General features: G+C 32.2%; 4 protein-coding genes and 2 pseudogenes across 7 annotated transcripts in view; 1 reads left to right on the top strand and 5 right to left on the bottom strand.

The window, feature by feature from the left end:
• The first annotated feature begins 12,387 nt into the window (after window positions 1–12,387).
• Window positions 12,388–14,565, top strand: LOC142638651 (taxadiene 5-alpha hydroxylase). The gene is made up of 3 exons (XM_075812700.1): window positions 12,388–13,333; window positions 13,641–13,828; window positions 14,269–14,565. Exons 1-3 carry the CDS (start codon window positions 12,388–12,390, stop codon window positions 14,563–14,565), a joined length of 1,431 nt encoding a protein of 476 aa, XP_075668815.1.
• A 2,244-nt stretch (window positions 14,566–16,809) lies between these two features.
• On the bottom strand, window positions 16,810–26,146 carry LOC142640319 (uncharacterized; annotated as a pseudogene).
• A 3,939-nt stretch (window positions 26,147–30,085) lies between these two features.
• On the bottom strand, window positions 30,086–35,538 carry LOC142641608 (uncharacterized). Its single transcript, XM_075816073.1, has 2 exons — window positions 32,110–35,538; window positions 30,086–30,624 (listed from the first exon to the last, which is right to left on the bottom strand). Exons 1-2 carry the CDS (start codon window positions 35,468–35,470, stop codon window positions 30,248–30,250), a joined length of 3,738 nt encoding a protein of 1,245 aa, XP_075672188.1. The 5' UTR covers window positions 35,471–35,538; the 3' UTR covers window positions 30,086–30,247.
• A 7,300-nt stretch (window positions 35,539–42,838) lies between these two features.
• On the bottom strand, window positions 42,839–46,861 carry LOC142638443 (uncharacterized). Its single transcript, XM_075812477.1, has 2 exons — window positions 43,994–46,861; window positions 42,839–43,442 (listed from the first exon to the last, which is right to left on the bottom strand). Exons 1-2 carry the CDS (start codon window positions 46,725–46,727, stop codon window positions 43,072–43,074), a joined length of 3,105 nt encoding a protein of 1,034 aa, XP_075668592.1. The 5' UTR covers window positions 46,728–46,861; the 3' UTR covers window positions 42,839–43,071.
• A 1,207-nt stretch (window positions 46,862–48,068) lies between these two features.
• On the bottom strand, window positions 48,069–53,688 carry LOC142640318 (uncharacterized; annotated as a pseudogene).
• An 822-nt stretch (window positions 53,689–54,510) lies between these two features.
• LOC142641295 (UDP-N-acetylglucosamine diphosphorylase 1-like) overlaps window positions 54,511–55,332 on the bottom strand; it is a 2,932-nt gene continuing 2,110 nt past the window's right edge. The window contains exon 6 of one of the 4 annotated variants that reach the window (XR_012845364.1): window positions 54,511–55,023. Coding sequence is in view for 1 of the 4 variants with exons in the window: in XM_075815696.1 (XP_075671811.1) it covers window positions 55,003–55,023 (21 nt within the window). In the remaining 3 variants the exon portion in view is untranslated. The remainder of the gene's footprint in view (window positions 55,024–55,332) is intronic. The other 3 variants (XR_012845365.1, XR_012845363.1, XM_075815696.1) reach the window with 3 other exon arrangements.

Here is a 55,332-nt window from a genome sequence, read left to right as displayed (position 1 = left end):
ATACATACATACATATATATATATATGGCATGACCTAAAGACTAATTAACAGTACTAATAAAACTTTGAAGCAAATACAAGACGAGCTAAATTTATTTCTGAAGAAAAGGCTAAATTTTTAATGAAATAGCCGATATGATAGAAAAAAAAAATGGGGAATAAAAATTTTCAAACAACTAACCAAAAAAAAAATCTGTTATGTGACTTTCTTACGAGTATTGACATACGTAAGGAAGGAATATCGTTACGTTGAGTGCTGAAAGTTGGTGACGACGTTTAAATTTGTAAGGTCCACATTATATCTCACCAAAGCAGTGTTAAAGATGACAACTACAAATCTTTTATGGGTGCAATTACTTATATTATTAGAAGTACAGATGTTTTAAGAACTTATCCTTTTCCTCCCTTTAAAAAAAGAAAAAAAAAAAAAAGAAAAAGAAAAGAACTTCCCTTTCCTCTATTTATGTGACCCATTTAATTTATTGGGTCATGTTAACATTGTTAATTAATAAATCATATAAGGAAAATCAAAACATTTTTCATGAGATATATAAAAATTTGTTAACAAAATTAATTATTTTGTCATTTTTTCATAAAATGTTTCTAATTATAGATTCTAAACCAATACTCTTAAAAGAGTTTTTTTAACATTTCCCTAATTTATTAAGCTGATTATAGCACATCATAGATTGAAATAAGATGATCGGGTCCCAATTCGAACATCATAGATTCATATTTCAACAATATATAGTACTAGCTTTAACTTGGTAAAATTTAAGCTGCCTAGTGGACTCGATAAGAGGGAGCAAATTGAATTTGGTATCCACACAGCAATACTGTACATCAAATATTTATAGAAAGATCTAATCTGATCATATTGTAATACTAGTGGGATTAGGTTATTTGTCTTGCAAGTATAGACTTACAGGGACGTGGGCTTTACAACAAATTTAGGCTTTTGAACCGTAATAGATCTAACATTCCATCTCACCCTCAAGGTTCCGAATCTTTACCAAGAAATCAATGCATCGCCTAGCAAGTTGCATATCCAGTGGTTGAACAATGATTAGCAAGTCCTTTGCCTAGTCAGAATTAAACTAGGTCTGTAGTCCTAAATCAATCGTAGAATTAGAAAGGAACAAAATCCCATAAAAATGTATGCCATTGAGATAGTGCATGATGCGGAGAACAATAACAAAGTGAACAAAGCATGGAGCAGACATAAACCGGCTGATGAGGTTCATAACATGAGAAATGTCAAGATAGGTGACGGTTAAGACTTAAGAATACAAGATTGCCAATTCATTGCCTGTAGCATCATGAAAAGTCTTGCCATTCGTGATCATGACACAAAGCTTGATAGTTATGTCAGTAGGCATGTCAACAAGTTTACAATTAGCGAGTCCCACACAAGAGATGAGATCATAGGCATATTTTTCTTAAAAGTGATAGTAACTGTTATTAGAACACATGACCTCGTGACCAAAAATATAGCTAAGAGTTACCAAATCATGTCATAGCTTGAGTTATCAAATCCTTTGTTATGAGGTGATGGTTGAGTAATAGCTTGAGTTTCCTAAACCATACATGATCATTTTCGGTAATAATCATGTCATTAACATATAATACAAATAAAGTAACACCCTCATCTATGAGACGAAGATAAAGGGCAAAGTCATAAGGATTGAAAGAGAAGTCGATTTATAAAATTATAAAACTAAATTAGGAAATGTTAATGGATGCTTTAAGGACATCAGTTTAAAAACTATTTTTATAAACATTTTATGGGAAAATGATAAAATAATTAATTTTTTTGACAAATTTTTTTTATATTTTTCATGCAAGTGATGTTAAAACTTTCTAATATGGTTTACTAACAATTTTCCTAAGGGCACCTATTAACATGATCCAACTAAATTTGGCAAACCAAGCTCAAAGGGTCTGTTTTGAGTTTGAGGCTATAAAAAGTTTTGCAAAAATAGACTAACGATGAACACTTAGGGTCTGTTTAGATACTACTTATTGCTGAAAACTAAAAACATTGTAAGCTATAGCGAAATAATTTTTAAATGTGTGAATAATACCATGGGACGTAGTTTTAAAGTTAGATTTGCTGAAATTCATACTTGCGGGTTCTGTGAACAGTGCATGGAACCCACAGAAAAAGGGGAGAGAAATAATTTCAGTGCAATCCAAACTCCACCTTATAGTTAAGAGGAATTTACATGAAGACTTCTTTAGTAAGGTTGCCATTAAGGAATTCATTTTTTCGTTAAGAAGGGACCAGACTGAGGTAAGTCAAGTAATAAGAGAAAACGTCATCATATAGTATATGCAATACTCCTAGGTGAAAATTTTAGCCACAAGTCAAGCCTTGTGCATGTTCTAAGTCCCATTAAGTGATCGAGTTTTAATCTTATAAACCCATTATAGCCAACTATAAACTTTCTTAGAGGCAGCTCAATGAGATCTCAAGTTTGATTTTGAAGATGAGCATTAAATTCTTTTGCCATGACAATTTGCCATGTACAGTTGGAAGAAGCCTTGGGATATTAGTGAGGTTCATGAAGTGTAACAAGGGCACAATAGCAATGATTGTTTGTGAGATAGCAAGGAGATGCTTTTATCTGAGTAGGGTGTGATGGAACATGGGAGCTATGAGGTTCCTCATAGGACATCGATGTGTGATGGCCATCTATAGAAGATGAAAGGTCTTCAGTGAAAGAATTTCTAAAGAGAGGAGAAGGATACAAGGGATGTGGAACTTGGATAGGTTAGGAGAAAGATGTGTTTTCCCAGAAGATCACATGTAGGGAAATATGTAGGGAGTCATCATATCAAGAATTAAGGAATCTGACTCACGGAACAGATTGTAGTTATGTAAACTTCACCCATAATGATTTGAGTATAGAGTCTGAGATGATTAGGGTACGATCAAAAGTGAGTATTTGTTGATGCTTTATTTGTTTATGTTTAGATAGGAGTGGCAATTTGTGTCTGCAAGTCGGATTTGTGTCGTGTCAAGCCATAAGTACTTGGCTATATAGGTTAACTTGAACCCAACTTTGTTTAGTAGACGTTTCAAAAATTCTTAACCCTAACCTGACCAGTTTATTAAACAGGTTGACTTAACACAGTACGTTTAACATGTTTAATTAACAAATCATTTAAATGTCAATACAAATGACTCGTTTTATAACTTATTTGATTAATAGGTTATACCTAACCTTTATAGCCCATTATCAATTTTCATATATCTAAATTAAAATACAATTACAACTATAAATATAGTAATAAAAATATAATTACAACAAAAAATTAAGTAATAATAACAGTAATAATAAAAAAATTTAATACATTTATAACTTAAACAGTTTAAACGGGTCAGACGAGTTCACATGTTGAACACAAACATGATACATCCATTTATTAAACAAGCCAGCCGTATTGACTAGAATATGACTCGAATCCGTTTAGCCTTAACCTATGATTTGTTTAACCTTAACTCATGATCTGTTTATAAATGGTAAGTCGTGTCGGGTTTGTAGGTTGTGTTAGATTTTGGCACTCCTATGTTCAGCTAAACCATTTATCTTGGATGTCCCAAGACAATAACCATGAGATAGATTCCCATGAGCATTCAAGAGATTGATAAAATTAATTTGTTTGTTTTCCATGACATTATCAATAGGAACGAAGTAAGAACTTTGAGTTATGGAGGGTGACTTTACCTTTGACTCTGCTACTATTTAGTTACTTAGATATATATATATATATTTTTTTTTTTTTTTTTTTTGCGAGTAAGAAAAAAATTGTTTTTGTTTAGAATTTTTTAAAGGGCGGGACTGTTTATTTTGAATAAAACTAGTTAATTGAGCTCAATTTTTTTTTTTTTTTAGTTTTACTATTGGTAATTTTTGTTATTGAGTTTTTTTTTTTTTTTTTTTTTGGCCTTGTATGCCTTGTTTTAGATTTTAGATCTTTAAATATTTTCATGGTCACTAAAATGAGGAAAATGGTAGAACTATAAGCTTTTAATTATTATTATTATAAATTACTGATGTGATATATAGTTACTGGTAAATAAAAAAATAATATGAGTGGTGAGCCTATATGCGAATCAATAAGAATTTGCTAAAAAAAATGTTGTAAAAAAGTTTTTGAGTATGACATTACTCTTAAATGAATTGATGATATTATTTTAGGGAAGCAAAATTTAATTTTATAGAAAAAATAGCTAAATTTAGTACACAAAATAATATTTTTTAAAAAGGGTTATTGTCCCTAGTCCAATGTTGGCTCCGTCCCTAATTGTCAGAACGAAATATTTTAATTTTTTTGGAATATTGTGTAGCAATCATTTTTGTGAAATTGCAATTAATATCAAGCACTTTAAACATACATTTCATAAGATAAAACTATATATAAGGAGAATAATCATCCACAAAGATAATAAAATATTAAGAGACTTTCGTAGTAGGAATATATAGGAGAAGAGGCTCCTCCCAAAGATATTAAATAATTGAGTAAATCAAGGCTGAACACGAGACAAGGACAAGGAGGCATACATGTAAAGTTTTTGATTATCATTTATAAGGTCGATCCAGTCATGCACTCTCAACTTTGTCTAATTTAATATTTGTGGGAAGGAAAAGAAAAAAATTATCACAAACTATTACATGGCTTCTTTGTAATAATTGTTACATAGTAGACTGCAAAAGCGTGAATAGTAAATAAAAAATAGTAAATTCATGTGTAAGCAATACTTTACTAAACAAGTCTGTCACGTTAGATATGCAGTAAAAAGTTATATAATAGCTTGTGAAAATTTAATCATGATCTATAATCAATCTATATAAACAAAAAGAAGAAAAAATCTATATCACGTTGGGGTCTCTCGGATATTGGACAGTTGGCCTTGGTCCTAGCTAGACTTTTCGTCTATTTCCTCGACATTTGTCTATGAAATAAATACTCTTTTCATAATTTTTTGCCATCTTTACTTAGGAGGTACAGAGCAAAGGGTCCAAGGGACTGAAAGTATTAGTTAGTTGCTGTCTCGAAATTTAATGACATTGACAGAGAAGTAGGTGAGGTTACACAAAAATGTTGGGAGAGGAGTAAAGAAAGACAGCACATGTAGTATGTGGCCATGCAGGTTTGTGTCTTTGGGGTTTGCAAAGTTTATCAATGTCAAACCTGTGCTTGGCTGGTTCATTTTTATAGCATATGAGAGGGGAAGCTCATTTTTAATTCAAATTTATTTGCTGTGTAAAGAGACAGCTTGGGAAGTGCCACAAAATGCTTTGTGAGCTGTCTCAATTACAGCCTAAAATGAATGCCAACAGTAAATTTATTGGAAAGAAAGGTAATGTTGTCATCAAATGAGAAACCCCCTAATTAATATATATTGTTGATATCAAAAAACAATTAATATTTATATATATATATATATATATATATATATATATATATATATATATATATATATATATAGAGCTGTCTCAATTACAGCCTAAAATGAATGCCAACAGTAAATTTATTGGAAAGAGAGGTAATGTTGTCATCAAATGAGAAACCCCCTAATTAATATATATTGTTGATATCAAAAAACAATTAATATATATATATATATATATATTGTTTGATAGTTTCTACTATATTAAAAAGCTGTCAACCTTGTGAGTTGTGATCAGTTGTGACAGTGTTACTATTATAAGAAAAGAGAGAGAAGAGAAGAGAAGACATTATTGTCACGGTTTTGGAATTTTTGTTTTGGATTCAAATTTGGCTCCATTTGAAAAGATATGAGATAGTTCATCTGAAAATTGTTCGAACTAATTTTACAGAAAAGTAAGAAAAGAGATTGAATCTGTTTGAAATATTTTGGTTAATTTTCTTAGTAAAACTTTGGATTCTGCCTTCAATTGCCATGGTGTACTAAGCAACCTTGTGAACAGTTCATTTTAGACTCTACCACTGTCCAAATCTACGGGCAAGATTTCCAGTATACTGGAATTAATGTTAGATGGGATATGAGATGGACATGATTTATTTTAGATTTATTTTAGAAATGTGTCGTGTCAAGTAGTCCAGTACTCAAACGTTGACAGAAAGCAAATTGTTAGTCTTTGGATTGTTGGCAAATTCCATGACAACTTTGGATGTAGTTTTTGAATGCTGTCTTGGGTTCATATGGTTTTAAGGTAATGTTTGGATAAAAATTATTGCTTCCACGTTTTGGGAAAGACGCGTTTTAGCTTTTTTCTTTATTTTAGCACACTTTTCAGCTTAGGGGACTGAAGTTACTGTTTACATTGTGCACTTACTATTCATACATTATTCAGCCACTTTTTCATTAAAAATGAGTCCCAACTATGTACATATTTAAAAATTATTTTGTTACAATTTTTTCATCTTTCAACTATATTCAAACGAACTCTTAAGTAGAAGTTTGAAAGTGTATGCTTAGAGCATTTCTGGCAATTTTTCTAAATTTTTGTATTGTTTAGAGAGTGAACTGTGACATTTACTTTTTACTTACTTATTTTTTAAAATACACATTTCAACAAGCTCTCTATCCTTTCTCAATCTCATTTAAATATTATTTATTTATTTTTTCTTTAATCTTTTTTTAATATTTCGTTATGTATTCCCAATTATTATATTTTTCTAATTCCCAATAACTATAATTTTAAATCCCCCAATGGTAACATTTTTAAAATTTTCAACAATCATACTTTCCAATGGTTTTTTTTAATGATAATATTTTTCATGCTTGCATTATTTTTCATTTATCAAATCTATATTAGTCTTGAAATTTATCAAATCTATGTAATTTGGAATAAATTTATGCATTAAATTTATCACAACTTTTTTTTTTTTATAGATTATTATTATTATTGTTGTTATTTAATAATTAAATAACTTTTAATTAATTAATGATCTCTTTCTATTTTTTCTCAAAAAAAGAAACCTATCTAATATTAAAAACCAAGGTATTAACTCAATTTTATTTCAAGCTACTAATTTTAAAGACCACACATTTTCCACCCAATTGATTACTTAGTTTCTCAACAAAAAAAAAAAAAATTGATTACTCAATTTCAACTGTTCTTTTTATCAACAAAAAAAAAGAGAGAAGAAATTGAGACATGTTATTCTATTTACTTCACAGTTACACCTTTATCACATCAAAGAAAACATAAAAGGGAGAGAGGGAGAAAGAATGTAGCAAAGAGAGAGGGGGAGAAGGCCGGTGGAGATCAAGTGTCATTGGAAGGACAAAGCCGGCGGAGATCGGTGTTCACCAAGCAACAACGCCTAGTCCGCCTCCCCACTACCACTATTCCTCCTCCCCACCGCCAAACTGGGTCAGATTGGCTTGACTTTTTTTTTTCCCTTATTTTCTTGTTCTGATTTAACTTTGTTGTTATAATAAGAAATAGATTTTGATTTGTGTTTTGTGTTTTGTGTTTTGTGATTTGTGTTTTGATTATGTGAGACATTTGAGTCTATAAGGGAGAAAGAATTTTTTTTTATTGAGTTGTTTGATTTTTTAAAGGAGAAAAATTTATTTGGAATTGCTAGGGTGCTCTCTAAGTCAAGAGAGCTATTGTAGTAACTCCAAAAAAATTTTGGAAATTTTTTCCTTTTAGAGAGTCTATTGGAACTGTTTTTTTGTTTTTTTTGTTTTGGATTTGCTCTCCAAAAAATGGCTTTAACTAGTCTATTGGAGATGCTCTTAAAATTCTCGGTGGAGCTAGGAGAGTCAAGCAAAAGTGTTTGGCAAAATCAAATTTTGAAAAACAGTTAGATATTCACCTAATAGTTTGCAAACACTTTATCAAACAAAAATGCCGAAACCTGAGAGAAATTTGTTATGAGTTTATTTGCAATGCCTGCCCTTCGCCCATCTAATTAAGCCTCATTTCCCACGAAATTTGACACCAAAAAATTCCCAATTAAAGTGTCAGAGGACCAAGTTAAACCCTAGAACATCATTGACCTTCTCCCTCTCTACAAAGCCATGGACTATAAGAGGAGATTAAGAAGTCCTTCATTTTCTACACTACCTTATAGTTGTGTAAGTTAATTGGTGATTGGAAACCATTGGAGTAACCCATAATTAGTCATGATGGCTTGAAGTTGTAATTGGAGCCCAATTGCAGATCCAGACACTAGAGTAGATAAAGGACTTTTGGATTTAGTTGCAAGCAGGAACTTAGAAGACTCAAGTACACCTATCATCTTTAATACATTGCTTGGAATGTTTTGTGAGTAAATTGTGCTACAACTATCCATTTTAGTTGACCGTTTTTGGTAGTGATACTGCAAAGAGGTTTTACACTTGGTAAGGTTTCTGCTTCGATATATATCCATGTGTTATGGTTATGTTATGATTTTATATGGATTGTTCATTTTATATTCTTATATGATGTTTATGTTATCATTCATGCTTATATTAATTAGTTAATCACTTTAATTTGGACCTAATTGTTAGATTAGACTAAAATTGACTAAGCCGTAATTTAAAAGTTAGGGTCTAAATCATAGATTCATAATTAAGTTAAATATATTTGATTTTTCTTACAAACTCCCAAATTAACACTGTCACTAGCTAGCATGCTTAGAATTTTTTTTCCACTTTTTATTTCTTATATCTTTCGTTGTGAATGGAAGTGGAAAAGAAATTGGAATACAAAGGCTGTGGTCTAACTTTTACTCAGTTAATATCTAACAAACAATGAATTTCTTTTTCAATTATTCTACGTGCTGAAAAACACCATGCAATGCCCTTTCAAAAAACAGAGCACCTAACCTACCTGCCAAGGCATAATTAATTGAGCCATATATAATAAACATATATACGGATGTGTACAAGTGGCTAAAGAATCAATGTAAAATGTTTGCAGAAAAATCTAAACATCCTTTGGTTTATTTAATTTGAAAATGTGCCTAGCTAGCTAATTTTATGCAGATTGTAACAATCCATCACGTAATAAGTGGTATTACAGTTAAGCAAATAATATTATATGGTTTAATTAGAAGCATGGCGGTGTATATCTTAACTATAAAGTATAAACTCAAGAATTTGGACTGTGAGGACATTAATTGGGAGAGTGTATTCAAAGTCTCACATTGGATATATACCGACTAAATCAAAATTCCACCAAATAACGTGTACAATCATGGCTAATTCATTTGAAAAATTGCATACATGCATGTGATTAATCCAACCGACACATGTTATTATAATGGCTTATATAGTAACACTAGTGAGGAACTAGACCGACCAATGATTTGTTCATTCTTTGCTTCTTAATTACTATACAAAATCCGAGGTCCAGCCAGGCAGTCATGACTTGATCCTATTATGGCCGTACATCTTATATGCCCTAGTAGAAGTTGCTGTACGCTATAATTTCCAAATTTTCCTTTTTCTTAGAATCCTATATGAAGAAATGAGTTAACCAGTGGCAGCCAAGTATTTATCGATGTGATCTGTGATTAATTTTTTTAATTATATTAGTATTATCGTATAGAACAATTATAAACACAAATGAAGTATTTGATAAATCAATAGATGTATAGAAATGTGTCTATCAAAATTAATAAATATGTGATAAGATAAGAAAATATTATTAGATGCCTTTTACTTATTTTTGTTTAATTATCATGCAGATACTATGTAGTATGTAGGTATAAAAGAAAAGAAAATTTCAAAAAATAACTATCCCAATCATAAAATTGTAACTTACATCTATTTTAGAAAACTTAACTGCTTCAATTTTAACTTTTATTTTTATTTATGAGGGTGTTGCGGATGAATGTAGCCAAGAGGCTTTGACATATCCATTTCCTCCTTTTGGATTTCATGAAAAAAGCATTCCAAACATTTAACTGTTTAAGAGACTTTCATCTCCCAAAAAAAAAAAGAAAAAAAAGAAGCTGTTTAAGAGACTAGTTGAAGGTAACCGTCAAGAGAGAATTAATGAGGCTAACAGAGGTGGGACAAAAAGACTGAAATGTCTCTTCATAATCCAAACTTTTTTTTTTTTTTTTGGAGAAAAATAATCCAAACCCTGTTGTTAAAAAAAACCTTTAGCTACTAATAATCTGGTCTTAATTGCAAGTAGCGATAGAGTCATCACTATGTCATTTCAATTTTAATTTGTAGACACCGCCGTGCATCCTTAGTGTGGTGGTCACTCTACAAGTATAAATACTTGTAGAATGTGAAGGTTAAGGGCTGGCATTCAAGTCTCCAGGAGAGAGTTCCACACACATATACATTTATATTAGGTTAGAGTAGAAATTTTATCTTGTATAAAAAAAAAAATTTTAATTTGTAGACCCACTTTCAGTCCACAACATTTTTCCCAGTTGGAGTTTGATGTAAAGTCCAGGTCTGTAGATGTTACAACGCACTAAATTCTTCATAGCCATTTTCTTGCTGGAATCACCCAAATATGGGAGTTGTATAACATTATAGTCTACTGAAACTTCAAAACATTGTTTAGGTTTGAAAATACCACTCTGGGAGTGGGTTTGCATAGGATGGACATTGGTAGCAAAAGGGTTAGGAAAATTTGATGCAGTGACGGTGAGAGTAGGACAGGTGGGGGCAAGAATACTAGAGGGTTGAGAGGGCATTGAATGATGTGACAGAATATGAGGGTAATTTTTATCTTTTGTTAACTTTTGATTTTTTTTTTTTCATATGTAATTTTCATTAGGAGGTAGGATTTTATATTCTTGATTTTAGGTGTTTTTAAGGGGTTGTTAGTCAAAATAGAGTCCTATTATGGTATTGTATTAATTATAATATGTTTAGGAATATTTTTACTTAAGAAATTAATTAGTTTTTTAGAACTTTGAAATGGGCATGCAATATGCAAAACAAAAATTTAGAGTTCAGAATATCAATAATATTTTTAAAGAGGTTTTTCTCTTTTTTATAATGTATTTCAGAGTTCTATCTTGTGGCTTCAAGAAACCTCTTTATAGATTTAAGGGTTTGCGTCTTGCTAGAATTATATCTTGTCTCGTCATGCTTTCCATTATGCATTAATTAATTGGTATCAATGAACTTGCTAGCATCCTGTTACCCATCTGATCACGCTTTCCGTTATGCCTCACTAAGTACATATTCATACACCTACATGCGAATGCATGTATATACAAATTACAAAACCAGCAAACATGTAATCTTCATTGCATGCACATCCCCACTTGTATAGATACATCAAAAGTCAAAACATCTGATTGCGTAGATAATATATACCAAATATATGCAAGTATATGTGAAATCTATTTACTTGTATATACAACTACGTGTGACAGTGGAAATGAATACTACTTCCTAGCTAGTTGTTATTCATCCTCTAGCTTCATGCTGCTTGTTTGACTGAGATTGCATGATACCCATGAATCCATTAGTCATGAGACTTAGTTTTATGAGCCTTATCTTTTAGATGGCAATCCACATATATAGATCCAAAAAATCTTGCTCCTAACATGGGTGTGTGATACTTAAGGCGCCCCCATTTATTGCTTAGAGCCACCCTTCACTAGCTAGCATTTGAAAAATGATTTGTCAATTACCTACATTCTAATCAGTGACAAAACCTCAAAATTCAGGAGGTGCAGAAAATCAAAAACTGAAAAAGCATTAGTGCAGCAGAGTTCCAAGGTGGATCATCCCTGCTTATCTAAGCAATGTTGTAATCAGCAATAATGGGGTACGGTAAAAGATTCCATTTTTCTGCGTTTTGACTTCTGAATCAAGAAATAAACATTTGCAAGAATTAGACTTTACCAGATATTTAGGGATCCTTGACTTATTATATTGTCAACAACAAGGTTTCAGAAAGAGGAAGAGATTGTGCGAGAATTTTTCAGTGATTTTGCTAATGTGTGCCTTAGACACACAATAATTAATCATTTTTAAAAAAAAAATTTGAGAATTAAAGTAATATGATAAAATATTTTTAAAAATAGATGTCTTAACGTGTGTCTTATGACACACATTAATTAACCGAACCCATTTTTCAGACACATTATGATGGTGACGTGTCCTTTTCAGGGGTTATGAAGTGCACATGCGAGGTCCATTTGCACTGTTTCGATGCTCTACTGGGGATATTCTTCACTGATAGTCAACTTAACCAAAACATCACAACCGTTAATTTGTAGATTAAATTAATTTGTTGGACGGTTATGACTTCTTGATTGGTTGACTTTTATGATAATCAACTCGGTTTGACCTACAAATTTTCTTCCTATTTGCACAATTCTTCTAATTATTTATCCATGCTCACCTGAGAACATGCTGGAGCTACTATAAATGTCAAAGTTGTGTCAATGTTCCTCACACCAATAACAATGGCTGTACAACTTGGCTATGTTGTTTCTTGTATATTCTCTCTCTTAGTTGCAATAGTCTCTATCACTTTCACTTTCTTGAAACACAAAAAAAGCTATAAAAAATCCAAGAAGCTACCACCTGGGCAGATGGGACTTCCTTGGATAGGTGAAACAATGGAGTTCTACAAAGCTCAACGTAAGAACCAACTTTTCGAGGAGTTTGTTCAACCTCGGATTACAAAGTATGGGAAAATATTCAAAACAACGCTAATGGGGTCACCAACAGTAGTGGTGAATGGAGCTGATGCTAATAGATTCTTTTTGTCTAATGAGTTCAAGTTGGTGATAAGCTCGTGGCCTTCTTCGACGGTTCAGCTTATGGGCAAGGACTCTATCATGGAAAAACAAGGCGAGAGGCACCGGTGCCTTCGTGGGCTTATAGGCACAAGTCTTGGCCATGCAGGGCTTGAGGCTTTAGTTCCTAAAGTTTGCAACTCTGTTCAATTGCACCTGAAAACAAAATGGCACGGCCAAGAGAAGGTTAGCCTTTACCGTTCCACAAAGGTTTTGACATTTAGCATAGTGTTTGAGTGCTTGTTGGGGATTAAGGTAGAGCCAGGAATGCTTACAACTTTTGAGAGGGTTTTGGAAGGGGTTTTTGCTCCACCAATTAGGTTTCCCGGCTCTAAGTTTTCTAGAGCAAGAAAGGCAAGGCTAGAGATAGAAAAGATGTTGATTAGTGCAGTGAGAGAGAAGAAGAAGGAGATGGAAGGAGGAGAGGAGGATGGGTTGTTGATGTCAAGATTGGTGTCTGGGATGATTAAAGGGGAGATTAGTGAAGAAGAGGTTGTTGATAACATGGTCTTGCTAGTTTTTGCAGCTCATGACACAACTTCTTATGCCATTGCCATGACATTCAAAATGTTGGCTCAGCACCCTAACTGCTATGCCCTCCTCCTTCAAGGTACTCTTATTTTTGAAGCTTTTATACAGTTCAAAGTGATTTTTTAAAGAGTAATTATTCAGTATTTTAGAGTACAAAAAGATAATACTCTTTCATCTTACGTAATAGTAGATTTCAATATTATTCACGTAAAAAGAGGGAGTATAACATTTATTACTGTAGAGGGAGATTACTTCATAAATTTTCCTTTTCTACTTAGCTGTTATACGAGTTTCTCACCAAGATTTGACCTTTAACTAACTTATTATATTTGAAGTAACTTCTATCTGAGTTCCTAATCACATTGGTGTATCTCATTTCTTGCCAGAACATGTTGATATAATGAGCAACAAAATACCGGGTGAGAATCTAACATTGGAGGATATGAAGAAGATGAAGTATACTTGGCAAGTTGCTCGTGAAAGCATGCGGCTGTTCCCTCCTATCTTTGGTTCATTCAGGAAAGCAATTGCTGACATTGAATATGAAGGATTCACCATTCCCAAAGGATGGAAGGTGCATGCAGGATTTCTTCTTTCTTTATTACATATGATAGACCAATTGAAGTTTGATAGCAATCCAACACCATGATTTTGAAGTACTATGCACCTAGATTGATACTGACAACCATTATTACAGGGAAATGATATTTTTACATCCAATTTTAACATTAATTTTCAATATGGACATTTTTTTTTTACTTTTTAAAATGTGTACATTAGCACATCAATTGTGGATATTGTGTAAAATAGTAGATGTAATATGAGCTAAAGAGCTTTAAGGGGGAAGTGTATATATGTTGGTTCAATCTAATCTAGTCAAGTTTCAATGTGATATGGACAAACCGGTGAATCTATGAAAACTTGAGACATAATGAAAATAAGACAAAATTAATTACATAAAATTTTGAAATTCCCCCTAAATTTTTTTTGACATTTGGTTGTGGTTCTCTGCAGGTACTGTGGACAACATATGGAACTCATTATGATGAAATTTATTGTCAAGATCCACTGAGTTTCAATCCAAGTAGATTTGAGGAGCCCATACCACCATATGTATTTCTTCCCTTCGGAGGAGGCCCAAGAGTGTGTGCAGGGTACCAACTATCCAAATTGAATATCCTCATTTTTGTTCATTTTATTGTAACTCATTATGATTGGTCCTTACTATATCCAGACGAGACAATCACCATGGACCCCCTTCCATTTCCTTCGCAAGGAATGCCCATAAAGATTTCTCCTAAGTTGCTATAAAGCAACCATGGATATTGGGGATTCTTATAGTGTAATTATGCGGTTCGATTTAGCACACACCAGTAAATTACTTCAGTTTATATTAACAATCATGGTTATTGGAAGATTAAGGCTTCATAAAATTTAGGTTGGGCTACTTCTAATCAATTCATCAAGCAGTAATGCCAAGTCTATAATCTAATAAGTCCACTATTGAATTTTTCATTTTCAGTCGTCCCATCATGTGAATTAAATTAAATAGCTCTTAAGTAATAGTGAAATAAAAAAATTAAAAAAAAATTATGTAAGCACCAAGAAAAAAAATTTAGGCCAATAAGCCAAATTTACCTAGATAAAAAACATGGGACAAGATTGATCAATACCTATAATAAAATAGATGTCACAACTCTCAATTTTATACCAAAAAATTGAGTTTATAATAAATTGGAAAAATATAAGAAAGACTCTCTACAAATTAAAACAATGTCATCTCAAAAATTGAATCTTGTACGATTTTAGACCTTTTAAAATACAAACAAATTAATCTAGTTATTTAGCCAAGTAATTAATTTAGGTAAATTATGCAATTCTAGGTTAACACATATCAATCATATTATTGTAAAGTGTGCAAATAAATAATACAACAATATGATGACTCAGGAAAATCAAACTGGAAAAAAATCTGGGGAGGATTTAACCTAATTATTCTCAAGGTAAAACTGTATCTACTATGAAAGAATTGAAGTTTACACAATAGCAACTTAGACCACTAACATTCTATTACTGCCTTGAGTAGGAAACTTACTACCATGACTACGTGACAGCTCCGAGTTTACGGACTATTTCTTTCTTAAATTCCTAGCAAGCACAAGCACTCCTACTTGTATATCTTTAAACTCTTAATGCAGCAACTGAATGATCATCGAGTTCTTAACATAATCTTGATTTTTGATAAGCCTAAATATATGTGAAAGCAAACACCTCTAAATCTCATAAGAGATTCACATACATAGCATAAATAACAACAAGACTCTAGAGAGCTTTGGGTACAAAACCCTAGATACAAAAAAAGGCACAAGATGCACTTTAATCTCTCTCTTAGAAGCCTTTAAAAACGTGCTTAGAGTTTCCTTTATATAGTGGGAGAAGTAGATTTAAAACCCTAATCCTTAATGGGATTGAACTGTTGTTTGGGCTGATTTAAAATTCTGCAGAAAATTCCTGATTCACGATTCTCGATCAATCAAGTCTATTCTTCGATCGATCGAACCGTGCAGAAATAGAACAGTAATTTCTTGCAACTACTCGATTCCAAACTTACATTAAACCAAACTTTAAGCAAGTCTAAATCTAAACTAAATGTTTTGATCATGGTTTGCCAATATAATACATATTGAAGTTCTAATACATTAGTCCCTAAGGTCTTAGAACCTAACAAATTTGATGTAGTTATATTTGAGACTCTCTCTCTCTCTCTCTCTCTCTCTCTCTCTCTCTCTCTCTCTCTCTCTCTCTCTCTCTCTCTCTCTCTCTCTGTGGCAACGCTCTCTGACTTGCTGCATTGGACTCTCTTGAGGTTTTGTAGTGTTGTCACATTACACCACACACACCACGACTTTGTATAAAGAAAAAAGTTGCCACCTTACTTCCATCCTCTTTCTAATAGAATAATATGGCTTTTGGATTAGGAAAACCACAGAGACCTTGATCAAATCTTTCAAGTGACCTTGAAGTGTTGAAGAGATCACGTTGGTGATTAGTGTCTCAACTTCCGTTTTGGAAACTATGAAGAGAAACCACTATAGAGACTACGGAGGCTAGAAGGAATACTGTCTCGGGTTTTGGTATTCTAAAAATTTGCTAACTAAATATAGGTTTTATTGTCGTACTTATATTGAGTACAATCAAGAGTTGGTTGGCTACTAATATAAACTGGAAAAATTGATATGCCTAGTCATGGTAAATCTCGCTCAACCAATGTTATGGAACACTTGATAACTGAATTTCAAATCACGATAATCTCACTTGTCTTCTCACATGTTCCCTTAAAACTAGCTTGATCAAGTTCCTCAACATAGCTCTTTGAACCTCTTCTTTCAGCTCTTTAACCTCAAAGATACAAAACAATTACAACTTAAATAAAATGAATACAGGAAAATATTGCAATTAAATTAGAAACATTGACACCAAATTTTCCAATACACTATTAACCTTAATAGATTACCCAAAAAAAAAAAGGGAGAAAAGATGCACATAATTACTGCATCAAGCATTGTTCAATCTTAAACTGAAGGTAAGCATGTCGACCACCTCCAATGTAGGTGCTTTTTCAATAGAGTGCTTCTTGGAAACCTCTTGCATGGTTGGCCTATATTTTGGATTGGTTGCCAAGCATGCCAATGCAAGCTTTGCAATCAAGACCACTTTGAATGCAACTTGATTTCTAGGAGATTTGAGGCGTTGATCTAAAATGTCTTTCAATTGTATATCGTGAGTGGTTGAAGTTGTTGCTGATGATGAAGATGAAGATGATGAGAGAAATGAAATAAGGTCTCCTGGATGATTTCCCATAATCACTTCCAATGTTAACACTCCAAAACTATAAACATCACATTTCTCATTCACTTCCATTGTATATGCAAGCTCTGCAAAATATAAGAATCTCACTTATCTAACTTGGTATGATACTATATAAACCTAAAGTGTAGTTCAGTGTTCCTTCCCATGTAAACTTATTTTTTTAACTGCAGCTATCCACCCTAAATTAAAACAGTATTTATAATGTGTACCATAAAAATCATAATGTTTCAACCAACACCTTGATTCAAGAATATAATTTGTGATATTCACCAACCATCCAAATTTGTGGTGTAAACTAATGGTCTCATTGTATAGGGTGCACATTTCTAATGCAATCAAAGTTTGGTGTGGATGTTACCCAATAGAGTTTTAATGTAGACAATGTGGTGAAAAATACATTTTAATGTCGAAACAATGTTGATCGTAAAATTTTGAAATTTCGGATGCATATGTTCATATAATTTATGCGGATGCTTAAAATTTATTCGGGTTCATATAACTCACCCATTTTACTTTATTTTTATACAGAATTACTTTCAATGAAACAGTATTGATTGTAAAATTTTGAAAGTTAGGATGCATATATTCATATAATTTATGTGAATGCTTATAATTATCCCTAATTTTTATTTTTATTTTTCCTTTCGGGCTAACAAACCCTTTTTACTTATATTTATACCCAATTACTTTCAGTGCATGGGGTTAAAGCAGGGGGCTTTTCAAATTCCTCCCTTTTATCTCTTTTTTATATTTTAATAATATTATATATATATATATATATAATATCACTTATTAAGCCCTTTATCTTCTTTTTTTCTCAAATGGATAAAAATTCATTTATTATTTAATTTATCAGAAATTATTTGATTTGTACACATTTTATGTTTTCAAAAATGTTATACTCAAATATGTAAACTATAATTTATTTTAACCAAAAAGGCTTAATCTAAAATTTTTAAAGAATATATTAATTGTTATTAATGTAATTTAAGGGAAAATTACAAATAACTAATTAGAAAAAAATGTTTATCTTTAATTATATAGAAGTGAATGGATGGAATTTGTTATAATAATAATAATAATAATAATAATAATAATAATAATAATAATAATAATAATAATAATGTTAAAAACATGATTTAACTCTAAATTCTACATACATACATACATACATACATACATACATACATACATACATACATACATACATACATACATATATATATATATATATATATATATATATGCGTGTGTGTGTGTGTGTTATTTTGTAATTTTAAACATTTTTGAGATATTTAGTTCACTACCGTGAAAAATTTTGTGACTCTTCTATTGTTTCAGTGACTAATTAATTTTATAGTAAAGTTTAATTATCATAAACTAGGTTGATTTTTCATACATATTAAAGATGTTGTAAGGTATTCATAAATTGATCTTTTAGCTATTAACTAACCCATAAACTAAACATAGCCATATTTGGAGTGAACCATGATCCTCATGTTATATATATATAAAAGACCTCCTACTCTGATACCATCCTACATTGCTAATTCTCCCAAAATGTTAAGCTGTTAGTATATAAACAAAGCTCTTCAATAAAAACTCTTTTCTTTATGAAAACAAACTCTTTGTTAAAACACACTTTTAATCCCTAAAATCTAGCCTATTTTCGTCTGTAAGTGATAATTTTTAATAATTTTTAATTCTTTATAAACTTTAAAATGATCATTTTTGTCCCTAACAAACTTAATATTAGTCATTTTTAGTCTTTAAATTTAACATGATTGTTTTTAGTTTTTAATGTATAATGTTGAGATGACCTGCCATGTTTTAGTGTGGTTACGTCATCTTTTTTCTTTTCTTTCTTTTTTTTTTTCTTTTTTCTAAAAGTCACTCACATTTTGTATTTAGAGATTTAGGGATATGCATGCAAGGGTTTTTATTTATTTTTTATTTCCATTAGAAGAATTGATGCTAGGATCTTTATAAGTTTGTAACATGTTCTACGCTGTTATCAATAAACAAAAAAAAAAAAATCTCTATTTATTTAGTATTGCTATTCTTATGTATATCTTATATTACACTGAAGAAATTAAGGCAAAAAACAAGACATTCATTATTTAATTTATTAGAAATTATTTGATTTGTACACATTTTATGTTTTCAAAAATTTTATACTCAAATATGTAAATTATAATTTATTTTAACAAAAAAGGCTTAATCTAAAATTTTTAAAGAATATATTAATTGTTATTAATGTAATTTGAGGAAAAATTAAAAATAACTAATGAGAAAAAAAATGTTTATCTTTAATTATATAGAAGTGAATGGATGGAATTTGTTATAATAATAATAATAATAATAATAATAATAATAATAATAATAATAATAATAATAATAATGTTAAAAACATGATTTAACTCTAAATTCTACATACATACATACATACATAATAAAGTTTAGTGACTCTTCTATTGTTTCAGTGACTAATTAATTTTATAGTAAAGTTTAATTATCATAAACTAGGTTGATTTTTCATACATATTAAAGATGTTGTAAGGTATTCATAAATTGATCGTTTAGCTATTAACTAACCCATAAACTAAACATAGCCATATTTGGAGTGAACCATGATCCTCATGTTATATATATATAAAAGACCTCTTACTCTAATACTATCCTACATTACTAATTCTCCCAAAAGGTTAAGCTGTTAGGAGATGATGAATTTATTTATTTAATCTAACAACCACTTTGCATTCTAATGGGGGCATGATGACATGAACTAGAGGCAAATATTTCAAGAAGAATAGTGGTTGTTCCAAAAAGGTACAAATGAATTACCTGGAGTTGTGTATCCAAATGTTCTGGCAAATGAAGTCTAATTCGATGAGTCAGGATTTAAAAACTTATTCGTGCCAAAATCTGAGATGTGAGCCTCATATTCCAAATCCAACATGATGTTCTTGCTTGATATATCTCGATGAACAATGGGAGGTGAGCAATCATGATGCATGTAGGATAAAGCATCAACCATGCCTTTAACTACATTCACCCTTTTGACCCATTCAAAATTAACTGTTTATTGCTCAGTATCTCTTCCAAGCTTCCCCCTTCTAAAAAATCGTAAACTAAGAATGAGTGTCGTGGATGTGAGCAGAAGCCATAAAACTTTGCTACATTGCGATGCCTAATTTCTAGTAGAGCATGAATCTCATTTTCAAAAGCTTTTGCATTGGCAATCCTATTATCCTGTATTGAATGAAATTTTTTCATAGCAACAACTTGACCTATTTGTAGCTCCGCTTTATAAACACTTCCACACCCTCCCACTCCAACACAATAGTTGGAGTCAAATCCCTTTGTTGCTTCAATGATACTTTCATACACCATTTTCCCATCATTGCTCCAAATTGTCAACATACTACCATTTTGAGCTTCTCTTAGATTGTTTAGATTGTTCCTTGTACCTTGGCACTTGAGAACATGGTAAAGAATCCCAAACACAGTCAATGATAGAAAAATTGTGCCTAAGATAGGAACAACAGAGAAGATCACAACTTTATTTTGTCTTTTCTCACCATAATTCTTGCTCCATGTAATAAAAGAGGGGCAAGCCTTCAAACCACTATTATTTCTTGATGCTCCAAACGGAGCCTCACAAAAGGCTTTATTATTGGGAAGAGGACCCTCCAATCGATTATATGATATATCTGAAAGCTCGGATTTATGTTAAAAATACAAGAGCTGTTTAGACCCTTAAACTAAAAGATTACGGCTCGGTTGATTTTACTCTAACTTAAACTAAGTGAGGAATAGAGTAAATGTGAGCGAACAAATTATAAAACTACTCTAAGCCATATTCAACAAATCACAATAGTAAAATGTAAGCTAAAAAAGTAGAGAAGAGAGATGCAAACACAAGAAATCACGCCGATGTGTTATCGAAGAGGAAACCGAAGAACTCGGCTAAAAACCTTTCCGCCGCCCTTCAAGCGGTAAATCGATCTACTAGACAATAAGTTGGGATACACAAATAGCAAAAGACCCTTTAAGCCTAGTTTACCCAATGCACCTAAGCCCTCCAAGCTCCTACTCCAACAAGGCTTCTTGGAACCATGTCTTGTCTAGCTTTCCAGATCTCGTAATGCGCCCGATTGCATCCACCAAAGCATGGCTTCTTCCAATGCTTCCCAGCAACACCAAATACTTACTAGACACTCGGTATGGGTGTGGTAAGTGTTTAGGTTATCAATCTCTTAATGATATAGAAATGGAGAGGTAGGAATAGAGGAAAACCACAATGGATGGTATGTAGAATTGTGGGTATGACAATCTCACACTCTCAAGGGTTGAGGCTAGGGTTTTCTCTTCTGAAAATCTCTCTACTCAATATATGGGTAAATATGGTATATATAGTGTGTATGAGGATGTAGTGGAGCAGATAGGACAAAATAGTAAAACAAACTGTTTTACGGGTATCTCGTGGGAAGGCCTTATCCGCGAGATACTCGCGAAAACCAGTTGTCACCATCTGTCATGACTCTTCGCATTTCAGTTATGTGCAAGGCACATGCATCATTTCACGGGATGCTTAGTCGCAAGCTACCAGCGAGAAATCTTCTATCTTCACATGCTTGAGTCTTCACACACACACACACACACACACACACTCTCTCTCTCTCTCTCTCTCTCTCTCTATCACACAACCCTTACAACAAAATCCCACATAAAGTACAGGGTATACAAGATTGAACAAAATTACAATCAAATTTGGCACGAAATTAAAGCCAACACAAAATAGTTGTAAATCATAACTTTACAATCTCCCATTTTGGCTATTCTATGACAAAATACCCTATAACAGACTCTAGACTTAACATGAGTTTAGGAACAGTGGAAAAACTCACTCATATATAATCTAGAAGCTGTGAAGCACTTGCACAAATACACATGTATCCTGAAACACTTGCACACAAACAAAACTTTCATTAAGCTTATGACAAGTTGAATATAAGGTACGTATATGAGCAAGTATAATACGATCAAGATAAAAAACAAGATATAAGCAATGAAACATAATTTGATCATACAAGAACAGTCATTACAGAAAGACTACAATGATCAGTTAACTAGTAAATGATCATCTGGACACACAATGTAATTAAGTGCAAAGCAAGAATTAATTGCATGTCTAAAACACTCAGCCAATGCAATATACCAAAGTATTTGTATTAAGAATACACGATCCAACAAGGGCACAAGAGTGTAGTACTCAAGATTAACTATAAGTACAAAAAAATGCTACAAAGCAAAGAGATAAACACAAATATTAAACTGAATTTAAAACAAAGTACTTAAAGCTTTAAAAGAAAGCAATGTAAAATGAAAGAGTTCTAGACTATGGCATAAGCTAATAAACTACTAAACCACAAAAGAGTTAACCAAAAAGTCTAGGTCTATGAAGTGCATGTGCTACACTATGCTCTACGTATCTCCCCCTCAAAATGTGCTACTCTCCCTCAAAATTGTCTCCTATTTTTTGACTGGAATGGCCAAAAGAGCTAGAACTCATCGGATTCGGAGTCAGATCCATAAGCCGTCGACATTTCCTCGATCTGTGATGATAGGGGCAGTGATTTAACCTTGGAGGTAAGCAAATTTCTCCGTGGTATGTTGCACATGAGACTCAAGCATGCCATATATTTGATCAACCATGGCAAGAAGGTGATCAAGACGGTTGGATTCTCGTGAAGGTGCTGAAGAAGATGGTTGTGCTGAAGTCTCTGGGGCAAAAGTGAAGTGATCAATCTCATCCTTTGTGTCACCACCTTCTTCTTGAACAGCAACTCTTGGAATATGAGAAGTGCTAGTCTTTAATCCTTTGATGTGAGCCGTGCTTCGAGTCACTGTGTGACCACCAATAGGATAATCCCTCTGAACCACAGTGAGACCACTCGGAAGTTTGAGCCTTGTTTTGCAATTAGGCCCATTACGAGTGAGGGGAATGGCAAAATTGTTCTGGAGTTTTTCTTCTCAATGCTTTTCTTCAAAAGATGGAGGATGTGACCACAGATATCAATCTCTTTGTGGGTGAAGAGATCGAACAAGAAGATGGTCCTTGGCTTGGACAATGTTGTCAAGTTAGTGACCGGGCACAAGTTGCTGATCATCACATGAGTAAGGGTCCTCATCTCTGGACTGAATGGGATGGTGTTTATGGAAGTTTTCTTAGAAGTACCATCAAGTATCTTCACCATCTCCTCAGTAGAATCCAATCTCTCGTCATATTGTATTGTAATTAGTTGAGATGGAGGACGAACTTCTAAGAACTCCTGAATGCTGTCCCTAGTGATGACAAATTCTTTGTGTCGTACCCAGCAATTTATATGATCCCGTTCAACACTAGCATTGGAGAAAAACTCTCTGATAATCTCCGAGTACACTACTCCACTTGGATTCAGTAGTTTTGTCCATGTTCTTTCCTTGAACACTTCAGGAATGAAAAGTGTCTGTAAGAGTTTCTAACTGCACAACCCTTTCCATGATAATAGTTGCTCCTTTGTAGAAGTTATCGTACTTCATGTCTACCTCAATAGACTTGAAGTGTCAGAATCTGTGCGAGCATGCTTGGAGGATGGTTTCTTGGCAGTATGCTTGGTGGGAGACATCTGCACAATAAACATAAAGCACAAAAAGAAAAACAGAAATACAAAATAGACCACAAAAAACTTGATTAGATTCAAGTTAGTCCAAAATAGAAGTAAACACATCTTAAAACAGAGTATAATAAACTCAAAACATGTATAAGTATAGAAACATGTAAACATAAAAACAAAGCAAAAAAAATGACTGTGCATGTGTGTGCATGTGCTGATGCATGTGTATGCGTGTGCTGATGCATGTGTGTGCAGCAGGTGTTGCATAGTGTGTGCCTAAGTGATGTATGGCATGGAAATGTGAGGCACAAAATGGATAAAGTGTGTAAAACACACCCCCAATGATCAAAACATGTTAAGCATGTCTAATCATGGGTAAACCCAAGCATTGGAACTCATTTGAGTCCAAACCAACACAAGAATGTCATTAGGACATTTTGTCAAACACCTAACATGCAACAGAGTTCTACATTAATGAACAATGCAAGAACACAAAGAAATCTGCCTAAAGACATACTTAGAATGCCACATGGGGCCAACATAGACACAAACACAGCACATGGGACTCACCCCAAACAAAAAAATTGAAAAAATTTTGCTTAGATATCATGAACCCAACCCTTGTTTTGAAAATCCCCAAAATTTGTAACCCTAAGAAAATTTCTGCATAATCTAAGCCAAAAAAAAAAATGAAAAGAATGTTTAAAAAAACATACCTTGAAGAGATTTTGCTTGAAAAAGTTGGAGTTTATTATCACCCAGATTAAGTAGAAACAATGACGTCAACCTTCCTAATTCCTTTGGAATCTGCTCGACTATATGATTAAAGGAGAGATCAAGCAAATGTAGCTGGATGGATCCTCCAAGTTGAGGAAGAATTACACCAGGAATTCTATTATTGGAGAATTTCAAGTTTTGCAAACTTTGGCACTTCCCCCACTTTTGAGAAAGTTCTCTATAGATATTATTATATCTCAAATCAATATATATCAAATTCGGGTAAATGCCTAAATCTTCTTATATATTTCCTCCTAAATGGTTTCCGTGCAAGTCCAATCTTACTAAACTGGTGCAGTTTCTCAGACTTTTTGGAATGGAACCTATGAAATAGTTGTCATATGCTGAGAAATTTTGAAGAGATCCACCATAACAAACATTTTGAGGAAGATACCTGGACAACATGTTTTAAGAAAACGTCAAATACTTTAAATATGTTAGATTATTAAATTGGAAAGGGATGGAACCATTAAATTCATTCTTGAACAACCATAAAAGGGTAAGAAGTTTGAGCTTTCCTAATTCTGGTGGGATATAGCTAGATAATTTATTTATCTCCAAATTAAAGAGAGTGAGCTTTGTCAAGTTCCCAATGGAAGTAGGGATTGAACCAAAAAGTTTGTTTTCGCTAAGGTCTAAATTGGCTAAATTGCTCAAGTTTCCTACAGAAGAAGGGATAGATCCACAAAGAATGTTCTCCCATAGATAAAGAGTAGATAAGTTGCTCAAGTTTCCTATAGAAGCAGGTATTTGACCAAAGAGATTGTTCATGCTCAAAGAAAGCTCACTAAGAAATCCCAACTTTCCAATTTCTTCAGGTATAGGTCCAAAAAGTGTGTTATTGCTGAGGCGTAAAACACTCAGGTTGCTTAAGTTTGCTACAGAAATAGGAATGGAACCTGAGAGATTGTTTTTGTACAGATTAAGCCAAGCAAGAGATCCCAACTTCCCAATTTCTTGACAAATGGATCTAGAAAGTTTGTTTTCACTAAGAGCTAATAGGGTTAAGGAGCCCAGGTTTCCGATAGATGCAGGAATGGAACCTGTGAGGAAATTACTATGCAAAGAGAAACTCCTAAGAGATGTTAGCTTTCCGAGTTCTTGAGGAATAGACCCGGAAAGTTTGTTATCATAAAGAACCAGAGTGATTAAGTTGCTCAAGTTTCCAATTGCTACAGGGATTGAACTTGTGAAACCGTTACTAGACAAGTTTAGGTCATTGAGCAATTTTAGATTTCCAACTTGATGAGGAATGGATCCGGTGATGTAATTTTCATGAAGATATAATATACGAAGGCTTGTCAGTTGGCTTATTTCACATGGAATTCTTCCAAAGAGTTGGTTGGTAGATAAATCAAGGTATATCAGCGTAGAAAGGTTTCCCGATTGGGAAGGAATGGTACCATAGAGTCAATTGTTGCTTAGATTAAGACTTATGAGACTGTGTAAGAATGAGAAGCTGAAAGTGTGGAGTGTACCTTTTAAATCAGCACCTGGGAGGTTGACATGAGAGATGCTGCTAAAGTTGTTGCAAGAAATTCCAACCCAATGGCAAGTGATGTTTCCAACCCAAGGCTTTGTAACATCTGACTTGACTAATAATAGAAAATTAGTAAATAAAAGTGGTAGTCACCCAAAAATAAAAATAATGAAGTGGTGGACCGCTGACCTTTTTTCTTTTTCTTTTTTTTCTTATTTGTTTTATTGTTTTGGTTTTAATTTATGAGTGGTTCTACTATTATAAATTATTTTACAATTTTTTGTTACAATTTTGATCTGGTAGTTTGTGAGTGGTTGTTTATCCCATACATATGGACTAATAATTTTTTCTTCACTACTCACACACTTCTATATCATAGTTGTGGCAAAAAAAATTGTGTAATGGACTAATAATTACTTTTTCCTAATTTATTAGCTTGAGGTCTAATTTTCTCTCTGTTTGTGATTTGGGTCTGCATTGAGAACTACGACACTATTTAATATGTTGTTTAGCTTTGTGAGTTTGTGTTGATTTTTTTTATCATCCTTTTTGTTTTATTTAGCAAATATAATTAGTCTTTATTGTTAAAAATAGGATTTATAATAAGATTGTAGATGAGTTTTAGACAATTGCTTCAACATTTTGTAATGATTTTTGACATTTATAAGAATGTCGGGTTCTTTTTTAATAAATAATTATATTGCAATTTATTTAAAAATAGTTATTTTGTGTCTTTTTTGTTGTTGGCATTTTATTAGCACTAAATGAATGTTAATTTATACTGTGTAAAATGTGCTAAGAGCTTTTAGTGAGAAGTGTATATATGTTGGTTCAATCTAATCTAGTCAAGTTTCAGTGTGACATGGACAAATCGGTGAATCTATGAAAACTTAAGTCATAATGAAAATAAGTCAAAATTAACTACATAAAATTTTGAAATTCCCATTTAAAAATAATTGACATTTGGTTATGGTGCTCTGCAGGTACTGTGGACAACATATGGAACTCATTATGCTGATGATTATTGACAAGACCCACTGAGTTTCAATCCAAGTATATTTGAGGAGCCCATACCACCATATGTATTTCTTCCCTTCGGAGGAGGCCCAAGAGTGTGTGCAGGGTACCAACTAGCCCAATTGAATATCCTCATCCTTGTTCATTTTATTGTAACCCATTATGATTGGTCCTTACTATATCCAGACGAGACAATCACCATGGACCCCCTTCCATTTCCTTCGCAAGGAATGCCCATAAAGATATCTCCTAAGTTGCTATAAAGCAACCAAGGATATTGGGGATTCATATAGCGTATTTATGCAGTTCGATTTAGCGCACACCAGTAAATTACTTCAGTTTATATTAACAACATGGTTATTGGAAGATCAAGTATTCATAAAATTTAGGTTGGGCTACTTCTAATCAATTCATCAAGCAGTAATGCCAAGTCTATAATCTAATAAGTATACTATTGAATTTTTCGTTTTCAGTTGTCCCATCGCCAGTGGCGGCTTTAGAAATTTTTTTCAAGATGTTCCTCAACAAGCATAAATTAGACAATCTAATAAAAAGAAAAATTTGTAAATTGACAACAACAACAATAAAAAAAACATGCAAATACATAAAGTTTACAATTGCCTTCTACATAGTTTTCTCATCAAATATTTGTTCATAATTCTAGCAAAAGAATAAACAATAAACTATAAGTTTATTTGAAATATTAATAAAATTATTGATTATTGTTATTTAGTTGTTTCATTAATTTGTTTGTCTTTTATAAATTATAATTTGTTATAGTTGTTTCATTAATTATAAAATTATTAATTGTTGTTTAGCCTAACACAATTTAATTTATTTATCTTTTATAATGTATTGATTAATTAAATTATTATTTATTAGTTATATTAGCACACACCCATGTGTAGATAATCTTTTTTTGAGAAACAATGATGCAGATAATTATTTAATTTGACACAAGCTATATATATATATATATATATATATATATATATGGGTTGTGTTAGTGGGCACCGTAAGGTGCCCGTTAACAACATATTTTGGGTAATTTTTTGTGTAAATTTTTCAATTTTTGACATTTTTTCAGTTTTTAGCAAATTTTTTTTTTTATCTCTTTTAACAATTTTTTAATAGCTTTTTTTCCTCTTTTTAAATGAAACAGAAAAAAGAGGAAAAAAAGTGCTTGTTAACATTTCTCTCTCTCTCTCTCTCTATATATATATATATATATATATATATATATATATATATGTATATCAATGAACATCAAAAGAGAAAGTGACCCATGAGAAAGTACTTTGATAAAAGGAAATTCTAAATTCCTAAATTGCCCAAGACCAATCCGGTTTTTCCTTTGATTTTTTTCCTTTCCACCATTTTTTAATTCTCTCATCTTTATCTTCTCTTTTTTTTTCTTTTTTCTTTTCTTTTTTCAGATGGTTCTCATCCACACATTTAAACTTCTCTTACTTTCCCAATGCCTTGACTAGTTGACTTGCACCTTCCTAGCTCTCAACTAATCATCTCTCATCTACACAGGTTCTCTCTTTTTCCTATCTTTTTTTTTTTCTCTTGCAAGTGTCTTCCTCTCCGCCTTCTCAGTCTCTTCATTCTCTTCCTAACAAATCTTTTCCTCTCCGCCTTCTCAGTCTCTTCATTCTCTTCCTAACAAATCTTTTCCTCTCCCTCCTTCTCAGCGTCAGTTACAAACAACAAAAATGCAAGATTTTTTCAAACTTTTGTCATAAAAATCTTGCAGAAACATTGTGTCTTCATCTAATGTTGGGCTTGCTGTCCATTTTTTTTTTTTTTTGAGAATCCGTGGGCTAAGGGCTTGCCATTGCTCTGTTACAATTTTTTTTTTTTTTTTCAGATTTTAGTTCAAATTTCTTTTTTGGGTTTTTTTTTTTCTTGAAAGTAAAACAAATATATATATTTTTTAAAAAAATTTGAGGATGTTCCTCAATTTGTTTTTAAGAGTAAACAAATAAATTTTTTTTTAATTATTATATATAAAAAAAAATTTCTAGCTCAAGTGTTTCCAGGAACACCCTGAGCTGAATGTGGCTCCACCACTGCCCATCGTGTGAATTAAATTAAATAACTCTTATGTAATAGTGAAATAAAAAAAAAATTACATAAGCACCAAGAAAAAAAATTCCCACCAAAGTGACAAATTTACTTAGATAAAAAACATGGGACAAGATTGATCAATACCTATAATAAAATAGATATCACAACACTCAATTTTATACTCAAAAATTGAGTTCGTAATAAATTTGGGAAAATATAAGAATGACTCTCTACAAATTAATACACTGTCATCGGAAAAAATGGAATCTGATGTAGTTATATTTGCCTTAACTCTATGTTGTGTAGTGACTGTAGTAGCCACCAATTTATCATTCTTGTGTAAGTCTTGGGTAGAAAAAAAAAGGGTTTTTTGCTCTCTCTCTACTCTCTCTCTCTCTCTAGCAATGCTCTCTATATTGCTGCATTAATTGGACTCTCTTGAGGTTTTGTAATGTTCTCACATTACACCACACACACCACGACTTTATATAAAGAACTTCCATCCTATTTCTAATAGAATAATATGGCTTTTGGATTAGGAAAACCACAGAGACCTTGATCAAGTCTTTCAAGTGACCTTGAAGTGTAGAAGAGATCACATTGGTGATTAGTGTCTCAACTTCCGTTTTGGAAACTATGAAGAGAAACCACTATGGAGGCTATAAGGAATACTCTTTCGGGTTTTGGTATTCTAAAAATTTGCTAACTAAATATAGGTTTTATTGTCGTTCTTATATTGAGGACGATTAAGGGTTGGTTGGCTACTAATATAAATTGGAAAAATTGATATGCATAGTCATGGTAAATCTCGATCAACCAATGTTATGGAAAACTTGATAACTGAATTTCAAATCATGATAATCTGACTTGTCTTCTCACATGTTCCCTTAAAACTTGCTTGATCAAGTGCCTCAACATAGCTAGCGCTTTGAACCTCTTCTTTCAGCTCTTTAACCTCAAAGACACAATACAATTACGACTTAAATAAAATGAATACAGGAAAATATTGCAATTACATTAGAAACATTGACACCAAATTTTTCAACACACTACTGTCGTTAATAGATTACCAAAAAAAAATACCAAGGGAGAAAGATGCACATAATTACTACATGCATCAAGCATTGTTAAATCGTAAATTGAAGGTAAGCATGTCAACCACCTCCAATGTAGGTGCTTTTTCAATAGATAGCTTCTTGGAAACCTCTTGCATGGTTGGCCTAGATTTTGGATTGGTTGCCAAGCATGCCAATGCAAGCTTTGCAATCAAGACCACTTTGAATGCGACTTGATTTCTAGGAGATTTGAGGCGTTGATCTAAAATGTCCTTCAATTGTATATCATGGGCGGTTGAAGTAGTTGCTGATGATGAAGATGATGATGAGAGAAATGAAATGAGGTCTCCTGGATGATTTCCCATGATCACTTCCAATATTAACATTCCAAAGCTATAAACATCACATTTCTCATTCACTTCCATTGTGTATGCAAGCTCTGCAAAATAGAAGAATCTAACTTATCCAACACTTAGTATGATACAGTGTAAACCTAAAGTGTAATTCATTGTTGCTTCCCATGTGAACTTTTTAATTGAAGCTATCCACCCTAAATTAAAACACTATTTGTAATATATACCATAAAAATCATAATATTTCAACCAACACCTTGATTCAAGAATATAATTTGTGATATTCACCAACCATCCAAATTAGTGGTGTAAACTAATGGTCTCATTGTATAGGGTGCACATTTCTAATGCAATCAAAGTTTGGTGTGGATATTACCCAATAGAGTTTTAATTTAGACAATGTGGTGAAAATAAATTTTAATGCCGAAACGGTGTTGATTGTAAAATTTTGAAATTTTTAATGCATATGTTCATATAATTTATGTACATGCTTATAATTAACCCTTATTTTTATTTTTATTTTTCCTTTTGGGCTAACTCACACTTTTTACTTTATTTTTATACACAATTACTTTCAATAAAATAGTGTTGATTGTAAAATTTTGAAAGTTAGGATGCATATATTCATATAATTTATGTGAATGCTTATAATTAACCCTTATTTTTATTTTTATTTTTCCTTTAGGGCTATCAAACCCTTTTTTACTTCATATTTATACACAATCACTTTCAGTGCATGGGGTAAAAGTAGGGGGGTTTTTTCAAATTCCTCCCTTTTATCTCTTTTCTTATTAAATTTTATATATACACACACACATATATATACACACACACACACATATATATATACACACATTTCACTTATTAAGCCCTTCATCTTTTTTTTTCCCCCAAATGGATAAAAATTCATTTATGGCACAATGCTAAATGAAATTGTCCCCCCCCCCCCCCAAACACACACACACACACACCAAAAAAATAAAATCATTAATTCTAAAGGAAATTAAAGTATAACTTTCAAGAATATAGGAGAAAAGCAATATTCCCATTTTATGTTTAGAGTAGTTCACATTTCCCTCATTTATATTTGGAACCAACCAATTTCCCTCTCTATGTTTCAGAAATGAGCAAATACCCCAATTCTATTGCTCCCTCTATTAATTCTAATGGAATCATCTAATTTCTAAAAGATTATATTGTGCAAAATCTAAAATACTCTCAACTAAAAAATAAAAACTCCAATGCTTTCTCTCTTCTCTCCAAATCCAGATATAGTAAAGCCAAACAATACAGAAGCTTGATCTGTTTGTTTAATGGCCATGGGAAAAATTATTCAATTCGTTTTGTTGAATATGCCCTTGGGTTTTGGGGGAATAGAGTGTGGATTATGATGAGGTTCAACACAGTCCACCGGAGGACCAATGCCAATTTGCCACGCTAAGTTATACTCAGTGTGTGTGTGCATGTTTATCAAATATAGGTGTGTATCCAAATGTCCCAGCAAATGCATGTGTGTGTGTGTGTGTGTGTTTATCAAATAAAAAAAGATACTTAGGAAAAAATTATATTACCTGGAGCTATGTATCCAAATGTTCCGGCAAATGTAGTCCAATTGGATGAGTCAGGCTTTAAAAATCTAGCTATGCCAAAATCAGAGATACGTGCCTCATAATTTGAATCTAACAAGATGTTCTTGCTAGATATGTCTCGATGAACTATGGGAGGTGAGCAATTGTGATGCATATAGGATAAAGCATCAGCCACGCCTTTAACAAGATTTGCCCTTTTGATCCAATCAAAACCAACTACCTCTTCTTTATTGCTCAATATATCTTTCACACTACCCCTTTCTAAAAACTCATAAACCAGAAATGATTGTCGTGGATGTGAGCAAAAGCCAAAAAGCTTTACCACATTCCGATGCTTAATTTCTAGAAGAGCACGAATCTCGTTTTCGAAACCCTTTGCATTGGTAATATCACCATCTTGTACTGAATGAAGTTTTTTCACAGCAATAACTTGACCTGATTGTAGCTCTGCTTTGTAAACACTTCCACACCCTCCCACTCCAACACAATATTTAGAGTCAAATTCCTCTGTTGCTTCAATGATGCTCTCATACACCATTTTCCCATCATAGCTCCAGATTGCAAACATATTACCATTTTGTGCTTCTCTTGCATTGCTTACCTTGTTCTTCAATTTTGGGCGCTTCAAAACAATGTAAAGAATCCCACATACAATCATTGAGAGAAAAATTATGCTTAAAATAGGAACAATAAAGATAATCAGAACTTTATTTCGCCTTTTCTCACTAGGATTCTTGCCCAAAGTAATGGAAGAGGGACAAGCCTTTAAACTAGAGGCATTACCACACAAACCTTTATTATTTCTCAATGCTTCAAATGGAGCCTCACTAAAGGCTTTATTGTTGGGTAGAGGACCTTCCAAGCAATTGTATGATATATCAACATTGGTCAGGCTTGACATTTCACCAAAAGTGATTGGAATGGAGCCAAAGAGCTCATTATGAGAGAGATTCAATGTTTCTAAGCTTCGCAGTTCTCCAAGCTGTGGTGGTATTTTTCCAATCAACAAATTCTCACTCAAATCAAGCATTTGAATAAACTGTATGTTGCCAATCTCAGTTGGAACACTCCCCTTAATTTTATTTTTGCTTAAGTTCAAGTTCAATAAATTTGCACACTCCAAAATTTGTTTGGGAAATGATCCTGTTAAATTGTTGGCTGAAAGAATAAGAAATTGCAGATTGGATAGCATTCCAATTTTCGATGGAATAGTACCAGAAAGTTGATTATCACCCAAATGAAGGAGAAACAATGATGTCAAATTTCCTAATTCTTTTGGAATCTGCCCAACTAGATGATTGAAGGAGAGATCAAGTACGTGTAGCTCGGTGGATCTTCCAAGCTCAAGAGGTATTACACCAGAAATTCTATTATTGGAGATTTTTAAGCTTTGCAAACTTTGGCATTGCCCCCACTTTTGAGAAAGTTCTCCATAGAAATGGTTATAACTCAAATCGATATACGTCAAATTTGGGTATATGCCAAAGTCTTCTGATAAATTTCCTCTTAACTGGTTTCGCTCAAGCCTCACTCGTACTAAGCTGGTGCAATTTCTCAAGCTTATTGGAATGGAACCGATGAAATAATTGTCATATGCTATGAATTTTTGAAGGGATCCACTATTACAAACATTTCGTGGAAGATAACCAGACAACATGTTTTCCTCCAATGCCAAATACCACAGATTTGTAAGATTATTAAATTCGAAAGGTAGAGAGCCATTAAGTTCATTTGTGAACAACTTCAGATCGGTAAGAAGTTTGAGCTTTCCTATTTCTGAAGGGATTGGGCCAGAAAGATTGTTCATGTACAAATAAAGTACATCAAGAAATTCCAACTTTCCAATTTCTTCAGGTATGGGTCCAGAAAGTGTGTTATTGTCAAGTTCTAACAAACTCAAGTTGCTTAAGTTTCCTATAGAAGTAGGAATTAAACCTGAAAGTTTGTTTGCACTAAGGTCTAAAGAGGCTAAATTTCCTAAGTTTCCCATAGAAGAAGGGATAGATCCACAAAGATTGTTCTTCCATAGATAAAGAGTAGACAAGTTGCTCAAGTTTCCTATAGAAGCAGGTATTGGACCAGAGAGATTGTTCATGTAAAGAGCAAGACGACGAAGAAATCCCAACTTTCCAATTTCTTCAGGTATGGGTCCAGAAAGTGTGTTATTGTGGAGTTCTAACAAACTCAAGTTACTTAAGTTTCCTATAGAAGTAGGAATTAAACCTGAAAGTTTGTTTGTGCTAAGGTCTAAACTGGCTAAATTTCCTAAGTTTCTCATAGAGGAAGGGATTGATCCACAAAGATTGTTCTCCCAAAGATGAAGTGCAGACAAGTTGCTCAAGTTCCCTATAGAAGCAGGGATTGGACCAGAGAGATTGTTCATGTTTATAGAAAGCTTTTGAAGAGATCCCAACAATCCAATTTCTTGAGGTATGGGTCCAGAAATTTGGTTAGCGCTGAGAAATAAAGTACTCAAGTTGCTCAAGTTTCCTATAGAAGCAGGTATCGGACCAGAGAGATTGTTCATGTAAAGAGCAAGACTACTGAGAAATCCCAACTTTCCAATTTCTTCAGGTATGGGTCCTGAAAGTATGTTATTGTTGAGCCATAAAACGCTCAGGTTGCTTAAGTTTCCTATAGAAGTAGGAATTAAACCTGAGAGATTGTTTTTATATAGAATAAGCCAAGCAAGAGATGTTAGCTTTCCGAGTTCTTGAGGAACAGACCCGGAAAGTTTGTTATCATAAAGAACCAGAGTGGTTAAGTTGCTCAAGTTTCCAATTGCTACAGGGATTGAACCTGTGAAACCGTTACTAGACAAGTTTAGGACATTGAGCAATTTTAGATTTCCTACTTGATGAGGAATGGATCCAGAGAGTTGGTTGGTAGATAAATCAAGGTAGATTAGCTTAGAAAGGTTGCCCAAGTGGGAAGGAATGGTACCGAAGAGTAAGTTGTTGCTGAGATCAAGACTTACGAGACTGTGTAAGCATGAGAAGCTGAAAGTGTGGAGTGTACCTTTTAAAGCAGAACCTGTGAGGTTGATATGAGAGATGCTGCTAAAGTTGTTGCAAGAAATTCCAACCCATTGGCAAGGGATGTTTCCAACCCATGAAGACAACCGAAACTGGCTTTGGTTGTCAAGGCTGGCTTTCCATTCCAAAAGAGCCTCTGCTTCTAGTCCCATCATTGTTACTACATTGGAAGGTGAAGTTGCAGAGGAAGAAGAAATAGCAACATGGAAAGAAGAAGCCAAGGCAAGAATGATAATGAAAGCCGCGGTGAATAAGCAATGGAAAATCGGTCTCTCTATTAAGGACATCATGACTTTGATAAGTTGCATGCGAGGATATAGATTGTTGGTAGATGGCAGAAAGGAATTGGGTGATCAGAGAACAAATGGCTTTATGGTTATGTAGGTCAGTAGGTGCATGAAGTAGTATATATAGACATTCTCCACATTAATTAGGAGAATCATCTGAGGGCTTTAACGTAATTTTATTTGTTTTTTCCAGGTGTAACATAATTACTGTATGTCATATGAATGATTTTTTTTTTAAAAAACTTTAATTATTTTATAAAAAAAAATAGAAAAATGAATATGCGACAATGTATTATTAGTGTTGTATAAAGTTTTTTTTTAGAGATAATTACAATATGTTGTTAACCTGCCGTTCAAACATTTTTTCCTTTAAATCCCTAAACATAATGTACATTGGGAGATGCCGTATGGTTTTTATTGGGTGGAATCATATAGTTTGAAAATTGAAAAGGGAGAAAAAGAAGAAACATACAAACAAACAAAACCTTGACCAACATAGTTAAATAAATTCTATTTCTACCACCTATTTTGCCTAATTTTTGTAGCATATAAGCATATTTCTTAGTGATGGTTTGTGATAGCTATTATTTTAAATCAATTTTTTTTTTTGGTACCAGTTAGCTTAGTGGCTTGTATCCCGCTAGTTGTTATTAACAACCATATGCTTGACTCAACTTGAGTCAAGCTCATGGTTGTTATAACAACTAGCGGGATAAAAAAAAAACAACCATGAGCTTGACTCAAGTCAATAAAGTTGAGTCAAGCATATGGTTGTTAATAACAACTAGCGGGATAAAAAAAAACAACCATGAGCTTGACTTAAGTCAATAAAGCCTGGGCCATATAGTAACTATTTTGTAACAATTAATTGTTAAGTTAATTTTTGTCCAAACAAAAAAGAGTAAGATTAGAAATACAAATATTTTTTTTAAAAAAATTTACAAACTGCTGATGTAGTGAATAGTTGTTAGTAAATGAAAAAGCGATGTTAATGGTGAGTTTATATGAAAACCAATAATAAGTTGGTCACGTCAATAATTTGTAAAAATGTTATAAAATAGTTTGTGAATGTAGCGCTACTCAACAAGAAATTATACTTAGTAAATACTAAGTTATAGTCTAAGATCTTTCTCAAAAAAAAAAAAAAAGTTATAATCTAAGATTACAACTAACTTTGTAACTAAACTATGTCCAAACAAAGAAGAGTAATACTAGAAATACAAATTTTTTACAAAAATTTTTACAAACTATTGATATGGTGAATAATTATTTGTAAATAAAAAAGTAATATTAATGGTAGGTCTAGATAAAAACTAATAATAAATTAGTTATATCAACACTTTGTAATAATGGTCAATAAAGCCAAAGTATTAAAGCTTGACCTTATGTCAATAAAGCCTGAAATTGTGGGGAAATTAAATTAAAACTTTAAGTGGCCATGACCATGACCTCTTTTATCAATTATCGTGATAGGGGCCTTCAAAAAAATATATTTTATCCCACTAGTTGTTATTAACAACCATGAGCTTGACTTAAGCCAATAAAGTCTGGGCCCTATAGTGACTATTTGTTTTGCGCCTTGAACGCGTCAAACAGACTTCAACCTAACTTACCACCTAAAGACCCCAACATGGATAGCATGTTCAATATCAGATGAACTTTTACTTAATTTCTATCCATACAAATAATTGAGTAGCGGTAGATTCTAGTTAACTTAACTAGTTAGTTTTTTATCGTTGGATAAGAGATTTAAAGTTGAATTTCAAATCAATTAATGTCTTAGCTTAAGTATAAAACACAATCATCGGTGCCATAAATTTGAAATACTATCATATTTTTTAAAAAATTAAATAATAAATCAGTTGCTAAACTATCCAATTTTGAGTAAAAACTATATTGGGGATTCATACTATTGGTGTAATTGTGCAAGCTTATTAGACAATAACTTGGATTTTCTGTGGTTGAATCTTTACATCTATTTCATGATAACTCTACCATTCCCATTTGTTTATTTCTTCATCTGGTATGTCTTCACCATCATCATTTTTTCTTGGATAAAGTCATTCCCAGATTACTTGTTTGATTGTTCTTCCTATATATTCTTTCTCCTGTATGTTATAAATTTTGATATATATATATATATATATATATATATATATATGCAAGTTGTATGTTGGAAAGTAAGTAAATAATTATTCACTTGTAAAATCTATTAGTAAATAACTAAATGAGTTAATTTAATTATTTGTCCAAACCTATTAGTACATGAAGTCTTTAAGTAATTTTCAAATTAATATTAATCAAACAGAAAGATTTTTTAAATAATCTTATGAATGTTTTTAGTTAAATTATTCATAGTAAAAAGAACATTTAAACAATATTGTTTTCTAACTAAAATGTTTAGACAAAGAATTAGATTGACTATTTTTTTTTTTTTTTTTACAAAGAATTAGAATTAGATGGACTAAATTGACAATAATTTTAACATGAAGAACTAATTTGACAATTATAGTTAAAATTAAAGGACTAAATTTAAACCATTAGATTCTTAACAATTTTTTTTATAGGACTTTCACATTATTTTATTTTATTTTTTCTTTGTAATTTGGTTATAAGAGATGTCACTAAGAAGTAGATAGTGCTTGAAATTTAAAAAAGAAGGAGAAGAACCGTTCTTTAAATTATGATGACTTATATATATATATATAGAGAGAGAGAGAGAGAGAGAGAGAGACACACACACACACACTAAGATGTAGCATTTATTTTTACTATATTTCTATTGAGCCACATCATCTACATATTTTTTACTCTCTTTTTTTTTTTAACTATTTTTCTTCCTATTAATCCCCAAAATATTGTCACACTTTTTCCATTTTTCCAACCTTTCCACACTATATTACATTTTTATTTCTCAATTACTATCTATACGAGATTATTCTATGGATAAAGGGAAAAGTGGAACCGTTTTGTCAATAAAGCCACAGCATTAAAGCTTGACCTTATGTCAATAAAGCCTGAAATTGTGGGGAAATTAAATTAAGGCTTAGCCATGACCATGACCTCTTTTATCAATTATTAGGATAGGAGCCTTCAAAAATATATATTTTATCCTGCTAGTTGTTATTAACAACCATGAGCTTGACTCAAAGTTGTGATTAACAACCATGAGCTTGACCCAACTCGAGTCAAGCTCATGGTTGTTAATAACAACTAGTGGGATAAAAACAACAACCACCCTTAGCTTGACTCAGGTCAATAAAGCCTGGGCCATACAGTGACTATTTTCTAACAATTAATTGTGTAGTTAATTTTTGTCTAAACAAAAAAGAGTAATGCTAGGAATACAAATATTTTTTTAAAAAAAATTTACAAACTGCTGATATAGTGAATAGTTGTTGGTAAATGAAAAAGTGATGTTAATGGTGAACTTATATGAAAACCAATAATAAGTTGGTCACATTAATAATTTCTAAAAATGTTATAAAATAGTTTGTGAATGTAGCGCTACTCAACAAGAAATTATACTTAGTGTCGGACCATGTGCCTTACCGATCTATCCAATGACCAATTAGTGAAGGATGAGGGGCACAAATCTTTTATAGCCTTCGATTGCAGACCAAACCCATTGGTAATTTGGTATTGGAGCGAATTGTGAAAATCCCTCACACTTAGTTAATACTAAGTTATTGTCTAAGATCTTTCTCCAAAAAAAAAAGTTATAGTCTAAGATTACAACTAATTTTGTCCAAACAAAAAGGAGTAATGCTAGAATACAAATTTTTTTACAAACAAATTTACTTAATATGGTGAATAGTTATTAATAAATAAAAAAGTAATATTAATGGTAGGTATAGATGAAAACTAATAATAAATTAGTTATATCAACACTTTGTAATAATGGTCAATAAAGCCAAAGTATTAAAGCTTGACCTTATGTCAATAAAGCCTGAAATTGTGGGGAAATTAAATTAAAGCTTTAAGTGGCCATGACCATGACCTCTTTTATCAATTATCGTGATAGAGGCCTTCAAAAAAATATATTTTATCCCGCTAGTTGTTATTAACAACCATGAGCTTGACTTAAGTCAATAAAGCCTGGGCCCTATAGTAACTATTTGTTTTGCACCCTGAACGCGTCAAACAAACTTCAGCCTAATTTACCACCTAAAGACCCCAACATGGATAGCATGTTCAATATCTGATGAACTTTTACTTAATTTCTATCCATAGAAATAATTGAGTAGCGGTAGATTCTACTTAACTTAACTAGTTAGTTTTTTATCGTTGAATAAGAGATTTAAAGTTGAATTTCAAATCAATTAATGTCTTAGCTTAATTATAAAACACAATCATCGATGCCATAAATTTGAAATACTATCATATCTTTTAAAAATTTAAAAAATTAAATAATAAATCAGTTGCTAAACTATCCAATTTTGAGTAAAAACTATATTGGGGATTCATACTATTGGTGTAATTGTGCAAGCTTATTAGACAATAACTAGGATTTTCTATGGTTGGATCTTTACATCTATTTCATGATAACTCTACCATTCCCATTTGTTTATTTCTTCATCTGGTATGTCTTCACCATCATCATTTTTTCTTGGATAAAGTCATTCCCAGATTACTTGTTTGATTGTTCTTCCTATATATTCTTTCTCTTGTATGTTATAAATTTTGATATATATATGCAAGTTGTATGTTGGAAAGTAAGTAAATAATTATTCACTTGTAAAATCTATTAGTAAATAACTAAATGAGTTAATTTAATTATTTGTCCAAACCTATTAGTACATGAAGTCTTTTAAGTAATTTTCAAATTAATATTAATCAAACAGAAAGATGTTTTAAATAATCTTATGAATCTTTTTAGTTAAGTTATTCATAGTAAAAAGAACATTTAAACAATATTGTTTTCTAACTAAAATGTTTAGACAAAGAATTAGATTGACTATTTATTTTTTATTTTTTTACAAAGAATTAGAATTAGATGGACTAAATTGATAATAATTTTAACATGAAGAACTAATTTGACAATTATAGTTAAAATTAAAGGACTAAATTTAAACCATTAGATTTTTTTTTTTTTTTAAAGGATCTTAACAATTTTATTTTATTCATGAATGATAGGAGATATTATTTACATTTCCCTTTACAATAATATCGCCTATATATATATATATATATATATATATATATATATATATACATTCATAATTTAATGTTAATCTCCATTTAGTTTGGTGGCGATGATGCCATTGTTAAGTACTGGGATGTTACTTCTAAGATCCCATTTTTAGAGCTTTAAGTGTCATAAGGATTATGTGCGTTGTGAAGATTTTTCACCTATTAGTAATGAAATGTGCGTCACTAGGTCATATGATCACACGGTTAAGCTTTGGGATGTGAGAGTGAAAGGTTCAAAATCAGTTATGGAGGTTAAACCAAGTAAAACCGGTTGAGAGTGGGTTTTTTGCCATCTCAGGGGTTAGTTGCTACAGCGGGTGGGAATTCAGTTAAGATATGAGATTTGATTGGAGAGTTATATAAAGACTGTTACATTAGTTTGAGTATGGAGATTAGGGAAGGAGATTGCGGAGGAAGAGAGGGAGTATAGGGATTTGAGTGTGGGATTGGGTGGGTATATGAAGGTGTATGATTTTGGGAGCATGAAGGTCACATATTCAATAAGGTTCCTGCACCACTTATGTCAATTGGGTTTTCGTTGGATTGTGGGGTGAGAGTTATTGGGAGTTGAATGGGATAATGTATGTTGAAAAAAGGAAGAGGAATCGGGAGAATGTGGAGAGTGGTTTGAGGAGCTTTTCGAGTATAGGTTTGGAGATGCAGAGGAGGGTTATAAAGACTTCGTCTATTTTTGGTATCAAAGTCTTTTCCACTATCTCCTTAATTTAAGTTCTTTATTTTTGTATTTACAACACCACTATAAACATTTATACAATAATAGAGTACATGTTTTTCATAAGAAAACAAGAGCAAGAATAGAAAAGACACCCTTGATAAAAATGTGAACTTGCTTTTGTAAGATTGAGATGTGCTCTCCAAGATAAAAGATTGTTATCCAACACACCACCTTTATCGTAGTTCACTATGTATTTCAATGTGCTTGTGATTCTCTTAGTTTTTCTTCTATTTTGCTACTCTTTTGGTGGATTTTTCATTTTTTTTTTTTTACTTTTTTTTTCCTCAATTACAGATTACCAAAGTACAATTTTGATCACATTAAAATACATTCCTGATCATAGGTTCTCTCTTTTTATCATTTGGTTTGTTTAATATTTAGTTGTTATTAGAAGTGGGTATTTAAGTTTCACTATATATATATATATATATATAGAGAGAGAGAGAGAGAGAGAGAGAGAGAGAGAAGAGGAGAAGAGAAGAGTTTTACACATTTGAATATGTTTCTCAATGTGCATATCAACTATTTGGTTAATTGCCTAAGACAAGGCATAGTCTTTATAGATTGTAGTAAAATTCTTGAAATTATTTGTATCCATATTTGAATATTAAAATCACATCATTGTATGAACATACAACCATTAGTGGAGCCAAGAGGCCACCTTGACTTTGTAAAATTCTTATTTACAGCATTACAAAAATAAGAAAGATAAAGTTTAATTACAAAATTGGTTGTAGCTGAAAACTACAACTTCCTTTAAAAAAATTAATCTTACTCAATATTTTGAATATCTAAACATTGGATTGCATGTTCTTTGTGCTCTTAATACACATACAAAATTTTTATGTCAATCAGATATTATTTACTATATGATATATATAAACTTATATTTTATACATAATTTTAAACTACAAAACTTGTAATTTAAACAATTTATCGATAACATAGCTATTATTTTTTAATTTTTTAGAAATTTTGCAAGCATGGAGGATTTAAAAAGAAATATAATTCAATGGTAAATTTGTCAAAATTCACCTCTAATTAAAAGATATTAAGGAAGATTATAGTATAAGGTAACAACTAATTTTGTAGCTAAAGTTTATCCAAACAAGAAAGAGTAATGCTAGAAATACAAAATTTTTTACAAATTTTTTTTACAAACTGTTGATATGATGAGTAGTTATTGATAAATGAAAAAGTAATATTAATGGTGGACCTATATAAAAACTAATAAGAAGTTGATCACATTAACCGTTTGTAAAAATGTTATAATTAAAATAGTTTGTGGTTGTAGTGTTACTCTACAAAAAAACATCATTAGAGATTAGGACATGAATATATACACACACACAAGAATACTGTTATGGTTAGTTTCCCTCTTTGAAAAATTTATTGGCTCTGCCACTGATACAAGTACAACAATTATTATGACACAAAGAAGACTATCTCCCAACCAAAGAATAATGAATCTCTTTGTTAATTTTTATTTAATTATCACCTCAAATTCATTTTGTTATTCAATTCTATTCTATTCCAGACTAATCATCTCAACATATATTGAGAGGTTTTTGAAATTTTTTTTATTATATTATAAATTTGATCCAAACGAACAATATTGTAATTTGCATAACTCATCCTAATGCAGTACAATAAGAAAACAAATAAAAGAAGTGTGGAATACACTTGAGCATGATCACACAAACAGTTGTCCCAAGGTTATCTCGTCAAACATCTCTGACAGAGGTGATCTTTCGATAGATAGCTCCTGAGAAATTTGCTGCATGGTCGGTCGAGATTGAGGATTAGTTTCCAGGCATGCAAATGCAAACTTTGCAACAGACACCACTATCCTTGCGGCTTGATTTCTAGGAGGTTCAAGTCGTTGATCCAACACATCCTTCAATAGTATACCATGGGCAGTTGAAGTTGTTGCTGATGATGACGATAATGATGAGAGAAGTGAGATGAGATCTCCTGGATGCTTTCCCATGATCACTTCCAATGTCACTACTCCAAAGCTATAAACATCGCATTTCTCATTCACTTCCATCGTATATGCAAGTTCTGCAAAACCAAAGAAATCAGCTCATCCATTTAGAGTATGGTTAGAAGGTAACCTCTAGTTGCTATATTACTTATTGTTGGATTGCATCCCTTTAACTTCTTCATTTACTATGATGGTGGATAAGTTGAATATAAAAAATTTATCTCTGCAACAGTTTTCCCCATCTTTTGGACTAAAATGGTGGTACCTATATTCCTGCACCATGCAAATCTAGGGAACAAAACACATTTAAACCCAACCATTGTCTTCTTTTTGCCAAAACAATTGTGATGCTGCTTTACATTTTTATTTTTCGTAAAAGGATGTGAGATTATTTCAATACCTATGGCTTGAACTTTTTATAAAGTTCATTGATCTTTTGTCTAAATCATGTACATGTCTAATTTCAATCATGTTCATGGCTTTATCTTTGAACTTTTTATAAATTCATAGGTTCTTTTACATTAATGAGATGATAAGCTCACTATACCTCCAAAAACGATGATTAGTAAAACAAATGAAATGCATATGGGCTGCTCGGAGATCAGCCATGCCAATAGAAAATAACTACCTGGAGCAGCATATCCAAACGTGCCAGCAAATAAAGACCAATTGGATGAGTCTGGCTTCAAAACTTTAGCTGTGCCAAAATCTGAGATGTGAGCATTGTGTTCTAAGTCCAACAAGATGTTCTTGCATGATATGTCTCGATGAACTATTGGAGGAGAGCAGCCGTGGTGCATATAGGATAAACCTTCGGCCACACCTTTAACAATGTTTATCCTCTTAATCCATCCGAATTCTGTTGCCTCTTCCTTGTTGCTAAGTTTCTTTTCCAAGCTTCCCCCTTCCAAGAACTCATAAAGCAAAAATAAGTGTCGCGAATGTGAACAAAACCCATAAAGCCTTACAATGTTGCAATGTCGAATTTCTGTCAATGCACGAATCTCATTCTCAAAACTATCTAGATTGGTGATTCCTTCATCCTCTAATGGGTGAAATTTCTTCACTGCAATTACCTGACCTGTTGGCAGTTCAGCTTTATAAACACTTCCATACCCTCCTACTCCAATACAATATTTGGGGTCAAATTCTTCTGTTGCATCAATGATGTTTTCATACACCATTTTCCCATCATAGCTCCAAATTGTGAACATATTATCATTCCGTGCTTCTCTTGGACTGTTCTGATTGTTCCTCACCCTTCGGCAGTTGAGAAGAACATAAAGAAACCCAACTACACTAAAAATAAGAAACAGGACACCAAAAGAAGGGACTAAAATCAAAATCACAACTTTTCTACTCTCTTTGCCATTAGGACTGTTACTGATTGTTGAGGGGCAAGCATTCAAACCTGTAGTGTTTCCACACAGGTCTTTATTATTAATGAATCCATCAATTGGAGCCTCAAGGAATGGTTTGCTGTTGGGGAGAGGGCCCTCCAACTGATTGTAAGATATATCAATATTTGTCAAACTTGACATATCAGCAAAAGTTGATGAGATGGAACCGGAGAGCTCATTATGAGAAAGATTCAATGTTTCCAAGTTTTCCAAATTTCCAAGCTGTGGTGGTATCTCTCCCATAAGTAAATTCTGACTGAGATCAAGATTTTGAAGAGAGTATATGTTCCCAATTTCATAGGGAATACTCTCTCTAAATCTATTTTTGCTCAAATTCAAGTACTGTAACTTGGAGCATGCCTCTAACTGCCTAGGAATCGATCCAGTTAGATTGTTTGCTGCCAGATTAAGAATTCTTAAATTGGACAAATTCCCAATTTCTGGTGGTACTCTACCTAGAAGTTCGTTATCAGCAAGTGTAAGGTTGAACAATGATGTTAGCCTCTCCAACTCCCTTGGAATCTCTCCAGCTATATTATTAGAGGAGAGATCAAGTAGATGTAGCTGAATCATTCCCCCAAGCTGAGGAAGTATTACACCTGAAATTCTATTGTTGGAGATTTTCAGACTTTGTAAATTTTGGCACTGACCCCACTTCGGAGAAAGTTCTCCATAGAAATTGTTATAACTCAAGTCAATGTAGTTCAAATTGGGATATACCCCAAACTGTTCTGATATATTTCCTGTTAGCTGGTTTCTTTCAAGCCTTAATCTATACAAGCTGGAGCAGTTTCTTAAGCTTATAGGGATGGGGCCTGTCAAATAATTGTCATGTGCCGTGAATAATTCAAGTGATCCACCAATGCATATATGTTGTGGAAGAGAACCAGACAACATGTTGTTACTAAACACCAAGTACTTCAAATATGTAAGATTATTCATTTCTACAGGAATGGAGCCATTCAGTTTATTCATGAACAATCCTAGATGGGTGAGAAATTTAAGGTTCCCAAATTCTCGTGGGATGGGTCCAGATAATTGATTTCCCATAAGGCGCACCTTGGTGAGAATGGTCAAGTTTCCTATAGCGGAAGGAATGGATCCATAAAAGTTGTTGCTAAAAAGGAATAGAACAGTTAGGTTTGCCAAGTTGCCTATAGATGTAGGGATTGATCCTGTTAGATTGTTTATTGACAAATCAAGCTCGCTTAGAGATTTTAGCATTCCTATGTCATGGGGGATTGTTCCAGAAAGTCCATTGTTATTAAGTAAAAGAGTGGATAAATTTCCCAAACTTCCTATTGAAGCAGGTACTGAACCCGTTAAATTGTTCTTAAACAAAGCTAGCTCATTGAGCGAGCTCAACATTCCTATTTCATAAGGAATGGATTCATTAATATTGTTTTCAAATAAGTAAACTATTCGTAGAGCTCTCATTAGGCCTATTTCAGATGGTATCCTTCCAAATAGTTGATTGCAAGACAAATCAAGGTAGATGAGCTTAGAAAGGTTACCTAAGAATGAAGGAATAACTCCATATAGTGAGTTGTTGCTGAGATTAAGACCTAAGAGATTGGGGAAGAACGAGAACCTGAAAGCGTGGAGAGTACCTTTTAAACCAGAATCTGTGAGGTTTATATGTATGACACTTCTAAACTCATTGCAAGCAATTCCACTCCAATTGCAAGGGCTGTTTCCAACCCATGAAGAAAAGATAGACCGGTTTTGGTTGTCAAGGCTTGTTTGCCACTTTAGAAGCCCCTCTACTTCTTGTCCTTCTGTTGTTGCTGTTGGAGAAGTTACAAAGGAAGCAGAATTAGCAACATGGGAAGAAGAAAATGATGCAAAGATGAGGATGATGATATATTTGAACATGACTAGTAAAGCAGTTATATAATTGGATAGCTGTTTGTGTACACAAGATAGCGTGAGTTTAAGTTGTGAAAATTTATTTGTTGCCATCAACTTCAAAGGAAGAGGGATGAATTAGAGAAGGGAATGAATGGCTTGAAGTATGTAGACTCATTTGTCATGGGTTCCACTTCTTAGAGATAAGCTCAAAAATTCCTTTTACATTATCTTTTTGTTTTCTTCTTTTTTGCTTTATGTTTTTCCTATTCTTTGGCCCTATTAACTGAGCTTGGGAAAGATGATTAGCTCCATGTTCTATCAGGTGAACGTGATATTGAAAACGAATAAGCCATTGATTTAAATCAACTCACGGAAACTCTTTTGTGTTATATTTTCTTTGTTTCAGCCAATCAAGAAGAGTTACATCACTAGAGCTAGATCAATGCACCGAGTTTCCCATTCAAAAGTCAAACCTGATGGCCTCTGATATCCTAGATTCAGCAGTACCTCCCCAGATGTATGACTTGGAACAACCATGAGCTTGACTTTCTGTCATCTTAGGCCTCACGTTTTCCACTTTTCTAAGGTTAGGTGGGTTTTCAATTATCATTTTACGGATCAAACTAAGTTCTTTTCAAGACAAGAACATAAATACGAATCATCTTGTAAGCAGTATTTCACCAGTGCACGCTCAACAATGTGCCGTAAAGTGAAACAGACGGATGCTTTTTATATCTTTCTTGCATTCACATTCAAGCATTGTCATAAAATCATATTAAGGCTAATGCCAAACAAAGGATGATAATATTAAAATATGTAGTTATGCAAGCTGTCTTCCACATTTATTCACAAATCACAACAAAATCAATTCCTTATTATAAGATTCATATTTTAGATACATCATTCCCAAAGTTCCTGATAACAAATGTGGAAGACAAGTTAGAATTCTCACTAACAAGGGAAATTGTAGGAGTTTAACAAGTTATAATTTCAAGTGAACAATATTTCCCCATGCTATAACATACTGAAATCTTAACACTATAAGTCAGAATTCTATAATGCTTACAAACAATTCTACAAATCATACACTCAAGGATTACACTTATTTGAGCTCAATAATTTATGAAAAAAAAAAAATCAATAATTTAAGGTCTAGAGATAAACTATTGGTAAAGTTTAGGAGTTAAAATAGTATTTTACCTTCTTTTTATTCCTCATCTTATATCGTTGTTGGCAAAACTAGGAAGCACATCACCAACCAAATAAATCTCGTTGCTATTGGAACAATTAGATCCTATAATAAAGAAAATTGAAAATCTAAAGAAAAAAAGAAGAGGTGAATGCTATCAAATTACATAAATATTATTAAAGTTATAACTTGAATTTATACCCAAATCAAGCCACATCAACAAATACCTTTACAATTGTCCCATAGGTTCTTCAGGGTCACTTTGTGATCTTATACGAAATTGGATTCCAACTGGTTTATTGATCAAATTTAGTTCGATAAAGCAAACTGAGGGACAAACTATGAACAAGATCATAAAAAATAAAAGCTTCACATAATCACTACATCAATCATTGTTAAACAATAAACCCAAGGTAAGTATGTCAGACGGCTCTGACGACATAGGTGCTCTTCCAATAGATAACTCTCGGGAAACCTCCTGCATGGCTGGCATAGATTTTGGATTGGTTGCCAAGCATGCAAATGCAAGCTTCACAATAGAGACCACTTTCAATAAGACTTCATTTTCCGGAGGTTCGAGGCGTAGGTCCAAAATGTCCTTCAATAGAACGTTGTGGGCAGTTGAACTTGTTCCTGATGATGACAATGATGATGAGAGAAACGAGATGAGGTCCCCTGGATGCTTTCCCATGATTATTTCTAATATTAACACTCCAAAGCTATAAACATCACATTTTTCATTCACTTCCATTATGTATGCGAGCTCTGCAAATAGAAGAATTTAACTTATCCAACACTTTTATAATTGGTATGATGCAGTGGGAACCTTGAGCAATTCGTTTTCATTACCCTTGAAAACTTTCTTTTTTCTTTTATTACAACTATCCACCCTAAACTATAGCACTGCTTGTCATGTGTACCCTAAATTTCATAATCTTTCAATCAATACTTTGATTTGAGAATAATTTATGATATCCACCCACCGAAATTAGAGTCCAAGTTAGTGATGTACATTGCAAATTAGGGGCGGCGGCAAGTGAAGCTTAGGGGTTCAAATGAACCCCTTGAGCTTGGAAAAAACAAAAGAAAAAACAAAGAATTATGTATAATAATTTTAAAATAATTTTTTTTTGATCCTTTAAAATAAAATTTTGAACTCCTTGGCCCAATTTTTTTTAAACTTCAATTGAAATAAGCTTGAATATGATCCTCTTGACAATATTTTAGTTTTTTTAAAATAGGGAATGTTACACTAAAAAGCAATTAAACAATTAGACAAGGGTGATTCTAAAAAAAAGAAAAAAAATAGACAAGGGGCATGGGACAAGAGAATGATTGAGTGAAGATAAATGTAAATGTTAACACAACAAAAGTTTTCACAAAACAACTATAAAGACCAATAGTTGTCAAAGTTGAGTTTTTTTTTTTTAAAAATTTTTTTTTGAGGAAGGTCAAAGTTGAGTTGAATTGGTAAGTAAAATAATTGTAATAAGTAAAGACATAAACTAATAGATAAAAGCATTTTAAGCAATAATAATTAAAGTTCACTAATTACAAATTAAAATGATTAATATGTTTATTGTATTTAGAAATATTAGATAAGTTCTAAAATTTAATCTTAGCAACAATAATTAATTTTTTTATTTTATTAAGAAACAATATATCAAATAAACTTATAATTTATCTTTTGTTCTCTTTCCACAATTATAGACAAATTTGTAATAAGAAAACCACATAAATTGCAGAATTCATCTCTTACTCAAGATTCATCTTCTTAGTTCTTACTGACCCCTCTAGAAAAAAAAATCATAGAGCGGCCTCTGTTACAAATTCTTTTATATATAAAAAATAATAATAATTTAGAAAATTTTCTTTTATATATATAAAAACTAATAATAATTTAGAAAATGAGTTGAATTTTCATTTTAACATTAAATTACAGAGTTGATGGTAAATTTTTGAAGTTTAGGATGAATAATGCATATATACATGTAATTTATAGGGGATGGATATAATTATTAATTCTCATTTTTTTTATTTACTTATTTTCCTTTTTGGGCTAACACGCCCTTTTAAGTTCATATCTTTTCAATGCACAGTGGGTTCCAGTTAACTCAACTAGTAAAATCTCTGCTGGTTGTATAAGAGATTTGGGGTTCAATCCTCACATACACTAAAAACTGATTGGTGTCTTGATCTGATGATAAAGAGGTATAATCAGGAGCGGACGCCATAGGTTGAAAATCTCTCTAAAAAAAAAAAAATTCAGTGCACAGGTTGAGGCAAGGGGCCATGGTCCCTGGCTTTCAAATTCCTCCCTTTCCCCTCCATTTTATTAATAAGAAAATTTTAATACTACGTAAATTTTACTTAATAACCATTTCATGTTTGTTTCAAATGTAAAAATACTCATTTCAGGTTATAATATCTCAATTTTTTATTTTAAATTTCACTTTTTGTTATATATAAATTTATAAGTTTTAAGATCATTTAAAGCATATATATTCAAAAATATATAAATAAAGCTCTTCAATAAATACTCTTTTCTTTATGAAAACAACTCTTTGTTAAAGCACACTATTAATCCCTAAAATTTAGCCTATTTTAGTTTGTAAGTGATAATTTTTAATTCTTTATAAACTTTAAAATGACAATTTTTATCTCTAACAAACTTAAAAGTAGTCAATTTTTAGTCTTTAAATTTAACATGATTGTTTTTAGTTTTTAATGTATAACGTTAAGATGACCTGCCCTATCTTAGTGTGGTTACGTCATCTTTTTTTTTTTTTTTTTTAAATTTATTTGACTTAGGGACTAAAAGTCACTCACATTTTTTATTTAGGGATATGCATGCATGGTTTTTTTTTTTTTTTTTTTTTGAAGAATTGATGCTAGCTATGATCTTTATAAGTTTGTAACATGTTCTACACTGTTATCAATAAACCAAAAAAAAAAAACTTTATTTATTTAGTATTGCTATTCTTATGTATATCTTATATTACACTGAAGAAATTAAGGGAAAAAAAAAAGACATTTATTATTTAATTTATCAGAAATTATTTGATTTGTACACATATTATGTTTTCAAAAATTTTATACTCAAATATGTAAATTATAATTTATTTTAACAAAAAAGGCTTAATCTAAATTTTTTAAAGAATATATTAATTGTTATTAATGTAATTTGAGGGAAAATTACAGATAAATAATGAGAAAAAAAATGTTTATCTTTGATTATATAGAAGTGAATGGATGGAATTTGTTATAATAATAATAATAATAATAATAATAATAATAATAATAATAATAATAATGTTAAAAAAAATATTTAACTCTAAATTTTACATACATATACATATGCGTGTGTGTGTGTGTGTTATTTTGAATTTTTAAAAATTTGTGAGATATTTAGTTCACTACCATGAAAAATTTTGTGACTCTTCTATTGTTTCAGTGACTAACTAATTTTAAAGTAAAGTTTAATTATCATAAACTGGGTTGATTTTTCATACATATTGAAGACGTTGTAAAGTATTCATAAATTGATATTTTAGATATTAAATAACCCATAAACTAAACATAGCCATATATGGAGTGAACCATGATCCTCATGTTATATATATAAAAGACCTCTTACTCTGATACCATCTTACATTACTAATTCTCCCAAAAGGTTAAGCTATCAAGAGATAGTGAATTTATTCATTTAATCTAACAACCACTATGCACTCTAATCGGCACATGAATACATGAACTAGAGGCAAATATTTCAAGAAGAATATGCATGCTAGTAGGGAAAATTTTGGAAAAGGTACAAATCAATTACCTAGAGCTGTGTATCCAAATGTTCCAGCAAATGAAGTCCAATTCGATGAGTCAGGATTTAAAAACTTAGTTGTGCCAAAATCCAAGATGTGAGCCTCATATTCCAAATCCAACATAATGTTCTTGCTTGATATGTCTCGATGAATTATCAGAGGTGAGCAATCATGATGCATGTAGGATAAAGCATCAACCACGCCTTTAACTACATTCACCCTTTTGACCCATTCAAAATTAACTACCTCTATTTTATTGCTCAGTATCTCTTTCAAGCTTCCCCTTTCTTAAAACTTGTAAACTAAGAATGAGTGTTGTGGATGTGAGCAAAAGCCATAAAGCTTTACTACATTGCGATGCCTAATTTCTAGTAGAGCATGAATCTCATTTTCAAAAGCCTTTGCATTGGCAATCCTATTATCTTGTATTGCATGAAATTTTTTCACAGCAATAACTTGACCTGTTTGTAGCTTTGCTTTATAAACACTTCCACACTCTCCCACTCCAACGCAATATTTGGAGTCAAATCCCTCTATTACTCCAAAGCATACACCACTTTCCCATCATTGCTACAAATTGCAAACATACTACAATTTTGAGCTTCTCTTAGATTGTTTAGCTTGTTCCTCATACCTTGGCACTTGAGAACATGGTAAACAATCCCAAACACAATCAATGATAGAAAAATTGTGCTTAAGATAGGAACAATAAAGAAGATCACAACTTTATTTTGTCTTTTCTCACCATAATTCTTGCTCCTAGTAATAGAAGAGGGACAGGCCTTCAAACCACTATTATTTCTTAATGCTCCAAACGGAGCCTCACAAAAGGCTTTATAATCGGGAAGAGGACCCTCCAATCGATTGTATGAAATATCAACACTGATCAAGCTCAACATTTCAGACATTTCACTGAAAATGTAGGGAATGGAGCCGGACAGATCATTGTGGCAGAAATTCAATGTTTCTAACCTTTGCATATCTCCAAGGTTAGGTGGTTTTTTCCTGATTAGTGAATTCTCACTTAAATTGAGCATTTCAAGAGAGTCTAAGTTTCCAATCTCAGAGGTTATAGCCCTAGTGAGTTTATTTTTGCTTAAACTTAAGTTCAACAATATTGAGCACCCTTCTATTTGTTTAGGAATCGATCTAGTTAAATTGTTGGCTGGGAGAATAAGATATTGTAGATTGGATAGCATTCCAATTTCCAATGGAATAATACCTGAAAGTTTATTATCACCCAGATTAAGTAGAAACAATGATGTCAACCTTCCTAATTCCTCTGGAATCTGCCCGACTATATGATTGAAGGAGAGATCAAGCAAATGTAGCTAGATGAATCATCCAAGCGAAGGAGGAATTACACCAGAAATTCTGTTGTTGGAGAATTTCAAGCTTTGCAAACTTTGGCACTTCCCCCACTTTGAGAAAGTTCTCCATAGAAATTATTATATCCCAAATCAATATATATCAAATTCGGGTAAATGCCTAAATCTTCTAATATATTTCCTCCTAAATGGTTTCCATGCAAGTTCAATCTTATTAAACTGGTGCAGTTTCTCAGACTTTTTGGAATGGATCCTATGAAATAGTTGTCAGATGCTGAGAAGTTTTGAAGTGATCCACCATAACAAACATTTTGAGGAAGATACCCGGACAACATGTTTTCAGAAAATGTCAAATACTTCAAATATGTTAGATTATTAAATTGAAAAGGGATGGATCTAGAAAGATTGTTCATGTACAAAGAAAGCTCACTAAGAAATTCTAACTTTCCAATTTCTTTAGGTATAGGTCCAGAAAGTGTGTTATTGCTGAGATGTAAAACACTTAGGTTGCTTAAGTTTCCTATAGAAGTGGGAATTAAGCCTGAGAGATTGTTTTTATAGAGATTAAGCCAAGCAAGAGATCCAAGTGTCCCAATTTCATGACAAATGGATCCAGAAAATTTGTTGACGCTAAGGTCTAACTCGGCTAAATTGCTCAAGTTTCCTATAGAAGAAGGGATTGATCCACAAAGATTGTTCTCCCATAGAAAGTTTTTTTTTTTTTTTTTTTCATACATGTATTTATATTGGTGGCATATTTGCAGGTTTCAGTAGCTTCTTATGATAATTTATAATCCTTGAAGAGCATCATATTGGAGACTTTTTGAACTATATTTTGCAGAGCATGTCTTACTTGGCAAGCTAGTCAACATTTTTGGACAATTTTTTTCACACCTAATGGACAATATATTGCACATACAAATGACAGCTAGTGAACAACAACATATTGGAAAATTTGTTGAAAATAATATCTAACAATTTTTGTAACTAATAAAGCTACTCAAACATGTTAGGTTCTATATTTGCATGTTTGAGTAGCTTCTAGTTAGGCACTAAAGATATATGTAAAATGACAAATATTTTTAAATGCAATGGAAATGTACATTTCTATATGTTAAGATCCATATGTGCATAATTGCATATTATGTGATGAAAAAGTTTTGTATATGCCTTTTTTGTTTCATTGCTAGGTGGTGTTCATTTTTGGATTTTATGTTTCAAGATGGCTTTAATTCATGCTGCAAAATCTATAAACTAGAACAAAGTGGTATATTACAGAAGCTTTATGACTTTTTAGATTGCATGTTATGTTTGCAACTTCTTCAAAACAAGTGAATATTTTATTGAACTAAGAAAAAATGGAGAGAGAAAGGACATATAGGTTATCCAAAGCCAAGTACAATTACCAAAACAAGCTAACCAATGTTAACAAGAGTACAAAAATAAACAAACAACTAAAAGGAAACCAAAAGGCTATTTAACAACATTTCAGCCAATATCTCCCACTTTTCAGCAATGATATTTGCATTATGGTTTAAGTTGTGCTTATCTCTAAGAATATCAGTTAACGCACATTCCATTAACAAAGTCCAATGGAAATAACTTTTGTCTTCTCCTTCATTTTTTTTTTTTTGAGAAACAAGACCATGATTTTTATTAATCAACAAAAGCTTCTGTCAGTAGCTACAAGATTTTGGACATCACATGGGATGCAATCAGACCAATAGCTTGGACAAGGGGAATATTTGGCTAATTTTGCCAATTTATCAACAACTACATTCCCGTCTTTTTACATGTGAGAAACAAAATGAGGCAAAATTCAAAGCTAAGGCTCTAATGTCTTCTACAATGTGGCCGAAAGTGCTTAAACAGCTTGAGTCTGAGTTGAGGGCCGGTATGATTGTTTCGGAATCACCTTCAGAAACCACTTTCTCTACACCGAGCTCCATAGCAAAGGAAATTACTTTTCTGCAGGCGATGGCCTCAACGTCATCAACTGCTGAAGGGAGGTTAATTCTTGGTTTTCTTTTCATTTTCCTGCTTACCCTTGCTTACATCCATCCTCCCATTCCCTATATGTTGAAATAATCATGATAAAAATTAAAAAAAAAATTTTAAAAATTACACATCTCATAGATGCAAAAATTACATGATATGACATATATGATAAAAAAGAATAAATATAATAAGGCCAATGGTGAACACAGTTTTCAACTCTAATCCTACATCCACGAATCCTTCTATACCTGAACCCACCACAAGCACACGTAGTCAAATGTTCCAATTTGTCCTGTCACTTTTTTTTTTTTTTTAATGTGATGGAAATTATATTCCCAAATCAAATTAATCATGAATTCTCTTTTTTTGTAGCAATTTTGTAA

This window comes from Castanea sativa, chromosome 6, assembly GCF_040712315.1.
Source record: "Castanea sativa cultivar Marrone di Chiusa Pesio chromosome 6, ASM4071231v1".
NCBI lineage: Eukaryota > Viridiplantae > Streptophyta > Magnoliopsida > Fagales > Fagaceae > Castanea > Castanea sativa.
The sequence above is the reverse complement of the archived record's forward strand: the minus strand, read 5'-3'. Positions and strand labels throughout refer to the sequence as shown.

Bases quoted from the DNA above. Each gene is read 5' to 3' on its own strand.
- LOC142638651 (XM_075812700.1), top strand. From the start codon at position 12,388: ATGGCTGTACAACTTGGCTATGTTGTTTCTTGTATATTCTCTCTCTTA. The intron at 13,334-13,640 runs GTACTCTTATTT...ATTTCTTGCCAG, and splicing joins CTATGCCCTCCTCCTTCAAG to AACATGTTGATATAATGAGC. The intron at 13,829-14,268 runs GTGCATGCAGGA...GGTTCTCTGCAG, and splicing joins CCATTCCCAAAGGATGGAAG to GTACTGTGGACAACATATGG.
- LOC142641608 (XM_075816073.1), bottom strand. From the start codon at position 35,470: ATGCAACTTATCAAAGTCATGATGTCCTTAATAGAGAGACCGATTTTC. The intron at 30,625-32,109 runs GTAATATAATTT...TCTATTTTGCAG, and splicing joins ATTTGGATACATAGCTCCAG to AGCTTGCATACACAATGGAA.
- LOC142638443 (XM_075812477.1), bottom strand. From the start codon at position 46,727: ATGGCAACAAATAAATTTTCACAACTTAAACTCACGCTATCTTGTGTA. The intron at 43,443-43,993 runs GTAGTTATTTTC...TTGGTTTTGCAG, and splicing joins GTTTGGATATGCTGCTCCAG to AACTTGCATATACGATGGAA.